The sequence below is a fragment of the Carcharodon carcharias genome (genome assembly GCF_017639515.1).
Source record: "Carcharodon carcharias isolate sCarCar2 chromosome 35 unlocalized genomic scaffold, sCarCar2.pri SUPER_35_unloc_4, whole genome shotgun sequence".
NCBI classification, from domain to species: domain Eukaryota; kingdom Metazoa; phylum Chordata; class Chondrichthyes; order Lamniformes; family Lamnidae; genus Carcharodon; species Carcharodon carcharias.
This window is the reverse complement of record NW_024470720.1, coordinates 1607666-1678771: the sequence shown is the minus strand read 5'-3', so window position 1 is coordinate 1678771 and position 71106 is coordinate 1607666. Positions and strand designations below refer to the sequence as shown.

General features: G+C 50.5%; 2 protein-coding genes across 2 annotated transcripts in view; one reads left to right on the top strand and one right to left on the bottom strand.

The window, feature by feature from the left end:
* LOC121274237 (GRIP1-associated protein 1-like) overlaps nt 1–212 on the bottom strand; it is a gene marked incomplete at its 3' end in the record, with an annotated part of 13991 nt that extends 13779 nt beyond the window's left edge. The window contains exon 1 of the mRNA XM_041181434.1: nt 61–212. Coding sequence (XP_041037368.1) covers nt 61–102 — 42 coding nt within the window. The remainder of the gene's footprint in view (nt 1–60) is intronic.
* Nucleotides 213–31941: 31729 nt separating this feature from the next.
* On the top strand, nt 31942–66887 carry LOC121274236 (synaptonemal complex central element protein 1-like). Its single transcript, XM_041181433.1, has 11 exons — nt 31942–31960; nt 35530–35592; nt 36915–36974; nt 39229–39303; nt 40867–41021; nt 52278–52360; nt 55757–55820; nt 57353–57419; nt 57863–57980; nt 61178–61273; nt 66764–66887. Exons 1-11 carry the CDS (start codon nt 31948–31950, stop codon nt 66885–66887), a joined length of 918 nt encoding a protein of 305 aa, XP_041037367.1. The 5' UTR covers nt 31942–31947.
* Nucleotides 66888–71106: the final 4219 nt, after the last annotated feature.

Genomic DNA, 71106 nt, shown 5'->3' with positions numbered 1-71106 from the left:
CCTGCAATCCACCTCCCCCCCCCCCGCCCCGGCAATATTTGTCCCCCTCCTTGGCTTTACCTGCATTCGCTGGAACTCCTCCTCTGAGAGAGCCTGCGCCATCTTTGCCGGTCCTGGTGCGGGCGCCCGCTGCTAACCGCAGGATAAAACCGGCCCGACCGCCCCCGCCACCCCCAACTTTTCAACGAGGGGAGACGTTAGGCCGCCCGTCCGCGACGCTTTTTCGCATGCGCGTGGCGACGAAACAAGGAAACACACAAACAAACAGGTGTGACGAGAACCACCCCCCCCCCCCCTCCCTCCCTCCACCAAGGATCACATGGGGACATCACAGAGGGCAGTTTTTGAACCGACGCAAATTCCACGGTGCCTTTAAGGAAGTTTTAAAGGGGAAGGCCTTTCAGCTTTCTGACTCCTCTCACTCTTTCTTAAAGGGGCCAAGGAAGTGTTAGGGCACCTGCCATTTGTCCATGCTGGCACCGCAACTTCACCCTCGCCTCCTGAGTCTGAAGGTTGCGTCCCAGTCCCGGGATAAAAACCTGGGGGTGCGAGCTGAGGGAGCGCTACACTGTCGGAGGGTCAGTGCGGAGGGAGCGCCGCACTGTCGGTGGGTCAGTGCTGAGGGAGTGCCGCACTGTCGGAGGGTCAGTGCTGAGGGAGCGCCGCACTGTCGGAGGGTCAGTGCTGAGGGAGCGCCGCACTGTCGGAGGGTCAGTAGTGAGGGAGAGCCGCACTGTCGGAGGGTCAGTGCTGAGGCAGCGCTACACTGTCGGAGGGTCAGTGCTGAGGGAGTGACGCACTGTCAGAGGGTCAGTGCTGAGGGAGAGACGCACTGTCAGAGGGTCAGTGCTGAGGGAGCGCCGCACTGTCGGGGGGTCAGTGCTGAGGGAGCGCCGCACTGTCTGAGGGTCAGTACTGAGGGAGTGGTGCGCTATCATACAACTATAGAAAAGTTACAGAACAGAAGGAGGCCATTCAGCTTATCTTATCCATGCCAGCCCGAGGACACCCAGGTGCCCTTTCTAATCTCACCTTCCTGCACCCCGCCCATAACCCTGCTGCTTACAGCACTTAAGGTGCAGATCCAGGTACTTTTTCAAAGAGCTTAGAGTTTCTGCCTCTACCACCAACTTGGGCAGCGAATTCCAGACACCCACTACCCTCTGTGTAAAAAAGTTCTTCCTCATGTCCCCCCGACACCTTCTGCCACTTATCTTGAATCTATGTCCCCTGGTTCTAGAATTCTCCACCAATGGAAACAACTTTATCCTGTCCAGTTTATCTATTCCCCTCATAATTTTGTACACCTCAATCAGGTCACCTCTCAGCCTTCTTTGTTCTAAGGAAAATAACCCCAACCTATCCAATCTCTCCTCGTAGCAACACTTTTCTAATCCTGGCAGCATTCTTGTAAACCCCCTCTGCACCCTCTCCAGAGCTATTACGTCCTTCCTGTAATGTGGTGACCAGAACTGCACACAATACTCCAGCTGTGGCCTCACCAGTGTTTTATACAATTCCAACATTATATCCTTACTTTTATATTCTATATCTCTGCCAATGAAGGAGAGCAGTCCATATGCCTTCTTTACAAAGATAAAAGCAAAGAACTGCGGATGCTGGAAATCCAAAAAAAAAACAAAAACAAAAATACTTGGAAAAACTCAGCAGGTCTGGCAGCATTGGCAGAGAGGGACGCAGTTAACGCTTCAAGTCTGAATGACCCTTCTACAGAACTAAATAAAAATAGAAGAGAGGTGAAATATAAGCTGGTTTAAGGGGGTTGGGACAAGAAGAGCTAGGTAGAGGGACAGTGATAGGTGGAGATAACCAAAAGATGTCACAGACAAAAGGTCAAAGAGGTGTTGAAGGTGGTGATATTATCTAAAGGAATGTGCTAATTAAGGGTAGAAAGCAGGATGAGCAAGGTACAGATAGACCTAGAGGGGATGGGGTGAGGTGAAGGAGTCTAAAAAGCATAAAAGGTAGAGATAAAACAATGGATGGAAATACATTTAAAAATAATGGAAATAGGTGGGAAAAGAAAAATCTATATAAATTATTGGAAAAAACAAAAAGGAGGGGGAAAAACGGAAAGGGGGTGGGGATGGAGGAGAGAGTTCATGATCTAAAATTGTTGAACTCAATATTCAGTCCGGAAGGCTGTAAAGTGCCTGGTCGGAAGATGAGGTGCTGTTCCTCCAGTTTGCGTTGGGCTTCACTGGAACATTGCAGCAGGCCAAGGACAGACATGTGGGCAAGAGAGCAGGGTGGGGTGTTAAAATGGCAAGCGACATGGAGGTCTGGGTCGTGCTTGCGGACAGACCGAAGGTGTTCTGCAAAGCGGTCACCCAGTCTGTGTTTGGTCTCTCCGATGTAGAGGAAACCACACTGGGAACAACGACTGCAATAGACTAAGTTGAGGGAAGTGCAAGTGAAATGCTGCTTCACTTGAAAAGAGTGTTTGGGCCCTTGGACAGTGAGGAGAGAGGAAGTGAAGGGGCAGGTGTTGCATCTTTTGCGGTTGATGGGAAGGCGCCATGTGAGGGGGTTGAGGAGTAGGGGGTGATGGAGGAGTGGACAAGGGGGTCCCGAAGGGAATGATCCCTATGGAATGCCGCCAGGGGGGTGAAGGGAAGATGTGTTTGGTGGTGGCATCATGCTGGAGATGGCGGAAACCTTGTCTACTTGAACTGCTGCCTTCAGGGACCTGTGTACTTGCATGCCAAGATCTCTCACTTCATCTACCCCTTTTAGAATATTCCCATTTATTGTGTAATCCCTGTAACTGTTAGACCTGCCTGAATGTATCACCTCTCAATTCTCTATGTTAAAATCCATCTGCCACTTTACTGCCCACTCCACCAACCCAACTATATCGTTTTGGAGATTATGACTATCCACTACACTATCCACTACTCAGCCAATCTTTGTGTCATCTGCAAATTACCCAATCGTGCCCCCACAATCACGTCCAACTCATTAATACATATCACAAACAGCAAGGGACCCAACACCTAGCCCTGTGGAACACCACTTGAGACAACTTTCCATTCACAAGGGCATCCATCGACCATTACCCTTTGTTTCCTGTTACAAAGCCAACCTTTTATCCAGTTTGCCACATCACCCTGATTCCCATAGGCTTTTACTTTCCTAACCAATCTGCCATGTGGGACCTTGTCAAATGCCTTGCTAAAATCCATGTACACAACATCCACCGCACTACCTTCATCAACCCTTCTTGTCACTTCCTCAAAGAATTCAATCAAATGTGTGAGGCAAGACCTTCCTTTAACAAATCCATGCTGACCATCCCTGACTAGTCCATGCCTTGCCACATGACAGTTAATCCCCTCTCTCAGGATTGATTCTAATAATTTACTCACCACCGGTGTAAGACTAACTGGCCTATAATTGTTTGGCATTTCCTTTGATCCCTTTTTAAACAATGGAACTACGTTTGCATTTCTCCAGTCCTCCGGTACCTCCCCTGTATCTAGTGAAGATTGGAAAATCATCCTCAGAGCATCTGCTATCTCCTCCCTGACATCCTTCAGAAACCTCGGACACAATCTATCTGGCCCTGGTGACTTGTCGACTTTCAAAAATTTCAACCCTTTGAGTACTTCATCTCTCTTTATGTCTATCCTGTCCAATATCTCGCAGTGTTCCTCCTGGACTACTATATCAACATCCTCCCTTTCCATTGTAAACACGGAGACAAAATATTCATTCAAAACCCTTCCCACAGCCTCTGCATCTCCACACACAAGTTTCCATCTCCATTTCTCCAGCCATGTATTCATTTGGTCTATCCTTTTATTCCTGCTCTCGCTGGCACGTGGAACTGGGAGTAATCCTGAGATTACTACATTTGAGTTCCTGCATTTTAATTTATCTCCTAACACCCTGTACTGAGCTTGGAGGTCCTCATCCCTTAGTTTACCTATGTCGTTGGTACCAATGTGTACCACGACCACTGGCTGCTTACCTTCCCTCCCCAGAATGTCCTACAGGCGCTCCGTGACTTCCTGGACCCTGGCACCAGGGAGGCAACACACCATCCTTGATTCACTTTTGCGGCCACAGAAGTGTCTGTCTGTGCCCCTGACTATTGAATCCCCGATCACTATAGCCCTGCCACTTGTTTTCCCCCCGCCCCTCTGAGCAGCAGAGCCACCCACGGTGCCGTGAACTTGGCTGTTGCTGCTTTCCCCTGAGAGGCCATTCCCCCCCCAACAGTATCCAAAGCGGTATATCTGTTAGAGAGGGGGGATGACCACAGGGGACTCCTGCACTACCTTCCTGAGTCTTTTACTGTTCCTCCTGGTCACCCATTCCCTTTCTGCCCGTGTAATCTTCACCTGCGGTGTGACCACCTCGCTAAACCTGCTATCCACGACTTGCTCAGCATCGCCGATGCTCCACAATGAGTCCACCGGCAGCTCCAGCTCCGAAATCCGGTTAGCCAGAAGCTGCATTTGGACACACCTTCCGCACACATGGTCATTAGGGACGCTGGAAGCTTCCCTTATTTCCCACATCCTGCAGGAGGAGCATATCACGGGTCTGAGCTCTCCTGCCATGATGTCCCCTCGATTAAGCTAGTGACTCCCTTAAAAAAAATATGCTAGCTCGGTGTCTTATTTATGTTAGCTAGGAACCTTGTTTCTTGACTAATTATACTTGTACAGTATATTCATAACTTTAGCTCCTACCTCAATATTAAGCAATAGATTACTTTAATAGATTGAAAAAAAACTCACCAGGATTTACTCACTAATCAGCCGCTTTTTTAAAATCCACTTTCGGAAGAGTTTCCCTCGCAGGTGTGGTGCACTCCTGAAAGTGCTGCCTCTCCCTCTCTCTCTCTCTCTTTTTTGTTTTGAGGAGGAGGGAGGGATGGAAACACTACAACAATGTAATGTGTGGGCCTATTCCGTTCTTTGACAGTGGGTCCCCTTCTGAGTTGCGGTGACTGCGCTGACTTCTCCCAGAATGCTTCTCAGTCACTTCTCACTACCACCCTCTGTTGAGGGTCAGTGCTGAGGGAGCGCCGCACTGTCGGAGGGTCAGTGCTGAGGGAGCGCCGCACTGTCGGAGGGTCAGTAGTGAGGGAGAGCCGCACTGTCGGAGGGTCAGTGCTGAGGCAGCGCTACACTGTCGGAGGGTCAGTGCTGAGGGAGTGACGCACTGTCAGAGGGTCAGTGCTGAGGGAGAGACGCACTGTCAGAGGGTCAGTGCTGAGGGAGCGCCGCACTGTCGGGGGGTCAGTGCTGAGGGAGCGCCGCACTGTCTGAGGGTCAGTACTGAGGGAGCGGTGCGCTATCATACAACTATAGAAAAGTTACAGAACAGAAGGAGGCCATTCGGCTTATCTTATCCATGCCAGCCCGAGGACACCCAGGTGCCCTTTCTAATCTCACCTTCCTGCACCCCGCCCATAACCCTGCTGCTTACAGCACTTAAGGTGCAGATCCAGGTACTTTTTCAAAGAGCTTAGAGTTTCTGCCTCTACCACCAACTTGGGCAGCGAATTCCAGACACCCACTACCCTCTGTGTAAAAAAGTTCTTCCTCATGTCCCCCCGACACCTTCTGCCACTTATCTTGAATCTATGTCCCCTGGTTCTAGAATTCTCCACCAATGGAAACAACTTTATCCTGTCCAGTTTATCTATTCCCCTCATAATTTTGTACACCTCAATCAGGTCACCTCTCAGCCTTCTTTGTTCTAAGGAAAATAACCCCAACCTATCCAATCTCTCCTCGTAGCAACACTTTTCTAATCCTGGCAGCATTCTTGTAAACCCCCTCTGCACCCTCTCCAGAGCTATTACGTCCTTCCTGTAATGTGGTGACCAGAACTGCACACAATACTCCAGCTGTGGCCTCACCAGTGTTTTATACAATTCCAACATTATATCCTTACTTTTATATTCTATATCTCTGCCAATGAAGGAGAGCAGTCCATATGCCTTCTTTACAAAGATAAAAGCAAAGAACTGCGGATGCTGGAAATCCAAAAAAAAACAAAAACAAAAATACTTGGAAAAACTCAGCAGGTCTGGCAGCATTGGCAGAGAGGGACGCAGTTAACGCTTCAAGTCTGAATGACCCTTCTACAGAACTAAATAAAAATAGAAGAGAGGTGAAATATAAGCTGGTTTAAGGGGGTTGGGACAAGAAGAGCTAGGTAGAGGGACAGTGATAGGTGGAGATAACCAAAAGATGTCACAGACAAAAGGTCAAAGAGGTGTTGAAGGTGGTGATATTATCTAAAGGAATGTGCTAATTAAGGGTAGAAAGCAGGATGAGCAAGGTACAGATAGACCTAGAGGGGATGGGGTGAGGTGAAGGAGTCTAAAAAGCATAAAAGGTAGAGATAAAACAATGGATGGAAATACATTTAAAAATAATGGAAATAGGTGGGAAAAGAAAAATCTATATAAATTATTGGAAAAAAACAAAAAGGAGGGGGAAAAAACGGAAAGGGGGTGGGGATGGAGGAGAGAGTTCATGATCTAAAATTGTTGAACTCAATATTCAGTCCGGAAGGCTGTAAAGTGCCTGGTCGGAAGATGAGGTGCTGTTCCTCCAGTTTGCGTTGGGCTTCACTGGAACATTGCAGCAGGCCAAGGACAGACATGTGGGCAAGAGAGCAGGGTGGGGTGTTAAAATGGCAAGCGACATGGAGGTCTGGGTCGTGCTTGCGGACAGACCGAAGGTGTTCTGCAAAGCGGTCACCCAGTCTGTGTTTGGTCTCTCCGATGTAGAGGAAACCACACTGGGAACAACGACTGCAATAGACTAAGTTGAGGGAAGTGCAAGTGAAATGCTGCTTCACTTGAAAAGAGTGTTTGGGCCCTTGGACAGTGAGGAGAGAGGAAGTGAAGGGGCAGGTGTTGCATCTTTTGCGGTTGATGGGAAGGCGCCATGTGAGGGGGTTGAGGAGTAGGGGGTGATGGAGGAGTGGACAAGGGGGTCCCGAAGGGAATGATCCCTATGGAATGCCGCCAGGGGGGTGAAGGGAAGATGTGTTTGGTGGTGGCATCATGCTGGAGATGGCGGAAACCTTGTCTACTTGAACTGCTGCCTTCAGGGACCTGTGTACTTGCATGCCAAGATCTCTCACTTCATCTACCCCTTTTAGAATATTCCCATTTATTGTGTAATCCCTGTAACTGTTAGACCTGCCTGAATGTATCACCTCTCAATTCTCTATGTTAAAATCCATCTGCCACTTTACTGCCCACTCCACCAACCCAACTATATCGTTTTGGAGATTATGACTATCCACTACACTATCCACTACTCAGCCAATCTTTGTGTCATCTGCAAATTACCCAATCGTGCCCCCACAATCACGTCCAACTCATTAATACATATCACAAACAGCAAGGGACCCAACACCTAGCCCTGTGGAACACCACTTGAGACAACTTTCCATTCACAAGGGCATCCATCGACCATTACCCTTTGTTTCCTGTTACAAAGCCAACCTTTTATCCAGTTTGCCACATCACCCTGATTCCCATAGGCTTTTACTTTCCTAACCAATCTGCCATGTGGGACCTTGTCAAATGCCTTGCTAAAATCCATGTACACAACATCCACCGCACTACCTTCATCAACCCTTCTTGTCACTTCCTCAAAGAATTCAATCAAATGTGTGAGGCAAGACCTTCCTTTAACAAATCCATGCTGACCATCCCTGACTAGTCCATGCCTTGCCACATGACAGTTAATCCCCTCTCTCAGGATTGATTCTAATAATTTACTCACCACCGGTGTAAGACTAACTGGCCTATAATTGTTTGGCATTTCCTTTGATCCCTTTTTAAACAATGGAACTACGTTTGCATTTCTCCAGTCCTCCGGTACCTCCCCTGTATCTAGTGAAGATTGGAAAATCATCCTCAGAGCATCTGCTATCTCCTCCCTGACATCCTTCAGAAACCTCGGACACAATCTATCTGGCCCTGGTGACTTGTCGACTTTCAAAAATTTCAACCCTTTGAGTACTTCATCTCTCTTTATGTCTATCCTGTCCAATATCTCGCAGTGTTCCTCCTGGACTACTATATCAACATCCTCCCTTTCCATTGTAAACACGGAGACAAAATATTCATTCAAAACCCTTCCCACAGCCTCTGCATCTCCACACACAAGTTTCCATCTCCATTTCTCCAGCCATGTATTCATTTGGTCTATCCTTTTATTCCTGCTCTCGCTGGCACGTGGAACTGGGAGTAATCCTGAGATTACTACATTTGAGTTCCTGCATTTTAATTTATCTCCTAACACCCTGTACTGAGCTTGGAGGTCCTCATCCCTTAGTTTACCTATGTCGTTGGTACCAATGTGTACCACGACCACTGGCTGCTTACCTTCCCTCCCCAGAATGTCCTACAGGCGCTCCGTGACTTCCTGGACCCTGGCACCAGGGAGGCAACACACCATCCTTGATTCACTTTTGCGGCCACAGAAGTGTCTGTCTGTGCCCCTGACTATTGAATCCCCGATCACTATAGCCCTGCCACTTGTTTTCCCCCCGCCCCTCTGAGCAGCAGAGCCACCCACGGTGCCGTGAACTTGGCTGTTGCTGCTTTCCCCTGAGAGGCCATTCCCCCCCCAACAGTATCCAAAGCGGTATATCTGTTAGAGAGGGGGGATGACCACAGGGGACTCCTGCACTACCTTCCTGAGTCTTTTACTGTTCTTCCTGGTCTCCCATTCCCTATCTGCCTGTGTAATCTTCACCTGCGGTGTGACCACCTCGCTAAACGTGCTATCCACGACTTGCTCAGCATCGCCGATGCTCCACAATGAGTCCACCGGCAGCTCCAGCTCCGAAATCCGGTTAGCCAGAAGCTGCATTTGGACACACCTTCCGCACACATGGTCATTAGGGACGCTGGAAGCTTCCCTTATTTCCCACATCCTGCAGGAGGAGCATATCACGGGTCTGAGCTCTCCTGCCATGATGTCCCCTCGATTAAGCTAGTGACTCCCTTAAAAAAAAATATGCTAGCTCGGTGTCTTATTTATGTTAGCTAGGAACCTTGTTTCTTGACTAATTATACTTGTACAGTATATTCATAACTTTAGCTCCTACCTCAATATTAAGCAATAGATTACTTTAATAGATTGAAAAAAAACTCACCAGGATTTACTCACTAATCAGCCGCTTTTTTAAAATCCACTTTCGGAAGAGTTTCCCTCGCAGGTGTGGTGCACTCCTGAAAGTGCTGCCTCTCCCTCTCTCTCTCTCTCTTTTTTGTTTTGAGGAGGAGGGAGGGATGGAAACACTACAACAATGTAATGTGTGGGCCTATTCCGTTCTTTGACAGTGGGTCCCCTTCTGAGTTGCGGTGACTGCGCTGACTTCTCCCAGAATGCTTCTCAGTCACTTCTCACTACCACCCTCTGTTGAGGGTCAGTGCTGAGGGAGAGCCGCACTGTCGGAGGGTCAGTGCTGAGGGAGTGCCGCAGGGTCGGAGGGTCAGCGCTGAGGGAGTGCCGCGCTGTCGGAGGGTCAGTGCTGAGGGAGCGCCGCACTGTTGGAGGGTCAGTGCTGAGGGAGCGCCGCACTGTTGGAGGGTCAGTGCTGAGGGAGCAGCACACTGTCGGAGGGTCAGTATTGAAGGTGTGCTGCACTGCCAGAGGATCGGTACTGACCGAGCGCGCACTCTCAGAGGGTCAGTGCAGAGGGTGCGCCGGACTGTCGGAGGGTCAGTGCTGAGGGAGCGGCACACTATCGGAGGGTCAATGCTGAGGGAGCAGCACAATGTCGGAGGGTCAGTGCTGAGGGAGCGCCGCCCTGTCGGAGGGTCAGTGCTGAGGGAGCGCCGCCCTGTCGGAGGGTCAGTGCTGAGGGAGAGCCGCACTGTCGCAGGGTCAGTGCTGAGGGAGCGCCGCTCTGTCAGAGGGTCAGTGCTGAGGGAGCGCCGCACTGTCGGAGGGTCAGTGCTGAGGGAGTGCCGCACTGTCGGAGGGTCAGTGCTGAGGGAGTGCCGCACTGTCGGAGGGTCAGTGCTGAGGGAGCACCGCACTGTCGGAGTGTCAGTGCTGAGGGAGCAGCACACTATCGGAGGGTCAGTGCTGAGGGAGCGCCGCACTGTGGGAGGGTCAGTGCTGAGGGAGCGCCACACTGTCGGAGGGTCAGTGCTGAGGGAGCGCCGCGCTGTTGGAGGGTCAGTGCTGAGGGAGTGCCGCACTGTCGGAGGGTCAGTGCTGAGGGAGTGCCGCACTGTCGGAGGGTCAGTGCTGAGGGAGCACCGCACTGTCGGAGTGTCAGTGCTGAGGGAGCAGCACACTATCGGAGGGTCAGTGCTGAGGGAGCGCCGCACTGTCGGAGGGTCAGTACTGAGGGAGCGGCTCACTATCGGAGGGTCAGTGCTAAGGGAGTGCCGCACTGTCAGAGGGTCAGTGCCGAGGGAGCGCCGCACTGTGGGAGGGTCAGTGCTGAGGGAGCGCCGCACTGTGGGAGGGTAAGCGCTGAGGGAGCGCCGCGCTGTCGGAGGGTCAGCGCTGAGGGAGCAACACACTGTCGGAGGGTCAGTACTGAGGGAGCGGCTCACTATCGGAGGGTCAGTGCTGAGGGAGCGCCGCACTGTCGGAGGGTCAGTGCTGAGGGAGCGCCGCACTGTCGGAGGGTCAGTAGTGAGGGAGCGCCGCACTGTCGGAGGGTCAGCGCTGAGGGAGCAGCACACTGTCGGAGGGTCAGTGCTGAGAGACTGCCTCACTGTCGGAGGGTCAGTGCTGAGGGAGCGCCGCACTGTCGCAGGGTCAGTGCTGAGGGAGCGCCGCACTGTCGGAGGGTCAGTACTGAAGGAGCACCGCACTGTCGGAGGGTCAGTACTGAGGGAGTGACGCACTGTCGCAGGGTCAGTACTGAGGGAACGTCATACCCTTGGAGGGTCAATACTGAGGGAGTGCCGCACTGTCGGAGGGTCAGTACTGAAGGAGCACCGCACTGTCTGAGGGTCAGTACTGAGGGAGCGGTGCGCTATCATAGCACCATAGAAAAGTTACAGCACAGAAGGAGGCCATTCGGCTTATCTTGTCCATGTCAGCCCGAGGACACCCAGGTTCCCTTTCTAATCTCACCTTCCTGCACCCCGCCCATAACCCTGCTGCTTACAGCACTTAAGGTGCAGATCCAGGTACTTTTTAAAAGAGCTTAGAGTTTCTGCCTCTACCACCAACTTGGGCAGCGAATTCCAGACACCCACCACCGTCTGCGTAAAAAAGTTCTTCCTTATGTCCCCCCGACACCTTCTGCCACTTATCTTGAATCTATGTCCCCTGGTTCTAGAATTCTCCGCCAACGGAAACAATTTTATCCTGTCCAGTCTATCTATTCCCCTCATAATTTTGTACACCACAATCAGGTCACCTCTCAGCCTTCTTTGTTCTAAGGAAAATAACCCCAGCCTATCCAATCTCTCCTCATAGCTACACTTTTCTAACTCTGGCGACATTCTTGTAAACCTCCTCTACACACTCTCCAGAGCTATTACGTCCTTCCTGTAATGTGGTGACCAGAACTGCGCACAATACTCCAGCTGTGGCCTCACCAGTGTTTTATACAATTCCAACATTATATCCTTACTTTTATATTCTAAATCTCTGCCAATGAAGGAGAGCATTCCATATGCTTTCTTTACAAAGATAAAATCAAAGAACTGCGGATACTGGAAATCTAAAACAAAAACAAAAATACTTGGAAAAACTCAGCAGGTCTGGCAGCATTGGCAGAGAGGGACACAGTTAATGCTTCGAGTCTGAATGACCCTTCAACAGAACTAAATAAAAATAGAAGAGAGGTGAAATATAAGCTGGTTTAAGGGGGTTGGGACAAGAAGAGCTAGGTAGAGGGCCAGTGATAGGTGGAGATAACCAAAAGATGTCACAGACAAAAGGACAAAGAGGTGTTGAAGGTGGTGATATTATCTAAAGGAATGTACTAATTAAGTGTAGAAAGCAGGACGAGCAAGGTACAGATAGACCTAGTCGGGGTGGGGTGGGGGGAAGGTACGGATAGACCTAGAGGGGGTAGGGTGGGGTGAAGGAATCTAAAAAGGCTAAAAGGTAGAGATAAAACAATGGATGGAAACACATTTAAAAATAATGGAAATAGGTGGGAAATGAAAAATCTATATCAATTATTGGAAAAAACCAAAAGGAAGGTGAACAACGGAAAGGGGGTGGGGATGGAGGGGAGAGTTCATGATCTAAAATTGTTGAATTCAATATTCAGTCCGTAAGGCTGTTAAGTGCCTAGTCGGAAGATGAGGTGCTGTTCCTCCAGTTTGCGTTGGGCTTCACTGGAACAATGCAGCAAGCCAAGGACAGACATGTGGGCAAGAGAGCAGGGTGGAGTGTTAAAATGGCAAGCGACAGGGAGGTCTGGGTCGTGCTTGCGGACAGACCGAAGGTGTTCTGCAAAGCGGTCACCCAGTCTGCGTTTGGTCTCTCCAATGTAGAGGAGACCACATTGGGAACAATGACTGCAATAGACTAAGCTGAGGGAAATGCAAGTGAAATGCTGCTTCACTTGAAAAGAGTGTTTGGGCCCTTGGACGGTGAGGAGAGAGGAAATGAAGGGGCAGGTGTTGCATCTTCTGTGTTTGATGGGAAGGTGCCATGGGAGGGGGTTGAGGTGTAGGAGGTGATGGAGGAGTGGTCCAGGGTGTCCCGAAGGGAACGATCCCTACGGAATGCCACCAGGGGGGTGAAGGGAAGATGTGTTTGGCGGTGGCATCATGCTGGAGTTGGCGGAAACCTTGTCTACTTGAACTGCTGCCTTCAGGAACCTGTGTACTTGTGTGCCAAGATCTCTCACTTCATCTACCCCTCTTAGAATATTCCCATTTATTGTGTAATCCCTGTAACTGTTAGACCTGCCTGAATGTATCACCTCTCACTTCTCTATGTTAAAATCCATCTGCCACTTTACCGCCCACTCCACCAACCCATCTATATCGTTTTGGAGATTATGACTATCCACTACACTATCCACTACTCGGCCAATCTTTGTGTCATCTGCAAATTTCCCAATCGTGCCCCCCACATTCATGTCCAAATCCTTAATATATAACACAAACAGCAAGGGTCCCAACACCGAGCCCTGTGGAACACCACTTGAGACAACTTTCCATTCACAAGGGCATCCATCGACCATTACCCTTTGTTTCCTGTTACAAAGCTAACCTTTTATCCAGTTTGCCACATCACCCTGAATCCCATAGGCTTTTACTTTCCTGACTAATCTGCCATGTGGGACCTTGTCAAATGCCTTGCTAAAATCCATGTACACAACATCCACCGCACTACCTTCATCAACCCTTCTTGTCACTTCCTCAAAGAATGCAATCAAATTTGTGAGGCAAGATCTTCCTTTAACCAATCCATGCTGACCATCCCTGACTAGTCCATGTCTTTCCACATGACAGTTAATCCTATCTCTCAGGATTGATTCTAATAAATTACTCAACACCGGTGTAAGACTAACTGGCCTATAATTGTTTGGCATTTCCTTTGATCCCTTTTTGAACAATGGAACTACGTTTGCATTTCTCCAGTCCTCCGGTACCTCCCCTGTATCTAGTGAAGATTGGAAAATCATCCTCAGAGCATCTGCTATCTCCTCCCTGACTTCGTTCAGAAGCCTCGGACACAATCTATCTGGCCCTGGTGACTTGTCGACTTTCAAAAATTTCAACCCTTCGAGTACTTCATCTCTTTTTATGTCTATCCTGTCCAATATCTCGCAGTGTTCCTCCTGGACTACTATATCAACATCCTCCCTTTCCTTTGTAAACACGGAGACAAAATATTCACTCAAAACCCTTCCCACAGCCTCTGCATCTCCACACACAAGTTTCCATCTCCATTTCTCCAGCCACGTATTCATTTGGTCTATCCTTTTATTCCTGCTCTCGCTGGCACGTGGAACTGGGAGTAATCCTGAGATTACTACATTTGAGGTCCTGCATTTTAATTTATCTCCTAACACCCTGTACTGAGCTTGGAGGTCCTCATCCCTTAGTTTACCTATGTCGTTGGTACCAATGTGTACCACGACCACTGGCTGCTTACCTTCCCTCCCCAGAATGTCCTACAGGCGCTCCGTGACATCCTGGACCCTGGCACCAGGGAGGCAACACACCATCCTTGATTCACTTTTGCGGCCACAGAAGCGTCTGTCTGTGCCCCTGACTATTGAATCCCCGATCACTATAGCCCTGCCACTTGTTTTCCCCCCGCCCCTCTGAGCAGAAGAGCCACCCACGGTGCCGTGAACTTGGCTGTTACTGCTTTCCCCTGAGAGGCCATTCCCCCCCCAACAGTATCCAAAGCGGTATATCTGTTAGAGAGGGGAGATGACCACAGGGGACTCCTGCACTACCTTCCTGAGTCTTTTACTGTTCCTCCTGGTCACCCATTCCCTTTCTGCCTATGTAATCTTCACCTGCGGTGTGACCACCTCGCTAAACGTGCTATCCACGACTTGCTCAGCATCGCCGATGCTCCACAATGAGTCCACCGGCAGCTCCAGCTCCGAAATCCGGTTAGCCAGAAGCTGCATTTGGACACACCTTCCGCACACATGGTCATTAGGGACGCTGGAAGCTTCCCTTATTTCCCACATCCTGCAGGAGGAGCATATCACGGGTCTGAGCTCTCCTGCCATGATGTCCCCTCGATTAAGCTAGTGACTCCCTTAAAAAAAATATGCTAGCTCGGTGTCTTATTTATGTTAGCTAGGAACCTTGTTTCTTGACTAATTATACTTGTACAGTATATTCATAACTTTAGCTCCTACCTCAATATTAAGCAATAGATTACTTTAATAGATTGAAAAAAAACTCACCAGGATTTACTCACTAATCAGCCGCTTTTTTAAAATCCACTTTCGGAAGAGTTTCCCTCGCAGGTGTGGTGCACTCCTGAAAGTGCTGCCTCTCCCTCTCTCTCTCTCTCTTTTTTGTTTTGAGGAGGAGGGAGGGATGGAAACACTACAACAATGTAATGTGTGGGCCTATTCCGTTCTTTGACAGTGGGTCCCCTTCTGAGTTGCGGTGACTGCGCTGACTTCTCCCAGAATGCTTCTCAGTCACTTCTCACTACCACCCTCTGTTGAGGGTCAGTGCTGAGGGAGAGCCGCACTGTCGGAGGGTCAGTGCTGAGGGAGTGCCGCAGGGTCGGAGGGTCAGCGCTGAGGGAGTGCCGCGCTGTCGGAGGGTCAGTGCTGAGGGAGCGCCGCACTGTTGGAGGGTCAGTGCTGAGGGAGCGCCGCACTGTTGGAGGGTCAGTGCTGAGGGAGCAGCACACTGTCGGAGGGTCAGTATTGAAGGTGTGCTGCACTGCCAGAGGATCGGTACTGACCGAGCGCGCACTCTCAGAGGGTCAGTGCAGAGGGTGCGCCGGACTGTCGGAGGGTCAGTGCTGAGGGAGCGGCACACTATCGGAGGGTCAATGCTGAGGGAGCAGCACAATGTCGGAGGGTCAGTGCTGAGGGAGCGCCGCACTGTCAGAGGGTCAGTGCTGAGGGAGCGCCGCCCTGTCGGAGGGTCAGTGCTGAGGGAGAGCCGCACTGTCGCAGGGTCAGTGCTGAGGGAGCGCCGCACTGTCAGAGGGTCAGTGCTGAGGGAGCGCCGCACTGTCGGAGGGTCAGTGCTGAGGGAGCGCCGCACTGTCGGAGGGTCAGTGCTGAGGGAGTGCCGCACTGTCGGAGGGTCAGTGCTGAGGGAGCACCGCACTGTCGGAGTGTCAGTGCTGAGGGAGCAGCACACTATCGGAGGGTCAGTGCTGAGGGAGCGCCGCACTGTGGGAGGGTCAGTGCTGAGGGAGCGCCGCACTGTCGGAGGGTCAGTGCTGAGGGAGTGCCGCACTGTCGGAGGGTCAGTGCTGAGGGAGCACCGCACTGTCGGAGGGTCAGTGCTGAGGGAGCACCGCACTGTGGGAGGGTCAGTACTGAGGGAGCGGCTCACTATCGGAGGGTCAGTGCTAAGGGAGTGCCGCACTGTCAGAGGGTAAGCGCTGAGGGAGCGCCGCGCTGTCGGAGGGTCAGCGCTGAGGGAGCAACACACTGTCGGAGGGTCAGTACTGAGGGAGCGGCTCACTATCGGAGGGTCAGTGCTGAGGGAGCGCCGCACTGTCGGAGGGTCAGTGCTGAGGGAGCGCCGCGCTGTCGTTGGGTCAGTACTGAGGGAGCGCCGCACTGTCGGAGGGTCAGTGCTGAGGGAGCGCCGCACTGTCGGAGGGTCAGTAGTGAGGGAGCGCCGCACTGTCGGAGGGTCAGCGCTGAGGGAGCAGCACACTGTCGGAGGGTCAGTGCTGAGAGACTGCCTCACTGTCGGAGGGTCAGTGCTGAGGGGGCCCGGCACTGTCAGAGGGTCAGTGCTGAGGGAGTGCCGCACTGTCGCAGGGTCAGTGCTGAGGGAGCGCCGCACTGTCGGAGGGTCAGTACTGAAGGAGCACCGCACTGTCTGAGGGTCAGTACTGAGGGAGCGGTGCGCTATCATAGCACCATAGAAAAGTTACAGCACAGAAGGAGGCCATTCGGCTTATCTTGTCCATGTCAGCCCGAGGACACCCAGGTTCCCTTTCTAATCTCACCTTCCTGCACCCCGCCCATAACCCTGCTGCTTACAGCACTTAAGGTGCAGATCCAGGTACTTTTTAAAAGAGCTTAGAGTTTCTGCCTCTACCACCAACTTGGGCAGCGAATTCCAGACACCCACCACCGTCTGCGTAAAAAAGTTCTTCCTTATGTCCCCCCGACACCTTCTGCCACTTATCTTGAATCTATGTCCCCTGGTTCTAGAATTCTCCGCCAACGGAAACAATTTTATCCTGTCCAGTCTATCTATTCCCCTCATAATTTTGTACACCACAATCAGGTCACCTCTCAGCCTTCTTTGTTCTAAGGAAAATAACCCCAGCCTATCCAATCTCTCCTCATAGCTACACTTTTCTAACTCTGGCGACATTCTTGTAAACCTCCTCTACACACTCTCCAGAGCTATTACGTCCTTCCTGTAATGTGGTGACCAGAACTGCGCACAATACTCCAGCTGTGGCCTCACCAGTGTTTTATACAATTCCAACATTATATCCTTACTTTTATATTCTAAATCTCTGCCAATGAAGGAGAGCATTCCATATGCTTTCTTTACAAAGATAAAATCAAAGAACTGCGGATACTGGAAATCTAAAACAAAAACAAAAATACTTGGAAAAACTCAGCAGGTCTGGCAGCATTGGCAGAGAGGGACACAGTTAACGCTTCGAGTCTGAATGACCCTTCAACAGAACTAAATAAAAATAGAAGAGAGGTGAAATATAAGCTGGTTTAAGGGGGTTGGGACAAGAAGAGCTAGGTAGAGGGCCAGTGATAGGTGGAGATAACCAAAAGATGTCACAGACAAAAGGACAAAGAGGTGTTGAAGGTGGTGATATTATCTAAAGGAATGTACTAATTAAGTGTAGAAAGCAGGACGAGCAAGGTACAGATAGACCTAGTCGGGGTGGGGTGGGGGGAAGGTACGGATAGACCTAGAGGGGGTAGGGTGGGGTGAAGGAATCTAAAAAGGCTAAAAGGTAGAGATAAAACAATGGATGGAAACACATTTAAAAATAATGGAAATAGGTGGGAAATGAAAAATCTATATCAATTATTGGAAAAAACCAAAAGGAAGGGGAACAACGGAAAGGGGGTGGGGATGGAGGGGAGAGTTCATGATCTAAAATTGTTGAATTCAATATTCAGTCCGTAAGGCTGTTAAGTGCCTAGTCGGAAGATGAGGTGCTGTTCCTCCAGTTTGCGTTGGGCTTCACTGGAACAATGCAGCAAGCCAAGGACAGACATGTGGGCAAGAGAGCAGGGTGGAGTGTTAAAATGGCAAGCGACAGGGAGGTCTGGGTCGTGCTTGCGGACAGACCGAAGGTGTTCTGCAAAGCGGTCACCCAGTCTGCGTTTGGTCTCTCCAATGTAGAGGAGACCACATTGGGAACAATGACTGCAATAGACTAAGCTGAGGGAAATGCAAGTGAAATGCTGCTTCACTTGAAAAGAGTGTTTGGGCCCTTGGACGGTGAGGAGAGAGGAAATGAAGGGGCAGGTGTTGCATCTTCTGTGTTTGATGGGAAGGTGCCATGGGAGGGGGTTGAGGTGTAGGAGGTGATGGAGGAGTGGTCCAGGGTGTCCCGAAGGGAACGATCCCTACGGAATGCCACCAGGGGGGTGAAGGGAAGATGTGTTTGGCGGTGGCATCATGCTGGAGTTGGCGGAAACCTTGTCTACTTGAACTGCTGCCTTCAGGAACCTGTGTACTTGTGTGCCAAGATCTCTCACTTCATCTACCCCTCTTAGAATATTCCCATTTATTGTGTAATCCCTGTAACTGTTAGACCTGCCTGAATGTATCACCTCTCACTTCTCTATGTTAAAATCCATCTGCCACTTTACCGCCCACTCCACCAACCCATCTATATCGTTTTGGAGATTATGACTATCCACTACACTATCCACTACTCGGCCAATCTTTGTGTCATCTGCAAATTTCCCAATCGTGCCCCCCACATTCATGTCCAAATCCTTAATATATAACACAAACAGCAAGGGTCCCAACACCGAGCCCTGTGGAACACCACTTGAGACAACTTTCCATTCACAAGGGCATCCATCGACCATTACCCTTTGTTTCCTGTTACAAAGCTAACCTTTTATCCAGTTTGCCACATCACCCTGAATCCCATAGGCTTTTACTTTCCTGACTAATCTGCCATGTGGGACCTTGTCAAATGCCTTGCTAAAATCCATGTACACAACATCCACCGCACTACCTTCATCAACCCTTCTTGTCACTTCCTCAAAGAATGCAATCAAATTTGTGAGGCAAGATCTTCCTTTAACCAATCCATGCTGACCATCCCTGACTAGTCCATGTCTTTCCACATGACAGTTAATCCTATCTCTCAGGATTGATTCTAATAAATTACTCAACACCGGTGTAAGACTAACTGGCCTATAATTGTTTGGCATTTCCTTTGATCCCTTTTTGAACAATGGAACTACGTTTGCATTTCTCCAGTCCTCCGGTACCTCCCCTGTATCTAGTGAAGATTGGAAAATCATCCTCAGAGCATCTGCTATCTCCTCCCTGACTTCGTTCAGAAGCCTCGGACACAATCTATCTGGCCCTGGTGACTTGTCGACTTTCAAAAATTTCAACCCTTCGAGTACTTCATCTCTTTTTATGTCTATCCTGTCCAATATCTCGCAGTGTTCCTCCTGGACTACTATATCAACATCCTCCCTTTCCTTTGTAAACACGGAGACAAAATATTCACTCAAAACCCTTCCCACAGCCTCTGCATCTCCACACACAAGTTTCCATCTCCATTTCTCCAGCCACGTATTCATTTGGTCTATCCTTTTATTCCTGCTCTCGCTGGCACGTGGAACTGGGAGTAATCCTGAGATTACTACATTTGAGTTCCTGCATTTTAATTTATCTCCTAACACCCTGTACTGAGCTTGGAGGTCCTCATCCCTTAGTTTACCTATGTCGTTGGTACCAATGTGTACCACGACCACTGGCTGCTTACCTTCCCTCCCCAGAATGTCCTACAGGCGCTCCGTGACATCCTGGACCCTGGCACCAGGGAGGCAACACACCATCCTTGATTCACTTTTGCGGCCACAGAAGCGTCTGTCTGTGCCCCTGACTATTGAATCCCCGATCACTATAGCCCTGCCACTTGTTTTCCCCCCGCCCCTCTGAGCAGCAGAGCCACCCACGGTGCCGTGAACTTGGCTGTTCCTGCTTTCCCCTGAGAAGCCATTCCCCCCCCAACAGTATCCAAAGCGGTATATCTGTTAGAGAGGGGGGATGACCACAGGGGACTCCTGCACTACCTACCTGAGTCTTTTACTGTTCTTCCTGGTCACCCATTCCCTATCTGCCCGTGTAATCTTCACCTGCGGTGTGACCACCTCGCTAAACGTGCTATCCACGACTTGCTCAGCATCGCCGATGCTCCACAATGAGTCCACCGGCAGCTCCAGCTCCGAAATCCGGTTAGCCAGAAGCTGCATTTGGACACATCTTCCGCACACATGGTTATCAGGGACGCTGGAAGCTTCCCTTATTTCCCACATCCTGCAGGAGGAGCATATCACGGGTCTGAGCTCTCCTGCCATGATGTCCCCTCAATTAAGCTAGTGACTCCCTTAAAAAAAAATATGCTAGCTCGGTGTCTTATTTATGTTAGCTAGGAACCTTGTTTCTTGACTAATTATACTTGTACAGTAGTAAGCTATACTTCAAAAAAAAATTTTAGCTCCTACCTCAGTATTAAGCAATAGATTACTTTAATAGATTGAAAAAAAAACTCACCAGGATTTACTCACTAATCAGCTGCTTTTTTTAAAATCCACTTTCAAAAGAGTTTCCCTCGCAGGTCTGGTGCACTCCTGAAAGTGCTGCCTCTCCCTCTCTCTCTCTTTTTTTGGTTTGAGGAGGAGGGAGGGATGGAAATACTACAACAATGTAATGTGTGGGCCTATTCCGTTCTTTGACAGTGGGTCCCCTTCTGAGTTGCGGTGACTGCGCTGACTTTTCCCAGAATGCTTTTTTTTTGCAAAAATATACTTTATTCTTAAATCTTCAAAAACATTTCGAACCATTTCAAAATCACCATTACAAAAATACAGTCAGGTTCAACTTTTACAACATGAATCACAAGGTGTATCAGTACAAACAATGAATATTTCAATCATTGGCAGACATTCATTTTAATCTGTACAGCCTGAGGGGCTCTTTACAGTTCCCAGCCCCCCAGTGCATTGTGTCAGAAAGGTCTTAGGCAGCGACCCTTCCCCATTGCGCCTTTGCGGCGGCTGCCCCAAGCTTAACTGTGTCCCTCAGTACGCAGTCCTGGACCTTGGAATGTGCCAGTCTGCAACACTCGCTCGGGGACAACTCTTTGCGCTGGAAGACCAACAAGTTTCGGGCAGACCAAAGAGCGTCTTTCACCGAGTTGATGATCCTCCAGCTGCAGTTGATGTTTGTCTCGGTGTGTGTCCCTGGGAACAGCCCGTAGAGCACAGAGTCCTGTGTCACAGAACTGCTCGGGATGAACCTCGACAGAAACCACTGCAGCTCTCTCCAGACCTTCTTCGCAAAGACACAATCTACAAGGAGGTGAACAACAGTCTCTTCCCCACCACAGCTACCTCGAGGGCAACGTGCAGAGGGGGTGAGACTCCTGGCGTGTTGGAAGGATCTTACAGGGAGGGCGTTTCTCACCACCAGCCAAGCTAAGTCTTGGTGCTTGTTGGAAAGTCCTGGTGATGAGGCATTCTGCCAAATGACTTTGTCAGTCTGCTCGGGGAACCATCCCACAGGATCCACCCTCTCCTTTTCCCTCAGGGCCTTTAAGACGTTACGTGCCGACCACTGCCTGACGGACTTGTGGTTGAAGGTGTTTCTCTGCATAAATTTTCCCACGAGGGACAGGTGATAAGGCACGGTCCAACTACTTGGAGCGTTCTGCGGCATCGTGGCCAGACCCATCCTTCGCAACACCGGGGACAGGTAGAACCTCAGCATGTAGTGACACTTGGTGTTTGCATACTGAGGGTCTACGCACAGCTTGATGCAGCCGCACACAAAGGTGGCCATCAGTATGAGGGCGATGTTGGGCACGTTTTTTCCCCCTTCATCTAGAGGCTTGTACATCGTATCCCTGTGGACACGATCCACTTTCGACCTCCAGATAAAGTGGAAGATGGCTCGGGTGATCGCCACCACACAGGAGTGTGGAATGGGCCAGACCTGCGTCACGTACAGCAACAGCGAGAGTGCCTCACACCTGATGACCAGGTTCTTACCCACAATGGAGAGGGAGCGTCGCTCCCACATGCTCAGTTTCCTTTTCACCATAGACACTCGCTCCTTCCAGTTTCTAACGCGTGCCCTGATCCCTCCGAACCATATCCCCAGCACCTTCAGGCCGTCAGCCCTGACAGTGAATGGGGACAAAGGATCGGTCAGCCCATTTCCCAAAGAACATGGCCTCGCTCTTCCCACGATTTACCTTGGCTCCCGAGGCCAGTTCGAAACGGTCGCAGATGTGGATCAGTCTGCGCACCGACAGCGGATCCGAGCAGAAGACGGCGACGTCGTCCATGTACAGGGAGACTTTGACCTGAGTGCCTCCACTGCCTGGGATCGTTACTCCTTTTATGCCCGGATCCTTCCTGATGGACTCAGCAAAGTGTTCTATGCAACACACGAAAAGAACAGGTGAGAGAGGGCAGCCCTGCCTGACTCCAGATTTAATCGGAAAGCTATCTGATTCCCACCCATTGATTGAGACTGCGCTACTGATGTTAGTGTAGAGCAGTTGGATCCAATTGCGAATTCCCTCCCCAAACCCCATTTTGGAGAGCACATTCACCATGTAGGGGTGCGATATTCTGTCAAAGGCCTTCTCCTGATCCAGGCTGATGAGGCAGGTATCCACACCCCTGTCCTGTACATAGGCAATCGTATCCCTGAGCAGCGCGAGGCTGTCAGAGATCTTCCTGCCCGGCACAGTGCAGGTCTGGTCAGGGTGGATCACCAATTCCAGAGCGGACTTGACCCGAGTGGCGATGACCTTGGACAGAATTTTATAGTCCACATTCAACAGTGAAATGGGTCGCCAATTTCCCCCTTGTGCTTGTAGATGAGGGTGATGATGCCTTTCCTCATGGATTCTGACATACTGCCGGCCAGGAGCATACTCTCGTACGCTTCTAGCAGATCCGGGCCGATCCAGTCCCACAGAGCCGAATACAACTCCGCCGGCAAGCCGTCACTTCCGGGAGTTTTACTCTTCTCGAAGGACTCAAGGGCCTCAGTCAGTTCGTCAGGAGTTCGCACTTTGTCCAGACTCTCCCGTGTACTGTCGTCTCCTGATAGAGGACAGGAAGGACTGGGAGGCCGTGCTGTCTGTGGGCTGCACGTCATATAATCCGGCATAGAAGGATTTGCTGATCCTCAAAATGTCGGACTGTGATGACTTTACTGAGCAGTCTTCTTCCTTCGGGCTGTTGATCACAGAGATCTCTCTGTGTACCTTTTGGAAGAAGAAACGTGAGCACATCTCATCCTGCTCCACGGAGCGGACTCTGGAACGGAAGATGATCTTGGAGGCCTCCGAGGCAAAGAGCGAGGCTCTTGCTGGATCTTCACCTCTTGGAGTTCCTCCTTGACATCGACCCCCATCGACTGCAGCCGGAGCAGATTCTGCATGTTTTCCTGGAGTCGGGACATTTCCCTCTGTTCCTTTCTAGTTTTCTGGACGCCTTTGAGGACGAAAAACCTCTTGATGTTTCCCTTGATCACTTCCCAACAGTGTGTCAGGGACTCAAAGAGGGGTTTCATGGTTCTCCAACCTTTGTAATCCCTCTTGAGCTCCTCAATGTTCTCTGGGGTCAGCAGTTACACGTTTAGCTTCCATGCCCCCCTGCCAACCCTCTGGTCCTTCTCTAAGTGACAGTCAGCCAGTAGGAGGCAGTGGTCAGAGAAGAACATCGGCTTGACGTCGGTGGATCTGACTGTGAATGCACGGGACACAAACAGGAAATCTATCCTGGAACAGACGGACCCGTCAGGCCGCGACCAGGTGTATCTACGCTGCGCTCCGTCTGCAGGGTTGCTGAAGACGTTGTGCAGCTTGGCATCCTTTACTGTTTCCATCAGGGATCTGGATGTAGCGTCCAATCTGCTGTCGGCCCTGCCGGATCGTCCAGCCGCATCGATGATGCAGTTGAAGTCACCACTCAGAATGACCGGCCTGGAGGTTGCCAGCAGCAGTGGGAGCTGCTGAAAAACCTCCAGCCGCTCAGCCCCTTGTGACAGGGCGGAGACGTTAATTAACTGGAGTGGAGCGTTCTTGTACATTACATCTGCTACGAGGAGGCGCCCGTCCACCACCTCTTTAACCTGGGAGACGGTGAAGCTGCCTCCCCGCAGCAGAATACCCCGGCCGGAGGAACGAGAGTCGTTTCCTCCTGACCAGATCGATGGCCCATGGGACCACCATGGTGACCATTGCCTGTAGGAGCTGAGGTGCGGTATCGCACACTCCTGCAGAAACAACAGGTCAGCTTTGACCTTGGCAAGGTAGTCCAAGGTCGCAACACATCGCGTAGTAGATTTAATGCTACGCACATTTATGGATACAATCTTTACACCCATTTTAAAGCAGTTAGTCGTTTACCAAACCTGTTGTCTCTGAGAGTTCCAGACCTTTGGTCTGCTCCTTCATGCCCGTGGTGTGCTCAAATTGCTTCACTTTGGATGGGCTGAAGAAACTGTCCTGAACCTCCCCATTGGAGATGTTCTGCTCGGGTGGCATCTGGGGGTCCGTGCAGAGAGCGGGGTTTGAAATGTCCTCTGTTGGAGAAGCTTCTCCAATCCTCTCCCCCTCTGGGGCGTTGCTGCTCCCGGCTTCCCGGAGCTGGGGTGCGCTGAGCGCCTCACTGCTCCCAGATTCCTGGGGTTGTGGTGCACTGGCCTCTTCGGGTTGTGGGCCAAGTTGGGGATGCGCCGGTCTCCTCATTGTCTCCAATGTTCTGGAGCTCGGGTGTCTCGTCCTCCAACTTCCTAGCGTTTTGCCGCTTCTTCTGTTGGCGCCGCCCTGGCCCTTCTTCGTCCAAAGAGCTGCTGCTCTTGTTATCCGTGTCGGATGGGAGACGCCTCTTGACTCTTGTCTGGGAAGTGGCTTGCTTTCTTTTTACCCCTTCTCCCTTTTGGCTCTCTTCACCAGCTGCCACTCCCCCTGCTGCTTTCCCACTGCTGCCTCCTCCTCCTCCGTTGATTCGCTCTCCTGAGGAGTGGGAGGTTCAGGGGGCAGGGCTGTTGGTTGGCCGTCTGTTGCCCCAATTTTTTCCTCCACCTTGTCTCTCTCTGTGTCCTCCTTTGTCCCGTTATTCTCCCTGGGGGCCTTGGTGGTTGGAGTGACACGAGGCACTTCTTCTGCTTCCCCCTCGTTGGCTTTAGCTGCCTGTGCATAAGTACGGCAACGTTTGGGGCAGGTCTTGTAGAGGTGACTTGCCTCGCCACACAGGTTGCAGCACTTAGCCTGTCTACAGTCTTTTGTCTGGTGCCCTTCCTGTTTGCAGTTCTTGCAGAGGACGGCGCTGCAGTTGGCCGCCACATGACCAGACTTGCCGCATGAGCGACAAAGTTTGGGTTGCCCAGCGTAGACAAGGTAGCCACGGCTTCCCCCGATAGCGAATCTGGAAGGGGGGTGTTAGGTACCCCATGGTAAGGGGTTTGACTGGTTATAGCCATTGCTCTTTCCCTGGCAGAAATGCGATGAAGTCTCTCCCCTGCCAGGTATTCTCCCAGAATGCTTCTCAGTCACTTCTCACTACCGCCCTCTGTTGAAGGTCAGTGCTGAGGGAGCGCCGCACTGTCGGAGGGTCAGTGCTGAGGGAGCACCGCACTGTCGGAGGGTCGGTGCTGAGGGAGCGCCGCACTGTCGGAGGGTCGGTGCTGAGGGAGCACCGCACTGTCGGAGGGTCAGCGCTGAGGGAGGGCCGTGCTGTCGGAGGGTCAGCGCTGATGGAGCGCCGCGCTGTCGGAGGGTCAGCGCTGAGGGAGCGCCGTGCTGTCGGAGGGTAAGCGCTGAGGGAGCGCCGCGCTGTCGGAGGGTCACGCTGAGGGAGTACCGCACTGTCGGAGGGTCAGTGCTGAGGGAACGCCGCACTTTCGGAGGGTCAGTGCTGAGGGAGCGCCGCACTGTCGGAGGGTCAGCGCTGAGGGAGCACCGCACTGTCGGAGGGTCAGCGCTTAGGGAGCGCTGTGCTGTTGGAGGGTCGGTGCTGAGGGAGTGCCGCACTGTCGGAGGGTCAGTGTTGAGGGAGCGCCACGCTGTCGGAGGGTCAGTGCTGAGGGAGTGCCGCGCTGTCGGAGGGTCAGTGTTGAGGGAGTGCCGCACTGTCGGAGGGTCAGTGCTGAGGGAGCGCCGCGCTGTCGGAGGGTCAGTGCTGAGGGAGCGCCGCACTGTCGGAGGGTCAGCGCTTAGGGAGCGCCGCACTGTCGGGGGGTCAGTGCTGAGGGAGAGCCGCACTGTCGGAGGGTCAGTGCTGAGGGAGCACCGCACTGTCGGAGGGTCAGTGCTGAGGGAGCACCGCACTGTCGGAGGGTCAGTGCTGAGGGAGCACCGCACTGTCGGGGGGTCAGTGCTGAGGGAGAGCCGCACTGTCGGAGGGTCAGTGCTGAGGGAGCGCCGCACTGTCGGAGGGTCAGTGCTGAGGGAGCGCCGCATTGTCGGAGGGTCAGTACTGAGGGAGCGCCGCACTGTCGGAGGGTCAGTGCTGAGGGAGAGCCGCACTGTCGGGGGGTCAGTGCTGAGGGAGCGCCGCACTGTCGGAGGGTCAGTGCTGAGGGAGCGCCGCACTGTCGGAGGGTCAGTGCTGAGGGAGCGCCGCACTGTCGGAGGGTCAGCGCTGAGGGAGCGCCGCACTGTCGGGGGGTCAGTGCTGAGGGAGAGCCGCACTGTCGGAGGGTCAGCGCTGAGGGAGTGCCGCACTGTCGGAGGGTCAGTGCTGAGGGAGCGCCGCACTGTCGGGGGGTCAGTGCTGAGGGAGAGCCGCACTGTCGGATGATCAGTGCTGAGGGAGTGACGCACTGTCGGAGGGTCAGTGCTGAGGGAGTGACGCACTGTCGGAGGGTCAGTGCTGAGGGAGAGCTGCACTGTCGGAGGGTCAGTGCTGAGGGAGAGCCGCACTGTCGGAGGGTCAGTGCTGAGGGAGCGCCGCATTGTCGGAGGGTCAGTACTGAGGGAGCGCCGCACTGTCGGAGGGTCAGTGCTGAGGGAGAGCCGCACTGTCGGAGGGTCAGTGCTGAGGGAGCGCCGCACTGTCGGAGGGTCAGTGCTGAGGGAGCGCCGCACTGTCGGGGGGTCAGTGCTGAGGGAGCGCCGCACTGTCGGAGGGTCAGTGCTGAGGGAGCGCCGCACTGTCGGAGGGTCAGTGCTGAGGGAGCGCCGCACTGTCGGAGGGTCAGTGCTGAGGGAGCGCCGCACTGTCGGGGGGTCAGTGCTGAGGGAGAGCCGCACTGTCGGAGGGTCAGCGCTGAGGGAGTGCCGCACTGTCGGAGGGTCAGTGCTGAGGGAGCGCCGCACTGTCGGGGGGTCAGTGCTGAGGGAGAGCCGCACTGTCGAAGGGTCAGTGCTGAGGGAGTGACGCACTGTCGGAGGGTCAGTGCTGAGGGAGCGCCGCACTGTCGGAGGGTCAGTATTGAAGGTGTGCTGCACTGTTAGACCTGCTGGGTAGTTCTAGCATTCACAGTTTCCATTATCCTTACTAACATGTGCCTCTTTTGGCTTTTGTGAAAGATATCTGAGTTTCCTCTCTGAGAGGAGGGTGTAGACTAACAGAAAGCTTCCCTTACACCCACTTTCCTCCTGTGTTAAGGGTTTAAAATATTTTCCTTTCTCTCTCTCCCTTGCTCTATTTCCCCCTCGAGCCTTCAGCCCCTCCTTAATCAAAGCCTCATTTCCCAATCCTACCTCATCCCCATTCCACCTCCTCCACTCACTTTCTCCAATCCCCATTACTTCTCCTTCATTTCCCCTTTAATTCCCTCATTCCCCCTTTCATTCCCTCGTTGCCCCCTTTCATCACCTCATTCCTCCTTTCATCCCCCCTTTCATTCCCCCTTTACCTCCTTTAATCCTCTCATTCCCCCTTTCATCCCCTCATTTCCCCTTTCAATCCCTCTTTGCCCCCTTTAATTCGCTCATTCCCCCTTTCATTCCCTCTTTACCACCTTTCATCCCCTCATCCCCCCTTTCATTCCCTCTTTACCTCCTTTCATCCCCTCATTCCCCCTTTCATTCCCTCTTTACCTCCTTTCATCGCCTCATTCCCCCTTTCATTCCCTCTTTACTTCCTTTCATCCCCTCATTCCCCCTTTCATTCCCTCTTTACCTCCTTTCATTCCCTCATCCCCTCTTTCATCCCCTCATTCCCCTTTCATTCCCTCATCCCCTCTTTCATCCCCTCATTCCCCCTTTCATTCCCTCTTTACCTCCTTTCATCGCCTCATCCCCCCTTTCATTCCCTCTTTACCTCCTTTCATCCCCTCATTCCCCCTTTCATTCCCTCTTTACCTCCTTTCATCCCCTCATTCCCCCTTTCATTCCCTCTTTACCTCCTTTCATCCCCTCATCCCCCCTTTCATTCCCTCTTTACCTCCTTTCATCCCCTCATTCCCCCTTTCATTCCCTCTTTACCTCCTTTCATCCCCTCATTCCCCCTTTCATTCCCTCTTTACCTCCTTTCATCCCCTCATTCCCCCTTTCATTCCCTCTTTACCACCTTTCATCCCCTCATCCCCCCTTTCATTCCCTCTTTACCTCCTTTCATCCCCTCATTCCCCCTTTCATTCCCTCTTTACCTCCTTTCATCGCCTCATTCCCCCTTTCATTCCCTCTTTACCTCCTTTCATCCCCTCATTCCCCCTTTCATTCCCTCATCCCCTGTTTCATCCCCTCATCCCCTGTTTCATCCCCTCATTCCCCCTTTCATTCCCTCTTTACCTCCTTTCATTCCCTCTTTACCTCCTTTCATCCCCTCATTCCCCTTTCATTCCCTCATCCCCTCTTTCATCCCCTCATTCCCCCTTTCATTCCCTCTTTACCTCCTTTCATCCCCTCATTCCCCCTTTCATTCCCTCTTTACCTCCTTTCATCCCCTCATTCCCCCTTTCATTCCCTCTTTATCTCCTTTCATCCCCTCATTCCCCCTTTCATTCCCTCTTTACCTCCTTTCATCCCCTCATTTCCCCTTTCATTCCCTCTTTACCTCCTTTCATCCCTTCATTCTCCCTTTCATTCCCTCTTTACCTCCTTTCATCCCTTCATTCACTCTTTCATTCCCTAATTTCCCATTTCATTCCCCCTTTCATCCCCTCATTCCCCCTTTCATCCCCTCATTTCCCCTTTCATTCCCTCTTTACCTCCTTTCATCCCCTCATTCCCCCTTTCATTCCCTCTTTACCTCCTTTCATCCCTTCATTCACCCTTTCATTCCCTAATTTCCCATTTCATTCCCCCTTTCATCACCTCATTCCTCCTTTCATTCCCTCTTTACCTCCTTTCCTTCCCTCATCCCCTCTTTCATTCCCTCGTCCCTTTTTATTCCTTCACCCCCTTTCATTCCCGCACCCCCTCCTCCCCTTTCATTCTCTCAGTCCCCCATACATTCTCTCATTCTCCCTCCCCACATTTTTCCTCCCATTTTCCTGCCTCCCACTCCAACCATTGCATGAGATGTTCTGATCCATGCCCAGCACAGACCCTGCCCCTCCCAGCACGGATCCTGCCCCTCCCAGCACAGACCCTGCCCCACCCAGCACAGACCCTGCCCCTCCGAGCACAGTCCCTGCCCCTCCGAGCACAGACCCTGCCCCTCCCAGCACAGACCCTGTTATGACACAGCAGTTGATGAAAGCTGAGTTACTTAAAATCCCGGAGGGAATCTTTAAACAACTGTCATAACCTAGATTTTCAATTGGTGTGTTTGAGATGCAGCTCTAAATTCAGGAATAAGACCACCAAGCCTCAAGAGGTTTTTATATCGGAGACATTTTATCGAGTTACAACAAAATAAACACAGACACATGGCTACAAGTTATCATCATCACAACTTTTAACAAATTCCTGAATTAATCTCCACTAAGGTAACAGTAACCAATAGACTTGACCCGACACCAGGCAAAGCATTTTCACCTTACGAATTCAAAATGAGGCTCCTTTCACTTTGGTTCCTTTGCAGACAGTTGTCGGTTTACAGGATTTGACCTTCCATTGCCTCTCTCTGACTTCCACACCCCAAACCCTCTCAGGTTAGACCCAGCCTTTCTCTTTGAATGCAAACTTTCATTGCATAACTCCACCTCATCTAACAATAAAACCCCTTTCATAGCACCAATTTTATTAGCAATATAAACATATTGCTTAGTGTCTGCTAGCTGGTGGCAAGATTTCACTCCCACTCTTGAACACTCTATTCAACAAAATGCAAATGTATCTCCAACCCTGTTTACATCTCAAAACTACTAGACATCGAAGTACCCAGACTAGCTGGCTTAAATCCAATTAACACACACAGACTAAACCCACAGGCTAAACCTCTAAATTAAAAAAAATTCCAATAACTTTATATATATTAGCTTCATGAAACCCCCTCCTTGCCCAAACACTGCCCCTCCCACCACAGACTCTGCCCCTCCCAGCACATACCCCACCCCCTCACAGCACAGATCCCATGCCTACCAGCACAGACCCTGCCCCTCCCAGCACAGACCCTGCCCCTCCCAGCACAGACCATGTGGTTCCCAGCACAGGCCCTGCCCCTCCCAGCACAAACCCCAACCCTCCCAGCACAGACCATGTGGTTCCCAGCACAGACCCTGCCCCTCCCAGCACAGATACTGCCCCTCCCAGCAGAGACTCTGCTCCCTCCCAGCACAGACTCTGCTCCCTCCCAGAACAACCCTGCCACCTCCTGGCGCTGGCCCCACCCATCCCAGCACAAACCCCACCCCAACCAGCACAGACTCCGCCCACTCCCAGCACAAACCCCGCCCCCTCATAGCACAGGTCCTGACCCCATCCAGCACAGAATCTACCACCTCCCAACACAGACCTTGTCCCCTCCAGCACAGACATCCCCCACCGCCGCCCCCCACCCCCCCCCCCCCACCCCAGCATTGACCCCCAAGATCACTACCCAGCACAGACGTCCCCAACCCCTCCCAGCACAGACCCCACCCCTCCCAGGACAGACACTGCCCCCTCCCAAACTGACCCTGCCTCCGCCCAACACAGATTCCACTCTTTCCCAGCACAGACTCCACCCCTCCCAGTAATTACCCCGCCCGTCCCAGCACAGATCCTGCCCCGCTCCCCACAGCACAGGCCCCACTCCCAGCACAGTCATCAACCCTTCCCAGCAGAGACTCTGCCATCAATCACATAAAACCCCACCCCTCCCAGTACAACCTCTGACCCCCACACAAGCCCTGCACCCCCCCATGCAAGCCCCACTCCCGACCCACACAAGCCCCTCCCCTGCCCACACAAGCCCCGCCCCTGCCAACACAATATCTGCCCCTCCCCACACAAGCCCCTCCCCTTCCCACACAAGCCCCGCCCCTGCCAACACAATATCTGCCCCTTCCCACACAAGCCCCGCCCCTGCCCACACAAGCCCCGCCCCTGCCAACACAATATCTGCCCCTTCCCACACAAGCCCCGCCCTCTCCCACTCAAGCCCCACCCTCCCACTCAGACACCTTCCTCCCCCCGCTCAGGCGCCGCCCACTCCCACACAAGCCCCGCCCCACCCCACATAAGCCCCGCCCCACCCGCACACGCCCTGCCCTCTCTCACAAAAGTTTCGCCCTCTCCACAACAAGTCCCGCCCCTCCCCACACCAGCCCCCGTCCCCAAGCACAGGCCCCGCCCTCCAAGCACCAGTCACGCCCCCTCCCACACAATCCACGCCCCATATCGCAACAGCCACGCCCCCCCCCCCCCCCCCCCCCACAACACTTACCAGCGCAAGCCCCATCCCGCCCCCAAAAGGCCGCCCCACGCACACAAGCCCCACCTCTCCAGCACTCCAGCACAAGCTCCGCCCCCACCCAACACAAGACCCCGCCCCTTCACGTTCACACCTCCCACAAAAAACCCCACCCCCCCCGCCCCATGTCCACTCACTCAGGCACCGCCCAGAGCTCAATAGCCACGTGCATATCCACCCGCCCCCAAGATCCCGCATGCGCGCGGCACGTGATCGGTTCCCGCCGCTTTACTTTCAAATTCCAACGGTCGCGGGGGCTTTCCGAGTGAAGACAAGATGGCGGCAGCGGGTGAGGGGCCTTCAACTTCGGTGAACGAGGACCATGAGCGGGGGGGGGGGGGGGGGGGTGGGGATCGCATTTCTGACCAATTCCTATACATAAGGAGCAAAAATAATTCGATCAGGGACCTCCCCCCCCTCCCCCCCCCCCCCCCCCCCCTCCACCCCCCCGGGCAGAGAGGGAGGGCCATTCGTCCCGTCCTGACCGTACTAGCCCTTTCCAATTAAGCCACCTGACCTTAGTCCTCAGCCTGGGAAGGCTGGACAAACCCATCCCCAGAAAAACCCATCTTGAAATTCCGTCTGACACAAATGCCCAGGATGGAGGGAATTGACGTTTTTTTAACGGCGGCGTCGTCGGTTTGGTTTTGGCGGAGGGGGGGGGGTGGGTGTGGGGTCAGGTGGGGGGGAGCGCGGGGGTGGGGTCGGGTGGGGGGGAGCGCGGGGGTGGGGTCGGGTGGGGGGGGAGCGCGGGGGTGGGGTCGGGTGGGGGGAGGGTGGGGTGTGGGGTCGGGTGGGGGGAGGGTGGGGGGTGGGGTCGGGTGGGGGGCAGCGCGGGGGTGGGGTCGGGTGGGGGGGAGCGCGGGGGTGGGGTCAGGTGGGGGGCAGCGCGGGGGTGGGGTCGGGTGGGGGGGGAGGGCGGGGGTGGGGGGAGCGCGGGGGTGGGGTCAGGTGGGGGGCAGCGCGGGGGTGGGGTCGGGTGGGGGGGGAGCGCGGGGGTGGGGTCGGGTGGGGGGAGCGCGGGGGTGGGGTCGGGTGGGGGGAGGGTGGGGGGGTGGGGTCGGGTGGGGGGGGGAGCGCGGGGGTGGGGTCGGGTGGGGGGAGGGTGGGGGTGGGGTCAGGTGGGGGGAGGGTGGGGGGTGGGGTCGGGTGGGGGGAGGGTGGGGGGTGGGGTCGGGTGGGGGGAGGGTGGGGGGTGGGGTCGGGTGGGGGGAGGGTGGGGGGTGGGGTCGGGTGGGGGGGAGGGTGGGGGGTGGGGTCAGGTGGGGGGAGCGCGGGGGTGGGGTCGGGTGGGGGGAGGGTGGGGGGTGGGGTCGGGTGGGGGGAGGGTGGGGGGTGGGGTCGGGTGGGGGGAGGGTGGGGGGTGGGGTCAGGTGGGGGGAGCGCGGGGGTGGGGTCGGGTGGGGGGAGGGTGGGGGGTGGGGTCAGGTGGGTGGAGTGCGGGGGTGGGGTCGGGTGGGGGGAGGGTGGGGGGTGGGGTCAGGTGGGGGGAGCGCGGGGGTGGGGTCGGGTGGGGGGAGGGTGGGGGGTGGGGTCAGGTGGGTGGAGTGCGGGGGTGGGGTCGGGTGGGGGGAGGGTGGGGTGTGGGGTCGGGTGGGGGGAGGGTGGGGGGTGGGGTCGGGTGGGGGGAGCGCGGGGGTGGGGTCAGGTGGGGGGAGGGTGGGGGGTGGGGTCAGGTGGGGGGAGCGCGGGGGTGGGGTCGGGTGGGTGGAGGGTGGGGGGTGGGGTCAGGTGGGGGAGTGCGGGGGTGGGGTCGGGTGGGGGGAGGGTGGGGTGTGGGGTCGGGTGGGGGGAGGGTGGGGGGAGGGTGGGGGGTGGGGTCGGGTGGGGGGAGCGCGGGGGTGGGGTCAGGTGGGGGGAGGGTGGGGGGTGGGGTCAGGTGGGGGGCAGCGCGGGGGTGGGGTCAGGTGGGGGGCAGCGCGGTGGTGGGGTCGGGTGGGGGGAGCGCGGGGGTGGGGTCAGGTGGGGGGCAGCGCGGGGGTGGGGTCGGGTGGGGGGAGGGCGGGGGTGGGGTCGGGTGGGGGGAGCGCGGGGGTGGGGTCGGGTGGGGGGAGGGTGGGGTGTGGGGTCGGGTGGGGGGAGGGTGGGGGGTGGGGTCGGGTGGGGGGGAGCGCGGGGGTGGGGTCAGGTGGGGGGAGTGCGGGGGTGGGGTCAGGTGGGGGGAGGGTGGGGGGTGGGGTCGGTTGGGGTGGAGGGCGGGGGTGGGGTCAGGTGGGGGGAGGGTGGGGGGTGGGGTCGGTTGGGGTGGAGGGTGGGGGTGGGGTCGGGTGGGGGGAGCGCGGGGGCGGGTGTGGGGTTGGGTGGGGGGGGGAGCGCGGGGGTGGGGTCGGGTGGGGGGAGGGTGGGGGCTGGGGTCGGGTGGGGGGAGGGTGGGGGGTGGGGGGAGGGTGGGGGGAGGGTGGGGGGTGGGGTCGGGTGGGGGGGAGCGCGGGGGTGGGGTCGGGTGGGGGGAGCGCGGGGGTGGGGTCAGGTGGGGGGAGCGCGGGGGTGGGGTCAGGTGGGGGGAGGGTGGGGGGTGGGGTCGGTTGGGGTGGAGGGCGGGGGTGGGGTCAGGTGGGGGGAGGGTGGGGGGTGGGGTCGGTTGGTGTGGAGGGCGGGGGTGGGGTCGGGTGGGGGGAGGGCGGGGGCGGGTGTGGGGTCGGGTGGTGGGGAGCACGGGGGTGGGGTCGGGTGGGGGGGAGCACGGGGGTGGGGTCGGATGGGGGGGGAGGGCGGGGGTGGGGTCGGGTGGGGGGGAGGGCGGGGGTGGGGGGAGCGCGGGGGTGGGGTCGGGTGGGGGGAGGGTGGGGGGTGGGGTCAGGTGGGGGGAGGGTGGGGGGTGGGGTCGGTTGGGGTGGAGGGCGGGGGTGGGGTCAGGTGGGGGGAGGGTGGGGGGTGGGGTCGGTTGGTGTGGAGGGTGGGGGGTGGGGTCGGTTGGTGTGGAGGGCGGGGGTGGGGTCGGGTGGGGGGAGGGCGGGGGCGGGTGTGGGGTCGGGTGGTGGGGAGCACGGGGGTGGGGTCGGGTGGGGGGGAGCACGGGGGTGGGGTCGGGTGGGGGGGGAGGGCGGGGGTGGGGTCGGGTGGGGGGGGAGGGCGGGGGTGGGGGGAGCGCGGGGGTGGGGGGGAGCGCGGGGGTGGGGTCGGGTGGGGGGGAGCGCGGGGGTGGGGTCGGGTGGGGGGGAGCGCGGGGGTGGGGTCGGGTGGGGGGGAGCGCGGGGGTGGGGTCGGGTGAGGGGGGAGCGCGGGGGTGGGGTCGGGTGTGGGGGAGCGCGGGGGTGGGGTCGGGTGGGGGGAGCGCGGGGGTGGGGTCGGGTGGGGGGGAGCGCGGGGGTGGGGTCGGGTGGGGGGGAGCGCGGGGGTGGGGTCGGCTGGGGGGGAGCGCGGGGGTGGGGTCGGCTGGGGGGGGAGCGCGGGGGTGGGGTCGGGTGGGGGGAGCGCAGGGGTGGGGGGTGCGCAGGGTTGTGGGGGGCGCAGGTGTGGGGTCAGGTTGGGGTGGTGGGAGGGGGGAAAGTGGGGGTGGGAGGGTGGAGCGCAGGGTTGGGGGATAGCATGGGTGTGGGTTCGGGTGGGGGTGAAGGGGGTGGGAGGGGGGAGCGCGGGGGTGGGGTCAGGTGAGGGGAGCACAGGGTTTGTTTGGAAGGAACCGGGATTGAATCTTTCCCCCCTTTTCGCCTTTTGGGGTTTTTTCTTCAGAAGGGAGCTGCCATTGGCCACGCGGCGTGGTCACTGTTGGCCGTCCCTGGAGGGCAACAGCCCGGTCGGCGGCGCTGAATTGGTTACCCTTCCCCCCCACCCCCGGCAGCGACACAGGGACCGCCAGCGCTTTCACCTTGCCGGGTTCTGCCTTCCTTGACTGATTCTCCCGCTTTCTTCCAGCAGGCTGCCAGGACACCGCCCCGGCACTGGACGACCCTCTGGGGCTGCTGACCGAGCTGGAACTGGGTATGGAACGGCCAGGGCGAGAAGAAGGAGGTTTCGGCTCGGAGACAGCGAGGGAGGAGGCCGCTCCACCCAGTGCTAGAGCAGCGCGATCGGCCTCGCTGCCCCCCCCCCCCCCTGCCACCACCACCACCCCCCAAGCCCCTGCAATCCCTTTGGGATTTACCCAGTGCTCTTTTGAAGGTTGAATCTGCATCCGCCATCCTATCTGACATTGCGTCCCAAACCCTAACCACCCTCGCAGCATTAAAAATAACCTCACGTTGCCTCCCCCACCCACCCCGCTTCTCTTGCCAATCGCCTTAAACCTCTGGAACCCTTCAGCCATTGGAGACAGGGTCTGCTCATCTACTTCGCCAAAACCCTTCAACCTCTTCCACGCTTCCTTCCCTAAGTTTCTCCTCCGCAGCACGCCCAGCCCGGCGCCCCGTCCAGCCCACTCCGCCATTCAGCGCAGACGCGGCTGACCTTGGGCTTCGACCCCGCCAGCCTCGCCCCATCACCACCCGCACCCCCGCCTCCGCCGTGTCCCTCGATTCCATGGGAGACCAAAAAAAATGTCTACCTGCCCCCAGCCTTCAATGTCTTCGACGATGGTGCATCTGTAACCTTCAGCGGGTTGGAGGGCGGGGGAGAGAGAATTCCAAAGATTCAGGCTGTCTGGCTTCCGCTCGGCCGGCGTGTGCCGGAGTCGGCTGCGCGGCCACCGAACTGTCAAAGGCCATTAATCAACCAATTAAAGATATTGACAGGGCTGCCCGTCCATCCTCAAGGTTGGCGTGGGGGTGGGGGGGGGGTTGCGGGGGGCAGGCAAAGAGCCCAAGCGGCCTTTGCATTTCTCATGAAACCTCATCCACGTGCGGGGTGAGGTTTCGTGAAAGTTTTGCAACGTTAATAAACATTTTTCGAACGTTTCAAAGACGTGTCCCAGCTGCGTGCGACGCTGTCACATGAGGGGACACGTGGAAGTGATTTTTTTTTTTAGCTTCTTTATTTAAAGCTCGTGTTATGAAATTAATCCCCGCCCCCCCCCCACCCCAGCCTCCCGAGGGCAGCTCCGTGCCTCGGGGAGATTTCCGCGCCTGCAGGAAAGAACGCAGGCCCCCTGACTCTCCCCCCCTCCCCCACCCCTCCACCCCCACCCGCACAGGTAGCGCTGAGCGCATCAGGGCGCGTGTCACGCTGGGCGGCCCTTAATTGGCCTGCCCGCGCAAAATGGCGGCGCGCAGCCGATCGTTTTGGGGAGGGCAATCGGCTCCACGACTGTTCCCTGCCTCCCCAAGAGTGATCCTGTTTCTTAATTAATGTCAAAAATTGTGTTTTAGGGAGGAACGTGGAACCCCACATTGGAGAAATTGTGAAAAAAATCAAGACCTTAATTGAAGGTAATATGACATCATCCAGCGTCTTTGTCCTTTCACGGGAGGTGGGTGCTGCTGGTGAGCCGCCGTTGGTTGCCCATCCCTAATTGCCCCTTGAACTGAGTGGCCTGCTAGTTCCATTTCAGAGCGCAGCTAAGAGGTAACCACATTGCTGTGGGTCTGGAGTCACGCAGAAACCAGATAGGATATGAGTGGCAGGGCTCCTTCCCTAGAGGTCAGTAGTGAACCAGATGGGTTTTTAAATAACCATTTGGTTGATTCATGACCAGTTTTTTTTATATATATCAGATTTATTCTTTGAATTTAAATTCCACCAGCTGCCGTGGTGGGATTTGAACCCGTGCCCCCAGAGCATTAGGCCGGGCCTCTGGGTTACTAGTCCAGTGACATTCACACTCCGCCACCGTCTAAAAGATGCCTCCTACTGCTCCACTTCAGCGGGGATTTTTGGATCCCAGGACATCCGATTGGGATGAGGTGGAGGTCGGGGGGAGGGGTGGTAGGGGTGCCTCTAACAGGTGGGGAAGCAGCTACGTGTGGGGAGGAATCCCTCCTTTGCTCCTTGACCCACCAACAGTGCTGTAAAGACACTTCCCTTTTCCACTCAGCAGCCCTCGTTTCCCCCCCCCCCATTTTAGCTCTTGGATTTTCCCAGGCCCTGGACCAAGGTTAAAGCTGGAAGGCAGATTAAATCTGAGGCACACCGGCCACATTATGGACAGAATTTTGCTGTCGGCGAGCAGGGTGCGGAGCCCGCTCGCCGACGCATGTAATGACGCGGGATGACGTCAGGCGGAACCCCTGAGATCATCCCGCCCCATTTAAATTTTCAGGAAGGCGGGGGTGCAGCAACATCAGCTGCGGGCCTGCCGACCTGTCAATGGTCAATTGAGGCCATTGACAGGATCATTTAAACGATTAAAGGACCTGCCCGTCTGACCTTAAGGTTGTCGGGTCGGCCAGGACCCCGGCGGCAAATAGAAAGTACAGGAAACCTCATCCAGCGGCAGGGTGAGGTTTCATGCAGGGTTTTAAAAATTTTAATAAAGTTATAGTGTAAATTATGAACATGTCCCATCTCATGCGACATTGTCACATGAGGGGGACGTGTTTGGGAATTTTTGTTTTCTATTTTAAATCTTTTTAAAAGTGGAAGCGATCTCCCTGAGGCAGCACTTAGCCTCAGGGAGATGTGCGCTCTTTCGCTTTTAGGGAATCCCCCCGCCCGCACAGGGAGTGCGTAGCGCTTCCCGCTGGGCGGGCCTTAATTGGCCCGTCCACGTAAAATGGCGGCGCAGCCCGCTTCTCCGGCAGGGATCGGCTCCCCTCCCGCTGGAGATTGGGTTGGGCCCACCCACCCGACAGGCAGGCAGGCAGAAAATTCTGCCCTATGATATTTAAATGACCAAACCGCCTCACCACCTAAGAACACGTTGGCTGACCACCCTCCTGCCAGGTTTCCGTTAAAACTGGAAGTGGGCAATTTGGAATCGGGATGGAGATTTTTGAAAATTTTCACATCTCACCCGTTCCAAGCCCATCCATTTTTTTTGTTGGGTTTGGGGGAGGTGGGGGGAGTTTAAAACCCCTCCCCATGATACCTGAGCAACAGAATCACACTTCTGAAGAGCTATGTTGGCAGATGAGCAGCCCAGCCCAGTTTCCAGGCTAGAGAATTGTGTGATACCACATGAAAGAGGATGAAAACCCAGTTAAAGAGCAGGGAAAAGAAAAACTACAATTAATCATTTCAAAAATTGGTTAGACACTGGCCTTTGATCTTTGGTGAAATCTAGTCCAAACTTACAAGCTGAAATATCCCCCTCCAATACTGTCTGCTATCTTCAGGCAACTGCTGTTAGAAGCTGACATAATGATCTTGGAGCAGAAAACTGCTCCTCATTCAGTTGTACGTTCGTCATCTCTTCCAGAATGCCAGCTGTAGATAAATGAATAAGGTCACATTGGTGCAGTGGGCTGAAGTTGGGGTGGTAGCTAGAACCTTGTTGGTGTGGAGCAGAAGGAGCTTCGCCCTGGAGCTAACTCGCCCGTTACCAGACCCTGGACTCCCCACTCTAAGTCAGCCGGTCAAGCTGGATAGTGTACCAAATGTTTAGGAAAATGCCCCTCACTTCGACTAGCAAACCCTACCCCCCCCTCCCCCAACCAAATTAACTCCAGTTCCCAAATAGCAAAGTTGCTCTCCGTTGGGCATGGACTCCGATGTTGCTCACTCTCACATGCACGTGTATTTCAGAGAAAAGGGTGAACGATGGGGAACTGAAGAAGTTGCAGGCACACCGAGGAACAATGGAAAAGGAACTCGATGAGTGTACGTATGTACAATTTCCCCTTTGGTGAGATTTCCAGTGGAAGGGCAGGATAGTGTGGCGGTTAGTAAAGCAGCTTTTGTGTAATGCTTTCATACTTCAACGTCTCTTCCCACATGTAACACTTGGCAAGGCCATTAAAACGTTTCAGGTAAACAACCGCAACCTATTTCTCAAGATTATGCAGTGAGCATGTGGTAGCAGTTTGCTGGTGGCCATGTCACAGCCACTGCCACATCGTAGGTTGCTGGCCTAACTGCTTCCAAAATGGAAATAAAAGCTGTGGTTAAAAGCACGCTCGTGGAGGATAGGAATTTCCTGAAGGTTACCTAAGGACGGGCGAGTCAGGAGCTAGGTATAACCCTCAGGCTCTTGTGATTTACAGCTCCCACTGAAATCTCTTAGACTAGATCATTTTCTCTTAACCAGTCACTCCCAGAGGTTCATCGCTCTCCGTACATTTTGTGCTCAATTGGTTTGGTGCAAAGCATCTTTTAATTTCCTCAAAAATACACCCCTCAATGTGGAGGGTAGGACAGTGCAAGTTATTTCTTGCACTCAATCAACGCTGCAGGGGTTAACATTTTTTAAATTGATTCTTTCATGGGACGTGGACATCACTGGCAAGGCCAGCATTCAGTGCTACTTACTGTCCTTGGCCATTTCAGGGGGCAGTTACAAGTCAACCACATGTAGGCCAGCAGATTTTCTTCCTTAAAGGGTGTCAGTGAACCAGATGGATTTTTTAAATACACAATAACCATTTCATGGTCATCGTTACTGACGTGTAGCTTCTAATTCCAGGTTTTTCAATTGAATTTGAATCCTACTAGCTGTTAAGGGATTTGAACCTATGTCACCAGAGCATTGATTAGCATGTTTATGTAGTAAACTGGTGACATTACCATTACGCCACCCTCTCTCCTTCACCAAGGAGTCACCCTAAGTGGAACTGTGAAGGGAGATTCCTCTCGTTCCAACCCAAACCCCCATCTCTGCCGCCCAAGCCTGGTAAAATTCATCCTAACCTGGTGAGAAGCTTGAATGACAATGTCAGTGGTTCAAGACAGAAACCTATCCTGCAAACATCTATCCTTTTCTCGTTTTCTTTCCCTCTCAGTCCCTGACTGGCACTTGCTGGGCTGCTCCACTGGTGTCCTCCTGTACCAAGTGCCCACCTTTCCTTTTTAATGTGTGTGCCAACAGGCACTTCCTCTGTGCGGAATATCCGCAGCTCAGGCTCAGCCCAATCACTTTGCACTTGGGCGCCCGTGCACATGTCCTATCCTCAGGAGGACCCAGAGATCAGGATCCGGAAAGCTGATTGGTTCCCTTGCACAAATAAAGAGGCAGTGCACTCAATCATACAGCACCAGCTCCTGCCCTGTTCAGGCCTGTGGTACCTTTACCTTGAGATTGTTGGAGCCTTTCTATGGAACCAGGGAGTTGGGGGGGGGGGGGGTGGTTGTTGGCCCGTAATGATGACTAATCAATGCACAATCTCTTTTATCTTTGAAGCGTTCTGACTGTCACTGTGTTACAATGCCACTTCTGTTTCTCAATAGTAAATCAGGAAATCTTTCAGCTGGAGGGGAACTGCAACACCAAGGAAGGTGAGGGGAAATTGGCTGAGAATAGATCAACAGATTGGAGAACAGTGAACATGCATCTCACTTATTTCACTGAACGAAGAATGTCCCTGTCAACCTGCCAGTTGCAGGTATGACCTGACATTGCTGATGTCGCCTGCTGTAGCCTGGAATGACCCGGAGATGTAAAAATTCAGCGCCACAGTCACCTTCAGAGGCACAGGCAATGTAGCGTGTGACCTAGTTCTGGATCTCAGTTTGTGCTACTCTAGCTGTCGCAGCCTTGCTGCTGAAGCAGAGATGTTGGACACTGCTGTACAGTTCACTGTAGGCAATATGGTTTGTTCCTATGTACATGTAAGGTCACATCTGCAATCCTCCCTCTATTTTTCCTCCTCCATCCTCCAATCTGCCCTTCCTCTCCACATTCCCCTCCTCAGTCCCCTCCGCTTTCCAGCTTTCTACTGCTTTCCAGCTCCACCTTTCCTCCTCCTTCTCCACCTTCATCCTCTTTTCCTTCCTCCCTTCCTATGCTCTCCCTTGTCCTGCTCCTCCTCTATGCTCCTCTTCTCCTTCTTCCCTTCCTATTGTGAAGGGACTAAGACCTCACCCTGTATATTTTTATAAAATAGATATACATGCCCTCAGGGCTATTACTAAGATTTTAAAAACTGAACAAAGACTTTTTAACATGGCTGAATCTATGTCTGCCAGTGCCCCCTGAACAGAAGGAGCTACCTGGCAGTTTCGAAGGCACTTAGACACCTCGTTATTTTGTTTATATTCATTCATGGGATGTGGGCGTCGTTGGCTAGGCCATATTGCCCTTGAGAAGGTGGTGGTGAGCTGCCTTCTTGAACTGCTGCAGTCCATGTGTGTTGTAGGTACACCCACAGTGCTGTTAGGGAGGGAGTTCCAGGATTTTGACCCAGTGACAGTGAAGGAACGGTAATATATTTCCAAGTCAGAATGGTGAGTGGTTCGGAGGGAAACGTCCAGGTGGTGGTGTTTCCATGTGTCTGCTGCCCTTATCCTTCTAGGTGGTAGAGGTCATGGGTTTCGAAGGTACTGTCGAAGGACTTCAGTGAATTCCTGCAGTGCATCTTGTGGATGGTACACACTGCTACTACTGTGTGTCGGTGATAGAGAGAGTGAATATTTGTGGATGGGGAGCCAGTCAAGAAGGCTGCTTTGTCCTGGATGGTGTTGAGCTTCTTGAGTGTTGTGGGAGCTGCACTCATCCAGGCAAGTGGGGAGTATTCCATCACACTCCTGACTTCTGCATTGTGGACAGGCTTTGGGGAGTTGGGAGGTGAGTTACTCGTCGTAGGATTCCCAGCCTCTGGTCTGCACTTGTAGCCACAGTATTTTTATGGCTGGTCCAGTTCAGTTTCTGGTCAATGGTAACCCCCAGGGTTTTGATAGTGGGGGATTCAGTGATGGTAATGCCATTGAACACTAAGAGGAGATTGTTAGATTCTCTCTTGTTGGAGATGGTCATTGCCTGGTAGTTGTGTGGTGTGAATGTAATTTGCCACTTGTCAGACCAAGCCTGGATATTGTCCAGGACTTGCTGCATTTGGACATGGACTGCTTCAGTGTCTGAGAAGTCACGAATGGTGCTGAACATTGTGCAATCATCAGCAAACATCTCCACTTCTGATCTTATGATGGAAGGAAGGACATAGATGAAGCAACTGAAGATGGTTGGGCCTAGGACAAAACCGTGAGATTGATGTTCTGGAACTGAGATGATTGACCTCCAGCGACCACAACCAGCTTCCTTAGTGCTAGGTTTGACTCCAACCGAGCCACTCTTGGTGATGGACATTGAAGTTTCACCCAGAGTACATTCTGCATCCTTGCCACCCTCAGTGTTTCCTCCAAGTGGTGTTCGACATGGAGGAGAACTGATTCATCAGCTGAGGCGGGGCGATGAGGGGGTGGTGGGGAGGGGGAGGGTGTGATAGGTGGTAATCAGCAGGAGGTTTCCTTGCCGATGTTTATCCTGATGCCATGAGACTTCATGGCGTCCGGAGTCAATGTTGAGGAACTATCTCCCAATTGTATACCAGTCTACTGCCACCTCAGCTGGGTCTGTTCTACTGGTGGTCTTTGGACATTATCTGTAATGTATGATTCTGTAAGTATGACCATGTCAGGTGTTTGCTAAACTAGTCTGGGAGACAGCTCTCCCAATTTTGGCACAAGCCCCCAGTTGTTAGGAAGGAGGATTTTGCAGTGCTGAGTTTGCCGTTGTCGTTTCTGGGGCCTAGGTTGATACTGGGTAGCTCATCTGCTCTCATTCCTTCTCCAATTTTCTGTAGGACCTGGAGTTACATGCAGGCCAGACCAAGTAAGGATGGCAGATTTCCTTCCCTAAAGGGAATTAGTGAACCAGATGGGTTTTTACGACAATCAACAATGGTTTCATGGCCTCCTGCAGAGGTCCCCAGCGTCACAGATGCCAGTCTTCGGTCAATTCGATTTACTTCACGTGATATGAAGAAACGGCTGAAGGCACTGGATACTGCAAAGGCTATAAGCTTTGACAATATTTTGCTTCAGAGCTCGCCGTGCCCCTAGCCAAGCTGCTTGAGTACGGCTACTGGCATCTACCCAGCAATATGGAAAATTGCCTGGCTATGTCTTTTACACAAAAAGCAGGACAAATTGAACCCGGCCAATTTTTGCCCCATCAGTCTACTCTTGATCATTGGTAAAGTGATGGAAGGGGTCATCAACAGTGCTATCAAGTGGCACTTGCTTAGCAATAACCAGCTCACTAACGCTCAGTTTGGGTTGCGCCAGGGCCTCTCAGCTCTTGACCTCATTACAGCCTTGGTTCAAAATGGACAAAAGAGCTGAACTCCCGAGGTGAGGTGAGAGTGACTGCTCTTGACATCAAGGCCACATTTGACCGAGTGTGGCATCAAGGAGCCCTAGCATAACTGGAGCCAATGGGAATCAGAGTAAAACTTTCCATGGTTTTTGGTCATACCTCAGGTACTGGAGAAGTCCATGTCCAAATGAAGCAAGACCTGTACAATATCCAGACTTGCTCTGATAAGTGGCAAGTAACATTCATACAACACAAGTGCCAGGCAATGACAACCTCAAACAAGAGAGAATCTAATCATCGCCCCTTGACATTCAATGGCATTACCATCACTGAATCCTCCACTATCACCATCCTGGGGGGTTACCATTGACCAGAAACTGAACTGGGCCAGCCAAATAAATACTGTGGCAACAAGAGCAGGTCAGAGGCTGGGAATCCTGCGATGAGTAACTCACCTGCTGACTCCCAAAGGTCTGCCCGCCAGCTACAAGGCACAAGCCAAGAGTGTGATGGAATACTCCCCACTTGCCTAGATGAGTGCAGCTCTAACAACACTCAAGAAGTTTGACACCATCCAGGACAAAGCAGTCCTGCTTGATTGGCACCCCATCCACAAGCATTCATTTCCTCCACCACCAACACACAATAGCAGCAAGATGCACTGCAGCAACTCGCTAAGGCTCCTTCGACAGCACCTTCGAAACCCGTGAATTCTACCACCTAGAAGGACAAGGGCAGCAGACACATGGGAACACAACCACCTCAAAATTCCCCTCCAAACCACTCACCATCATGACTTGGAAATATATTGGCCGCTCCTTTACTGTTGCTGGGTCAAAACCCTGGAACTCCCTCCATAACTGCACTGTGGGTATACCTACACCACATGGACTTCAGTTCAAGAAGACAGCTCAGCACCACCTTCTCAAGGGGCAGTTCGGGATGGGCAGGAAATGTTGGCCTAGCCAATGATGCCAGCATCCCATGAATGTAAAAAATCATTAGACTTTGAATTCCAGATTTTTATGAAATCAAATTCCACTCTTGGCCATGGTGAGATTGGAACCCAGATGCCGAAATTATTAGCCTGGGCCTCTGGATTGCTAGTCCAGTGACCATACCACTACACCACCACCTCACACGATCTTGGGTCCCCAAGGTGGTTAATTGTCTCACCCATTAAGGATTGAAAGGAGGGTTGCCAAGCTGTTTGCCCTAGCAGATGAATGGACTCTGGTTGGTCAGCTCGGGGTCTGAAATGCAGAAGGCCTTTGTATAGTTCTTTTTGAATTTAGTCTCTGCAGTCCATAGGTGGGCCATTAGGGTCTCTTCAAAGATACTGCAATGGCTACGGGCTCTGACAATATTCCGGCAATTATTACTGTATTACCCCTGCCACATGCCTCTTTCATCTCCTGAGTAATACCATGCCACACCCTACCATCATTGGTGGCCTGTAAACAATTCCCACCAAGGTTTGCTGTACCTTGCTGTTTGCATCCTAACAGCTTGCACATCTTGTTCTTCCGATCTGAGAACCTCCCTTACTAATGTACTGATCTCAACCCTTATTATCAGCGCAACAGCACCTTCTTTTCCTTTTTGCTTGTCCTCCTAAATGTTGAATATTCTTGAATGTTCAGTTCCCAGTCTTGATCACCCTGTAGCCACGTTTCCGGAGTGGCAATTAGATCATATCTATTTACCTCTATTTGTGCCTTTAAATCATCTACCTTGTTGGAATGCAGCATGCATTCAGGTAGTGTGCTCTTAACTTAGTCCTTTGACTTTATTCTGCATTGTAAGCTTAGCTGATGCTCGCCTTTGTTTCGCCTGCCTTCCTATTTCACTGGCTACTTTTTTACTTCCCGGTACCAGCTTTAGGTCCTTCCGGTTTGAGCTAACCCTCTGGTTCCTATCCCACTGAAAGCTAGTTTAAACCCTCCCCAACAGCACTAGCCAATCTCCCTGCGAGTATATCAGTACCAGTCCTGTTAAGATGTAACCCGTCCAGCTTGTACAGGTCCCACCTGCCCCAGAACTGGTCCCAATGCCTCAGCAATCTGATGCCCTTCCTCCTACACCAATTCTCCAGCCATGTGTTCAATCAATTAGTCTTCCTATTCCTATGCTTACTAGTGCATGCACTGGGAGTAATCCTGAGATTATTGCTCTTGAGGTCCTGCTTTTTAATTTCCTTCTTAATTCTCTAAAATCTCCTTTCAGAACCTCATCACTCTTCTTATCTATGCTGTTGGTACCAATGTGGGCCGTGACCTCTGGCTGTTCACCCTTCCCCAGAAGGATGTCCTGCAGCCATTCTGTGACATCCTTGACCCAGCACTGGGAGACAACCCACCACCCTGGAGTCACATTTACTGGCACAGAAACACTTGTCTGATCCCCTGACTATCGAATACCCATCACAATGGCTCTTCCACTCTTTTTCCTTTCTGTGGTGCCCCTAAGAAACCATTGCCCTCACCAGTATTCAAAACAAAAACCGCTTAACAAGCGAAATCCTCTCAGGGTACTCCTGCACTACCTGCCTGGTTCTCTTAGACTGCTTGGTGGTCATCCATTCCCTCTCTGCCTGTACACTCCTAACCTGCAGTGTGACCATGTCCTTAAACATGCTATCCACATAGTTCTCTGCCTCGTGGGTGCATCACAGTGACTTCAGCTGCTGCTCAAGTTTTGAAACCTGGCTCCTAAGCTTCTGCAGCTGGTGACACTTCCTGCAGATGTGCTTATCTAGGATACATGGTGCATCTGTGACTTCCCACATAGTATAGGATGCACATTCCACTCGGGCGAGCTGACCTGGCATACTGTAACTTTACAAGCTATTTATTGCAATCAGACTAAGTATATAATTACCAGTTACTCGCCAATCAGCTTTCTCCTCTGTACTGAAGCCAGGGCCAATTAATCGAGGCTCAAAAAAGTAGAAAAAGAAAGGAGCAACTCCCTCACTGAACTCCGTCATACACCAGACTCCCATTTTGCAGTCTATTCACCCAAAGCAGCACCCCTGTGCAGAGAGATACTCAGGAAATATTCAGACAGCATCTGTGGAGAATTTTATACACATAATGCTCAGGAAATACTCAGAAGGTGAGACAGTATCTGTGGAGTATTTTATAGAGGTAATACTCAGGAAATAGCAGGTCAGACAGTATATGTAGATTATTTTATACACTTAATACTCAGAAAATACGCAACAGGTCAGAGAGTATCTGTGGGGTATTTTATACACATAATACTCAGGAAATGGTCAGCAGGTCAGACAGTATGGAGTAATTTTTATGCATAATACTCAGGAAATACTCAACAGGTCAGACAGTATTTGTGGAGTATTTTATACAGGTAATACAGGAAATTGTCAGCAAGGCAGACTGTGTCTGTGGAGTATTTTATACAGTTAATACTCAGGAAATATTCAGCAGGTCAGACAGTATCTGTGGAGGATTTTATACGCCGAGTACTCAGGAAATACACAGCAGGTCAGACAGTATCTGTGGAGTATTTTATACACATAATACTCAGGGAATACTCAGCAGGTCAGACAGTATCTGTGGAGCATTTCATACAGGTAATACAGGAAATTGTCAGCAAGTCAGACCATATCTGTGGAGTATTTTATACAGTTAATACTCAGGAAATGCACAGCAGGTCAGGCAGTATCTATGGAGTATTTTATATGAATAATACTCAAGAGATACTCGGGAGGTTGGACAGTATCTGTGGATTATTTTTTACGCATAATACTCAGGAAATACTCAACAGGTCAGACAGTATCTGTGGAGTATTTTGTACAGATAATACTCAGGAAATATTCAGCAAGTCAGGCAGTGTCTGTGGAGTGTTTTATACAGGAAATATTCAGCAGGTCAGGCAGTGTCTGTGGGGTGTTTTATACAGGAAATACTCAGGAAATATTCAGCAGGTCAGACAGTATCTGTGGAGTATGCTATATGCATAATATTTAGGAAACACTCAACATGTCAGGCAGTGTCTGGAATATTTTATACAGTTAGTACTCTTAAATACTCAGCAGGTCAGGCAGTATCTGTGGAGGATTTTATACGCATAATACTCAGGAAATACTCAACAGGTCAGACAGTGGGCAGAATTTTGCCCTTGGTGGGTGTGCAGGCCCCACCGGTTTGGTGGCGGGCGGACAGCTGACCCCCGCCACCGAAACGGGGCCCGCTGCCATTTTGAGTGGGCGGGCCAGTTAAGACCCGCTCAGTGGCCTGCCCAACAGGAAACGCTATGTGCTTCCTGTGAGGGGGTGGAGGGAATCCCCAGCTGTCAGAGTGCGCTCTTTCGCACATGCGCGCAAAAGAGCGCACTGCTCCCTGAGACAAAGTGCTGTCTCAGAGAGATTAGTGACAGTGTACAAAAGTTAAAAAAATAGAGAAATAAAAATATTATTAACATGTCCCCCTCATGTGACAATGTCACACGAGATGGGACATGTTAATAAAAACAACATAAATTTTATTGCACTTTTTAAAAACGGACATGAAACCTCATTCCGCCATTGGATGAGGTTTCATGTATTACCTGGCCTGCCTGCCAGCCTTAAGGTTGGACGGGCAGGTGTTTAATGATCCTAATTAGCCTGTCAATGGCCTTAATTGGCCATTGACAGGTCGGCGGGCGGACAGCGAAATCAGCTGATTTCACTGTCCACCCACATTCCTGAATATTTAAAGGGACTGGGATGACGTTGGGGGTTCCTCCTGACGTCATCCCGCATCATTTTCTCGTCGGCAAGCGGGCTCCGCCCCCAAATCGCTGATGGGAAAATTCTGGCCAGTATCTGTGGAGTATTTTATACAGTTAATACTCAAGAAGTACTCAACAGGTCAGACAGTATCTGTGGAGTATTTTATACAGGAAATAATCAGATGGTCATGCAGTATCTATGGAGTATTTTATACAGGAAATACTCAAGGTCAGGCAGTATCTGTGGAGTATTTTATACAGGAAATACTCAAGGTCAGGCAGTATCTGGAGTATTTTAGTATTTGGCAATGTTTTGAGAGTTAGAGGAGAAAACTGTAAAGAGTGCAGCACATCAGCGGCTATGATAGGTATTCTTTCACAGTTATGTGCCACCTTTGGTTTTTTAAATCACCTGGCATTGCCAAACTTTTACAGAGGCCCACAATCCCAAGCAAAGTAGAGGACTAGTCTCAGGAATGCTGCTACACTGAGTGATGGTATGTGAAACCTTGTGGGTTTCCATTCTGTCAGGGCAAGTCCCTCATCAAGTCGTTATCGGCAGCTCCCAAGTGACTGCCTAGCATTTCCTGTAGGTAAGAAGAACCTCCGGTGTGTGGAGAGGGGGCAATACTTCTCTCCTGAAAGACCCTTTCAGTTGGTATATGACAGCTGGGCTAAACTTTCCCTCCTAAAAGAATTCCTTTTGTGCCTCTATGATTCATTAGAAATCACTTGAGTTAAGGAAGAAAAGCCTGAATTTCTACAGTACCTCTTTCTCCTGACTTCAGGATGTCCCAAAGCGTTTTCAAACCAATAATGTACTTTCTGAACAATAGTTCGTATTCTAATGTTGGCAACCATCCGAGAAATTTCCCTATTACACAAGTGCCACATTTTCACTGAGTCAGTGGATTGTGAATGAATTCAAGCCCCAACATATTTCAGTGCAGTATGGAGCACTGACTTGATGGATGTACCACCTTCTGAATGCGACATTAAATAAAAGCCCACATCTGCCTGTGCAGAAAGCTGATAAAGATCCCGTGGCACGATTTAAAGAGCAGGAATTTATTCTGCTGTATATTTAACTTTTCAGGTCTGTGACCTTTCCTCAGAGCAGGAATGTGGTACCGATTTAGCAGGTTTTAAGTCAGTCCAGGAGCAAGGAATGTTGGTGGGGCGGGGGGATATGCAAAGAACAAAAGGGAAGGCCTGTGAAGGCAGGAAAGATTAAATAAACAGCAGCATCATCCACAAAACAGTCACTCAAGCTGTGTTTGGCCTCCTGAATATAGAAGAGGCTGCGCTGTGAGCAGCAAATGCATCTAAGTGAAAGACATAGAAGAAAATCACTGTCTCACTTAGAAAGGGCGTTTAGCCCCCTGTACAGTGGGAAGGAAGGACGGCTGTTGCATCTCCTGTGGGAAAGGGATAGAGGGAATGGCCTCCCTGGAATGCAGAAAGAAGAGGGGAAAATATATTTGACATTGCCCTGGCCGACATTTCTCCATCAACCACCAGGGCCAGTTTACCTGGGTGGTTTTTTTGTGATTAAAGAACTATGCTGTGTGAGGATTGGCTGAGCAACAATGATCATACTTCAGCAGATATTCACAACTGCCTGGGGCTTTTGGTAATGTGATAAACGTGGAAATCGAAATACAAACTCTTTCTTTCTGAGCACCACAGTTAGTTTCAGTGATGCCTGCTGTGCGTTATGTTGTGTAAGAATGCTACCATGCAGGTTTGTGTTTGTGATCACCCCCCTCTGACAAATGACCATCTGTTTTGGATCATGACAGCAAGTTACCAGACTGAAAATACAAACATACACAATTAGGAGCAGGATTGGGCCACTCAGCCCTTTGAACCTGTTCCGCCATTCAATAAAATCATGGCTGATCTGATTATAACCTCATCTCCACATTCCTGCCTACCCCCAATAACCTTTCACCACTTGCTTATCAAGAATCTATCCACTCTGCCTAAAAAATAGTCAAAGACTCCTTCCAAGAGAGTTCCAAAGACTCACAACCCTCTTGAGAGAAAAAATTTCTCCTCATCTCTGTCCTAAATGAGCAACTCCTTATTTTTAAACAGTGGTCCCTAGTACTAGAATTCCTCACAAGAGGAAACATCCTTTCAACATCCAGCCTGTCAAATCCCCTCAGGATCTTATATGTTTCAATCAAGTCGCCTCTTACTCTTCTACACGCCAGCGGATACAAGCCCAGCCTGTCCGACTTCTCCTCACAACCCATCCAATCCAGATATTAGTCTAGTAAACCTCTGAACTGAATCCAGTGTGTTCACATCCTTCCTTAAATAAGGAGACCAATTCCATTCACAGTACTCCAGACGTAGTCTCACCAGTGCCCTGCACAACTGAAGCATACCCTCTGTACTTTTGTATCCAATTCCCCTCGCAATAAATGATAACATTTTATTAGCTTCCCTAATTATTTGCTGTACCTGCATTCTAGCCTTTTGTGATGCATTCACCAGATCCCCTCTACATCTCAGAGCTCTGCAATCTCTCATCATTTATTTAAATGCTTTTTTATTTTTCCTGGCTTTTATGGACAGAATACAGGTTTTAAACAGCCCTGATTTCTCCTAACATCACCCGTCCATAAACGGAAAGATGTTTTAATTTTGATTTTCCTCTTAATAAGTGGTGGTATATTTTTCCCAACTCCTCAGTTTTGGTGTGATCCAATTTTTATTAACAACTCCATAGCAGACTTGAGATAGAGTAAACACAGGCGAATGGTATATTCACACACACTCAAAACTGAGAGGAGTGATTGCAACATAGCCTTCCTTTTCACTCATACAATAAAATAAGGGGCATAGAAAAAGAAAGGGGTTTACAGGACAAAACCCACAGAACAAAGAATTACTGTTTCACATGAGCCCAGAGTCCAGCATCCAAGTCCAATGGTGTATTCTTTCACAGAGTCAGCAGGTTGAAGACTGATACTGGATAATTCACTTTTCCAGTAGAGATGATGTACAGAATGGAATGGGCATGTAGTGATGAATTAGTCTTGTAGGTATCAGTAGAGAAGTTCCAGTAGAAACAGTGTTGATGTGGGCTTGCAGGTAAATCTGGACAGAGCTCTGGTTCCGAGCTGCTGCCTGCTAGATGTAAAATGGCAGTCTGCTTTGCAGCTCCACAAGGTAGGGTAGCTGGTTCTCCCAGCTAAAGGGTGAGTCATGTCATATGACTCCCACTTCTCCACTTTGGTTTGGACAAAGGATGTATATTCCTTTGTCAGGATTCTTGAGATGGTTAATGTTTCAACCATTAATAATTTCAAAAGTGGTTTCAGGGTCCTTTGTCCTATTAGGCTGGTGGTCTCTGTTGGACAGGCCTGGCCTTAAAAATGTAAATGGCCTTTGTACAATTCCCTTGGAGTTGACCTCTGCAGTTGCGGGGTTCACTAGCATCTCTTTAGAGATAATGAGGTGTCTGCTTCTCTGAATGCCAGAATGTTTCTTTTGTTTGAGTCAAAGCTAGGTATGGCTCCAGTCAGTTTAAAGCCTTTTTCCAGTTTTTTAAAGATGTTATAAATTAGCCATGCTGATATATACATATTTTATAAAAATATAGAGTGAGGTCTTACACACTGGCAAAATTGACAATTTCCCACTTTCCCACATTAGACTCCATTTGCTAGGCCTTTGAGATATTCTGTAATTCTGGTGGACAATGGTACATAGGGGGAACTAAAAGAGGGCAGTGGAAGCTGGGGAAAGGCGCAGGAGAGTCGAATATGTAAGTACTTTAAGCAGTTGTTTTCAGTCCCTTTTCCAACAATCTTCCTTTCCAGCAAATCTGAAGCGGCTGCGTTTTCAGTATGAACAGAGTCAAGCTCAGACTGAAAGGTAAGGAAGAAAGCTGAATTTAAGCTGTATCATACCACCCAAATCTCCGTACAGGAAAATATTACAAAAGTTAACCAGCTCGGCGGTCCAGTTCGTTAAATCATTCCAGCCTTTATTTTTAGAAATTAATCCAAGCACCTGCTTTGATTAGCCAAAGAAGTGCCTGTTTTCTGTCCTCCAGCCCACACAGAAAACTCATTCTTCTCCATTCCTGCTTTCCCAGTGCTCATAGCCTTCATTCCATGTTTCTTTTCTGCTCTGTGACCCCATCAAGTGGTTGTGATGGCAGACAGTAAGTATTGGCAGATGATTTAATTGCAGACTGGCTGATGGTATCCTTGGCAGATTTGTACACACGCCCGCGGATGGATTTCAGCTTCCCTTCAGATGGCTATTCAAGCCCATTGTGGTAACTTGACTGCCACCGCACTTGAGATCAGCAGAAATCATGGAATGGTATTGAGCCTATTCTTGGAATCATGGAGTGCTTAGGAAATAACAAGGAGGATTGGTGAGGGCAGTGCAGTGGATGTTGCTTACATGGATTTTAGTAAGGCATTTGACAAGGCCCCACATGGCAGACTGGTCAGAAAAGTGCAAGTTAATGGGATACAGGGGAATGTGGCAAGTTAGATACAAAATTGGCTGAGCGACAGGAAACAAAGGGTAATGGTGGATGGATGTTTTTGCGAATGGAAAAGTTTCTAGTGGTGTTCCACAGGGCTCAATGTTGGGTTCCGTGCTGTTTGTTGTATATAGAAATGTGGGTGGCACGATTGGGAAATTTGCAGATGACACAAAAGTTGGTTGTGCAGTTGATAGTGAAAAGGATGGCTGCTGTCTCCAGAATTATGTCAATGGTCTGGTTAAGTGGGCAGAAAAGTGGCAGATGGAATTTAGTCCAGAGAAGTATGAGGAATGCACTTGGGGAGGGCAAATAACGCTAGGGAATACACTATAAAGGATATTTGGAGGGGTAGAGGAAGTGAGAGACCTTGGAGTGCAGATCCCTGAAGGTGGCAGGACATGTGGGCAAGGTGGTAAAGAAAGCATATGGAGTGCTTTCCTTTAATGGACGAGGTATTGCATATGAAAGCAGGGATGTAATGTTGGAACTGTATAAAATGCTGGTTAGGCCACAACTGGAATTTTGTGTACAGATTTGGTTGCCACATTACAGGAAGGACAGAATTGGTCTGAAGAGAGTGCAGAGGAGATTTACAAGAATGTTTCCAGGGCTTGAAAATTGCAGCTATGTAGAGAGATTGGATAGGCTGGGGTTGTTTTCTTTAGAGCAGAGGAGGCTGAGGGGTGCCCTAATTGAGGTGTACAAAATTATGAGGAGCCTAAATAGGGTACAGAGGAAAGGTCTATTTCCTCTCAGTGAGAGGTCAATTACCAAGGGGCACAGATTTAAAGTGATTAGTAGAAGGATTAGAGGGGACATGAGGAAAAACTTCTTCACCCAGAGGGTGGTGGGTGTTTGGAATTTCCTGTCTGATTTGATGGTTGAGGCAGAAACCCTCAACTCATTTAAAAGGTACCTGGATCTGCACCTGAAATGCTGTAACCTGTGGACCAAGTGCTAGAAGGTGGAATTAGAATGGCAGTTAGTTTTTATTTTTCATTTTTCAGCCAGCACAGGCACATTGGGCTGAATGGCCTTTTTCTGTGCCGTAACATTCCTATGGATCTGTGGTTTTTATGGTTCTACATCACAGAAGGAGACCATTTGCCCCATCATATCTGTGCTGGTTCCCTGCAAGAGCAACTCAGCTAGTCCTCCTTCTCCCGCCCTTTCCCTGTCGCCCTGCTAATCTTTTTCCTGCAGGTGTTTATCCAATTCCCTTTTGAAAGCCACCATTGAATCTGCCTCCACTACCCACTCAGGCAGTGCATTCCAAATCCTAACACCTCACTGCGTGATAAAGGTTTCTCCTCATGTTGCCTTTGGTTCTTTTGCCAATTACGTACATGCAAATGAACATACGAATGAGGAGCAGGAGTAGGTTTTTCAGCCCTTCAAGCCTGCTCCAGCGTTTGATAAGATCATAGCTGATCCTATTGTGGCCTCAACTCCAGTTGCCTTAAATCAGTGTCCTCCTCACGATGTAAAGTGTAAAGAATTGTGGATTGCCTTATGCTCTACTGATGTATGCAAGGATCAGACACATCCAGACTCTCTACCCATGAGCTGAATTCATCATTCTATGCAGGGCCCCACTACCAAAATACAGCTGAGAAATTCCAGTTGTGAATTCCTAGTGTTTAATCATGACCAGCAATTCTCGCCTGCTCGCCCACCTGGAACCTCCTTGGCAATGGCCTTTCACCAATTATCTGGCCCGCCCGTTCTCATCTAGCAGCTCTGATTGCCTAATAAAGGAAGAGGCATGGGAGCAACTAATGGATAGCTCATGGAAAAAGTGACCAAATCCAATGTGTTACTCATCACGTCAGAACATGCAGCCACTGCCAGCCAGTTCTGGTTGCACTGTGCTGAAATCCTCCCTTGGCCCCGAAATGTTAACAGTACTTTGTGTGATTTGTTTAGACAGCTGAAAGTGAGCAGAGAGAGCAAGCAAAGAATAGAAGCATTAACCACTCAGATAGAGGAAGAGAAGCTGAAGAGGAGGAGAGAAAGGTAACAAGGACCAGTGTTGCAGGCGGTACCTGTCCACTAAAAGTTACATTTTTTGTTCTCTCATGGGACATGTGCATCACTGGCAAGCCCAGCATTTGTTTTCCATCCCTAATTGTCCTTGAATTGAGTGACTTGCTCAGCCATTTCAGAGGGTGGGTCTGGAGTTACATGTAGGCCAGATGAGGTAAGGACAGCAGATTTCCTTCTCTAAAGGAAGGACATTAGTGAACCAGATGGGTTTTTACAACATATTTTCATGGTCAGCATCACTGAGACTAGCCTTCAATTCCAGATTTGTTAATTGATTTGAACCTATGCCCCCAGAGCCTGGGCCTCTGGATTACTAGTCCAGTGACATTACCACTACACCATCATCGTCCCCACATACAGTCAGTGCTCTTCCGCACTCTCTGTCTCATCGTATAACTGTCCACACTTAAACTCGTTGCTCTGAAGAAGGGTCGTACGGACTCGAAACGTCGACTCTTTTTCTCCACAGATGCTGTCACACCTGCTGAGCTTTTCCAGCATTTTCTGTTTCCCTTTCTCTTAAATTCTAGGTCTGCCCCTGAAGTATATCTAATGGTGTTTTATTTTTGTGAAGTGCAGCACTTTAGAGCTCTGTGCTTTGTGTGACTAGCCTATATATCTTTAGACTATTACTTTGTGCTGCACTTATCAAGTATTGAAAAATACACATTTAGATGAAATGGAAAACGTTGCAGCGTCTGCAATCTTTTTAACACTTTCAGGAAGGCGTTTGAGCAGCAACTTGAAGAACTCATAGGAAAGCACAAATGGATGGCTGAATTTTATGTAAGTAAAATGGTGAATGGAACAAAAGTACTTCAGGAAAATCTTCTGAGCCCGAGGGCGAGATTACTGCATGTAGTTACTGCCATGGCTTGGTGGGTAGCACACTTGCCTCTGATCCAAAAACACACTTGCCTTTGATCAAGCCCCACTCCAGAGACTTGAAAACAACATCTAGGCCAGCACAACCAAAGATCCCACAGGCACTCAATTTAAACAGATGTTTGAATCACAGAACCTTTACAGCGTGGAAGAAGGCCATTCAGCTCATCGAGTCTGCACTGGCTCTCCTAAAGAGCTTTCTATCTAGTCCCACTCCCCTGCCTTATCCATGTAACCTAGCACATTCTCTCTTTCCAGGTAGCAATCCAATTCCCTTTTGAATATACCTCGATCAAACCTACCTCCGCCAACCTCTCAGGAAGTTCATTTCAGACTACAACCACCCTCTGGGTGAAAAAAATATCCTCGATCACTTTTACTTCTTTTACCAATTATTTTGAATCTGTGCCCTCGAGTTCTTGATGCTCTCTTCAGTGGGAACAGTTTTTCACTATTTAACCTGTCTCTTGGAAGAAGAGCAGCAGGACTTCTTCCTGCCCAATGTTTATCCCTCAACCAGCATCACTAGAGTAGACTATTTAGCCATTATTTGCTGTATGCTATTTGGCTGCTGCACTTCCTACATTGAAACCAACAGTGACTACACTTCAAAAACGCTTCATTGGCTGTGAAGCACTTTGGGATGAATGGCACTACAGAAATGCAAGAATTTCACCCATTTCCTTCCTTACAGTTGATGCATGACTGTCCTGGGTAGGCTGGGAGAGCTACAGAGAGTTCTATCACTAGGGGAGTGGTGTGTTCACACCACTACAACTGAACTCATCTGTAATTGTTTAAAATGTCATAATAACATGTGAGAAAGCCAGATGGAGAGCTAATGCCTAAATAGCACAGGACACCAGCGAGGTTGAAAAACATAGAGGAGAAGATAAGATCAATCACTGTATAGTGTCTTTTAGACTTCTAAACAAAGAAGAGGGCCTGATAAACACTCCAAACTTTTTAGGAGTTGAGCGGTCATGAAAGTGTCCCAAAGCTCCTGAAAACTATTTATTTTGTGTTCATCATGCATGGAGTAGCTGACTATTGTGCTACTAGTTTCTCAGGTGTATTATTCTGCATCAATATAATTTTATATCTTGGAAATAATTTCAACTGTTGGTCTTAACCTGTCTGGTACAGTCTGACAGGATATTTCATTAATTACCTTGTGAACAGGACAGGAGGACAGGATTGGCAGCCCATGGTTAAAGGCTAACTGTTAGTGCCCTGCTCATTATCCCATTCACATGGGAAAGAACTTTAATATATATATATAGAGAAACACACTCCAAGAAGATGAAGAATATACCCAGTGCAAATTAAGGAAACACAAAAGCTCATAATCCTCTCCCTGAAACAGGATTGCTCTGCTGATGCTTGCCTTTACTCCACAGTCAGTGTAATTTTTGCCTGTTCTGTTCCACCAGACTCCAGCCAGACTTGAACTCGAAATGCGTAACATTGAAAATTCTAAGCAGCAGCTTCTGACTGAAGGTAACTGCTTTCCCAATCCCAATTAGAATTAAATAAAGCTGCTTGTGATTTATAAATGTAACCCTTCCTCCCCACCCCTCCCTCTCAACTCCCCGGGTTGCATGATCAGCCCTACTTCTCGACGGCAGCAACTATCTGTATGCTTCCAGAGGCCTGAGCTTGTTGCCCTTTACCTGTCTGGGCCTCCTCCCACAGCCATCCTGTGTGGAGAGTCCAATGACATGTTGAAAGAGCAGCCATGATTTCAATGAGTGGCAGAATAGACTTGAGAGGCCAAATGGCCTCCTATTCATGGCATCTTACTGTGCACACACTACATGACCACAGTAACTGGGATTAATAGTAACTGATAGTATGTGAAGGGCAGGAGAGGTGTGAGAGCTAAGGTACTACATGCTTGCAGCTCTCTCCTTTATCTTTGTGTGTGTGTTTCTTTGTAACAGAGCACGTAATGACAGAGAAATTGAGCACCCTGGATAAGGAACTGGATTCTCTCCAGCAGCAAGGAGCTGCCTCCGACGAAGTTATCTTCCTGCACAGCAAAGAGGCTAAACTCACCCAGTATGTAGAGTAATGCCAAGCTGGTCAACATGCAAACATCAGACTGGGTCAGGTGGCACATGAAGCATTAAGGTGGCCAAATTGGGAGGACATCTGGAGCACCCACCCCTAGAGCTTCAGCTGAGCCATTCAGGCTAGAACCAGTCCCGAATCCGGTTCCTCAGGCCGATTAGCAGTAAGGGTGTTTATAATTTGTCTCAATACCAGTTCTCTTGGTTTGAGGAGAAGTGCCAGTTTGCAAAATCAATATTTGTAATCAGTGGGAAAGGAACTCTTTCATACAGGTTGGCAGGATGGTGTTGGGTAAGAGCAGCCTTCAGCATCTCAGATTGAGGGGGATGAATACTGGCAACCTGCCCAACCTAAATCTGAAAATCTGTCAGTAACCTGGCTCAACACTACAAAACAACTCCCATTTATATAGTACCTTTAAATTATAAAACATTCCAAGGTGCCTCACAGTAGGGTCAATCAGACACCAAGTCATAGTGGGAGACATTAGCAGCACATGACCAAAAGCTCGGTCAGAGAGTTAGGTTTGAAGGAGAAGAGAGAGGCAGAGAGTTTGGGGAGGGAATTCCAGAGCTTAGGGGCTCAGGGTGGAGCAATGGGAGTTGGGTATGTGCTATGATTCAATGATTCAGTATTCTGCAGATACCACTTGCCATGGAAAACTTCTAGCAAACCAGTAGACACCAGAAGGTCCATCCTGCCTGTCCCTCTGAATAACTCACCTCCTGACCCCCCCAAAGCCTGCCCACCATCTACAAGGCACAAGTCAGGAGTGTGATAGAAAACTCTTCATTTGCCTGGATGAGTGTAGCTCCCACAACTCAAGAAGCTCAATTCCATCGAGGACAAAGCAGCCACATTTGATCGGCACCCCATCCACAAACATTCACTCCCTCCACCACCGACGCACAGGGGCAGCACAGTGTGTGTACCATCGACAAGATGCACTGCAGCAACTCGCCAAGGCTCCTTCGACAGCGCCGCCCAAACCCACGACCTCTACCATCTAGAAGGACAAGGGCAGCAGACACATGGGGAACACCCACCACCTGCAAGTTCCCCTCCGAGCCCCTGACTTGGAAATATATCGGCCGTTCCTTCACTGTCGCTGGGTCCAAATCCTGGAACTCCCTCCCTAACAGCGCGGTGGGTGTACCTACACCACATGGACACAATCCTGGAACTCCCTCCCTAACAGCACGGTGGGTGTACCTACACCACACGGACACAATCCTGGAACTCCCTCCCTAACAGCATGGTGGGTGTACCTACAGCATATGGACTGCAGCGGCTCAAGAAGACAGCTCATCACCACCTTCTCAAGGGGTAAATAGGGATGGACAACAAAATGCTGGTCTAGGCAGTGACACCCACATCCCATGAAAGAATAAAAAAGTCAGAGAAACTGAGTGATCTTGTGTAAGCTGCATCCACACCCTGTGGAATTTACCAGGCTCAGGAACAGGCACCAGGAGATCCTCTGACCTGTTTGTCCAGTGTGCTGGGCTTGGCATCTCTCTTACCGAAATACCGATAAAGCAAGACATACTCAGCTTGGGGATTGGGATGACTGTCTTGGTCACTTCAATCTTATTAGAAAGCTCCAGGTTTTTAGCAGCTCCTGGGAGCAGCCCAAAGGAGGTTGGAACAAGAGAAATTCTGGAATCACAATTCAGCCTGGACAATTGGCAAGAGAAAAACGACACACATACACAACATTTCGGGAGGATATAAACATGCAGGTTTCTTTGCAGGGTCTGAAGGAAGACGGTCCAGAACTGTGTCTGCAGAGGTACCACTGACTGACTGTGCTCTCCAAATGACCAAGAGAAAGGGCAAGTTCCTGCACCATGGGACATCAGCCTTTCCCCTGGTATCCCTGCACCATGGGCCTTCGGCCCTTCCCCTGGTGTCCCTGCACCGTGGGCCCTCGGCCCTTCCCCTGGTGTCCCTGCACCGTGGGCCCTCGGCCCTTCCCCTGGTGTCCCTGCACCGTGGGCCCTTCCCCTGGTGTCCCTGCACCGTGGGCCCTTCCCCTGGTGTCCCTGCACCGTGGGCCCTTCCCCTGGTGTCCCTGCACCGTGGGCCCTTCACCTGGTATCCCTGCATCATAAGACCATAAGACATCGGAGCAGAAATTAGGCCATTCGGCCCATCGAGTCTGCTCCACCATTCAATCACGGCTGATAAGTTTCTCAACCCCATTCTCCCGCCTTCTCCCCGTAACCTTTGATCCCCTCACCAATCAAGAACCTATCTATCTCGGTCTTAAATACACTCAATGACCCGGCCTCCACAGCCTTCTGTGGCAATGAATTCCACAGATTCACCACTCTCTGGCTAAAGAAGTTTCTCCTCATCTCTGTTCTAAAAGGTCTTCCCTTTACTCTGAGGCTGTGCCCTCGGGTCCTAGTCTCTCCTACTAATGGAAACATCTTCCCCACGTCCACTCTATCCAGGCCTTTCAGTATCCTGTAAGTTTCAATCAGATCCCCCCTCATCCTTCTAAACTCCATTGAGTATAGACCCAGAGCCCTCATATGTTAAGCCTTTCATTCCTGAAATCGTTCTCGTGAACCTCCTCTGGATCTTCTCCAGGGCCAGCACATCCTTCCTGAGATACGGGGCCCAAAATTGCTCACAATATTCTAAATGTGGTCTGACCAGAGCCTTATAAAGCCTCAGCAGCACATCCCTGCTTTTATATTCTAGTCCTTTCGAAATAAATGCCAACATTGCATTTGCCTTCCTAACTACCGACTCAACCTGCAAGTTAACCTTAAGAGAATCCTGGACTAGGACTCCCAAGTCCCTTTGCACTCCAGACTTCTGAATTCTCTCCCCATTTCGAAAATAGTCTATGCCTCTATTCTTCTTACCAAAAGTACATGACCTCACACTTCCCCACGTTGTATTCCATCTGCCACTTCTTTGCCCATTCTCCTAACCTGTCGAAATCCTTCTGCAGCCTCCCTGCCTCCTCAATACACCGTGGGCCCTTCCCCTGGTGTATCTGCAGTGTGGGCCCTTCCCTTGCTGTATCTGCAGCATGGGGTCTTCCTCTGGCTATTGAGATTTTTTTTTAAATGCTCAGATTTTGAGGAATGTCTGAAAGAATAATTTTTTAAAAAGCAATATGAATCATGTTTCAATACTCAATAGGGGCTTTCCGTCTTGATTTGCAGCCAACTGTTTGAGGATGAGAACAAGGCAGCAAAAGAAATGCTCAGAGAGGCATCAGAGTGTCACTTAGATCTTCAGCAGAACCCAAAGTTAAGCAGGTGAGATAAAAAACAGTAGCACTCGAATCTGAATACACAACATTTCGGGAGGTTATAAACATGCAGGTTCCTTTGCAGGGTCTGAAGGAAGACGGTCCAGAACTGTGTCTGCAGAGGTACCACTGACTGACCGTCCTCTCCAAATGACCAAGAGAAAAGGCAAATTCCTGCACCATGGGACATCAGCCTTTCCTCTGGTGTCCCTGCACCGTGGGCCCTCGGCCCTTCGCCTGGTGTCCCTGCACCGTGGGCCCTTCCCCTGGTGTCCCTGCACCACGGTCCCTTCCCCTGGTGTCCCTGCACCGTAGGCCCTCGCCCCATCCCTTGACTAGACTAGGAATTTGTCAGTTCATCACATTGTTTATTCATCTCTTTTTCTGTTAGATTATTGCTGGGAAAGTGCAGGTGGGGGTAAGATACGGATCAGCCACAAACTAGTTGAATGGTAGAGCAGGCCGATTAGCCTCCTGGTTATCCCTGTGTTCTGAGGAACATTGTTCCGTGCAAACCGGCTGCAGGGTTTGCCTACAAAACTAGCAAGCACACTTCAACAGTCATTAATTGGTCGTAAAGGTCAGTTTTTGGGGGTGAAAGGCACTGCATCAATGTAAGTTAGAGAGATGAATGTGTGGCTCAAAGACGTGGGAGAAGTGGGTTCCTGTTTGTGGGGCACTGGCACCAATGTTAGGGAAAGTTGGGGCTGTGCTGTTGGGATTGTCTACACCTAAACCATGCTAGGATGAGTGTTCTTGTGAATCGCATAACTAGGGAAGTAGAAAAGGGCTTTAAACTAAATAGTGGGGGCAAGGGATCAAATGTGGGAAGAAGTGATTTATCAAAGAGTAGAGACAAGGTAAGAGAGGAAGGTATTAATATGGGAAATGATAAACAGTCCATGACAGGAAGGGACAGAGAGTACAAGTTTAAGCGTAAACCAACAGATATGGCTAGACTTTACAAAAATAATAAAAGGTCAAAACGTGAGGCTCTGTATCTGAAGGCATGTGGCATGTGCAACAAAACCGATGAACTGATAGTGCAAATAGAGATAAATAAGTATGATCTAATAGCCATTATAGAGACATGGCTGCAAGATGGCATAGACTGGGACCTGAATAGTGAAGGGTATGTGACTTTAGGAAGGATAGGAAGTTAGGAAAAGGTGGAGGGAGGGATCTGTTAATTAAATACAACATTAACACAATAGAGAAGGACGACCTAAGTTCAGGAAGCCAGGATATAGGAGCAGTTTGGGAGGAGATGAGGAATGATAAAGGCAAGAAGTCGTTTGTGGGAGTGGTGTACAGGCTCCCTAACAGTAATCACTCGGTAGGACAGGGTATCAAAGAAGAAATAGTGGGAGCTTGTCAAAAAGGTATGACGATTATCATGGGGGGTTTTAATCTACATATAGATGGTACAGTCAGATGGACAAAGGTTGCATAGATGACAAATTCGTAGAATGTTTTTGGGATAATTTCTTAGATCAGCACGTTTTGGAGCCAACCAGGTGGCAGGCTATACCAGACGTGGTATTGTGCAACAAGATAGGATTAATTAACTACCCCATGGTGAAGGCATTCTAGGTAGCAGCAACCATAATATGATTGAATTTTACATTCAGTTTGAGGGAGAGAAGAGTGGGTCTAAGACAATATTTCAGTTTTAAATAAGAGCAATTATGAGGGCATGAAAGGAGAGCCAGGGAAAGTGAACTGGCAAATTAGCTTATGGGATAGGTCAATAGAGATGCAGTGGCAGACATTTAAGGGGATATTTCAGAATACACAAAATAGATTCTTCCGAATGAGAAAGAAAAATTTCAAGGGGAGAATCCACCATCCGTGGTTAAGTAAAAAAATTGAAGATAGTATCAAACTTAAAGGAAAAAAATATCATTGTGCAAAGATTGGATAGAATATAAAAAGATTGATCAGAAGATTGGATAGAATATTAAAAGCAGCAAATAATGACTGAAAGATTAATAAGGAGGTAAAAATTAGAATATGAGAGAAGGCTAGCTAGAAACATAAAGACATATGGTAAGAGTTTCTATAGATATTTAAAAAGGAAAAGATTTAACAAAGTGAGCATTAGTCTCATAGGAACTGAGTCTGGGGAATTAATAAGGGAAAATAAGGAGACGGATGAATTGAACCGGTATTTTGCATTGGTCTTTAATATCGAGGATACGAGTAACATCCCAGAAATAACTGTAAGTCAGGAAATGGAAGGGAGGGAAGAACTCAAGAAAATTACAAACACCAGGGAAACGGTATTTAGCATATTGTTGGAACTGCAGGCTGACAAGTCCCTGAGTCATGATGGATTCCATCCGAGGGTCTTAAAAGAAATGGCTAGTGAGATAGTTGATGCGTTGGTTTGAATTTTCCAGGATTCATTAGCTTCAAGGGAGGTTCCATTAGATTAGAAAAAGCAAATGTAACTCCTTTATTCAAAAGAGGAGGGAGACAGAAAACAGGAAACTATAGGCCAGTTAGCCTAACATTTGTCACAGAGAAAATGTTAGAAGCTTTTATTAAAGATGTAATAACAGGGCACTTAGATAAATTCAGGGTAATCAGGCAGAGTCAACATGGCTTTGTGAAAGGGAAATCATGCTTAACCAATTTTTTGGAGTTCTTTGAGGAAATAACATGCACTGTGAATAAAGGGGAACCAGGTGGATGTACTGTACTTAGATTTCCAGAAGGCATTTGATCAAGTGCCTCATCAAAGATTATTTCAGAAAATAAAAGCTCATGTAGGGGATAACAAATTAGCATGGATAGAAGATTGGCTGGCTAACAGGAAGCAGAGTAGGCATAAATGGACCATTTTCTAGTTGGCAGGATGTGACGAGTGGTGTGTCACAGGGATCAGTGCTGGGACCTCAACTCTTTTCAATTTATATAAATGATTTGGATGAAGGGACCGTTGGTGTGGTTGCTAAATTTTCTGATCACACGAAGATAGGTAGGAAAGTGAGTTGTGAAGAGGACTTAAGGAAGCTGCAAAAGGATATAGATAGGTTAGGTGAGTGCGCAAAGATGTGGCAAGTGGAGTATAATGTGAGCAAGTGTGACATTGCCCATATTGGCAGGATGAATAAAAAAGAGAGGCATATTATTAAAATGGTAAGAGATTGCAGAGCTCTGAGATGCAGAGGGATCTGGGTGTTCTAGTGCACAAATTAGGAAATTAGATAATTAGGAAAGCTAATAGAATATTCTCATTTATTGCGAGGGGAATTAAATACAAGAAGCAGGGAGGTTATGCTTCAGTTGTATAGGGCACTGGGGAGACCACATCTGGAGTACTGTATACAGTACTGGTCTCCTTATTTAAAGAAGGATGTAAGTGTGTTGGAAGCAGTTCAGAGAAGGTTTATTAGACTAATACCTGGAATGGAAGGGTTGTCTTATGAGGAAATGTTGGACAGGTTAGGCTTGTATCAGCTGGAGGTTAGAAGAGTAAGAGGCAACTTGATTGAAACATATAAGATTCTGAGGGGTGTTGACAGGCTGGGTGTGGAAAGGATGTTTCCTCTTGTGGGAGAATCTAGAACCAGGAGCTAAGGTTTAAAAATAAGGGGTCGCCTGTTTCAACCAGAGAGTTGAGAGACTTTGGAATTCTGTTCCTCAAAAGATGGTTGAGGCCGAGCCTTTGAATATTTTTAAGGTAGAGGTGGATAGATTCTTGATAAGCAAGGGGGTGAAAGGTTATCAGGTGTAGGCGGGTATGTTAATTTGAGTTTAAAATCAAATCAGCCAAGATCTTATTGAGTGGTGGAGCAGACTCGGGGTGGGGGGTGGGGGGGGGGGGGTGTTGGGGGTGGGGGGAGGGGGGCCAAGTGACCTACTCCTGCTCCTAATTCTAATTCGCACGTTCTCCTCCAGTGGCCGAGATTACTGTGTAGAATGACTAGTTGCTGCGGTTTTCAGCTAACACAGACAGGGGCTGTTTCAACGCGTGAGCCACTGGCACACGGGTTATACCCTGGAATTCTCAATGAGAGAGGAACAATTTAATACTGAGAAACACAGGAACTGCACCCGAGAGCTGGAGACTATCAGATCAGAGGAGTTATAATGACAGATGTAAAAAGCATAGGAAGCGATCAGCCTGTCCTGATCACCGTCTAACCCACTTGTCTCCAATCTCCCACGTAACTGGAAAATTCCTCTGGGACAAGTACCTACATCAGCAAAGTGATGGAAGGGGATGTCAACAGTGCTATGAAGTGGCATTTAATCATCGATAACCTGCTCATTAATGTCCAGTCTGGTTTCTGCCAGGGCCACTGGGCTCCAGATTTCATTACAGCCTTGGTCCAAGCATGGAAAAAAGAGCTGAATTCTAGAGCTGAGGTGAGAGTGACTGCCCTTCACATAAAGGCAGCATTTGACCGAGTGTGGCATCTAGGAGCCCTAGTTAGCTGCTTCATAAATTATTTTCCCTCCAGCATAAGGTCAGAAGTGGGGATGTTCACTGATGCTTGCACAATGTTCAGTAACACTCGCAACTCCTCAGGTGCTAAGGCAGTCCTTGTCTATATGCAATAAGATCTGGACATTCAGGCTTGGGTTGAAAAGTGGCAAGTTCCATTCATGCCACACAAATGACCATCTCCAAAACAGAGAATCTAACCATCTCCCCATGACATTCAATGGCATTACCATTGCTGAATCCCCCACTATCAACATCCTGGGGGTTACCATTGACCAGAAACTGAACTGGACCCAGCCATATAAATACTGTGGCTACAAGAGCAGGTCAGAGGCTGGGAATCCTGCGGAGAGTAACTCACCTCCTGACTCCCCAAAGCCTGTCCACCATCTACAAGGCACAAGTCAGGAGTGTGATGGAATACTCTCCACTTGCCTGGATGAGTGCAGCCCCCACAACACTCAAGAAGTTCGACACCATCCAGGACAAAGCAGCCCCGCTTGATCGGCACCCCATCCACAAACATTCACCCCCTCCACCACCGATGCACAATCACAGCAGCGCACACAAGTCACTCACCATCCCCTTACTTGGAAATATATCGGCCGTTCTTTCGCTGTTGCTGGGTCAAAATCCTGGAACTCCCTCCCTAACAGCACTGTGGGTGTACCTACACCACACAGCATTCAGCAGCTCAAGAAGGCAGCTCACCACCACCTTCTCAAGGGGCAGTTAGCGTTGGGCAATAACTGCTGAACTTGTCAGCGATGCCCGCATCCCATGGACATTAAAATAAATAATGCTGGGCGTTTGTTCACAGATGGTGGGTTCCCCAGGGATAGTATATCCCTGACAGACAACAGCTAACCCAAATCTTACTGTTTCTTTTTAAACTACCTATAGTTTTAAAATTGCAGAGTGTCAGCCTCCATAGGCTTTGCTGGACAAATAACAGAATGAGCTGGCCAAGTGAGTGGCTGGCTTGATGAGAGCTCCTTTTACTATTGATTCTCACTGTTTAATCCTCTCTTCTTGGGATAGGTTTCAGAAGGAATGGGAATCCAGGAGGAATATCGTCGTCCAACGCAGGGACAATGACATGGACGAAAGTGAGGACGGAGTGTGCCAGGAAGGTTGCTCAAAACAGGTGCGTGTGCACGTTTGAACATGGCCAGGTAGAGCAGCAGGCACTGGGGTTTCTTCCCGCAATGAGAAAATCGTGTGAATGGCTTTCCCTTGGAGCATTATATTAGAGTCCAATTGAAAACACATATTCTTTAACAGCAGTTCAAGAATTGCTGAGTAAAGGCTTGTTAACATGGAACAAAATAAAGCAACACCCAGAAAAGGAGTGGCTGGCTTTGATAAGCATCGATTCTGTTTGCAGTTCAGTAATTAACTGTCACAGTGAAAAACTAATAAAAACTGCTATTCCCTCCATATGTTCTGGTTGTGTGTGTGTGTGTGTGAGAGAGAGTGCATGAGGGAGAGAGTATGTGTGGGGCGTGTGTGAGAAAGAGAGAGTGGGAAGAATTTTCCAGTCGGCGAGCGGGGGCGGGGCCCACTCGCCAACACATAAAATGGCGCACGGTGATGTCAGGCTGGGGTCCCGATGTCACTGCGCGTCATTTCGATTTTCAGTTTGGCGGGTGCGCAGCCGAGTCGGCTACGTGCCCACTGAACTGTCAAAGGCCTATTAAGGCCTGTTAAAAACTAATTAAAACAGCTAAGTGAGCTCCCCATCCAACCTTAAGGTTGGCGGGCGGGCGAATAGGCCAGGCGGCCTTTGCATTTTTCATGAAACCCCATCCACAGGCGGGATGAGGTTTCACGAAGTATTTTAAAATTCAATAAAACTTATTTTAAAAATTAATTGACCTGTTCCAGCTCATGTGACACTGTCACATGAGGGGACGTTTTAAAAAGTTTTTTTTCCCTTTATTTAAATTTTAAAACCTTAAATTGATCTCCCTGAGGCAGTTCTGAGCGTCTCGCTAGGCGGGTCTTAATTGGCCCGCCTACGTAAAACGGCACTGATCGGGTTTGCGCTCGCTCCCGCACAACCCCCCAACAGGGGGAGTACTCAGCCCAGTGTGTGCGATGTGCTGGAGGGAGAGAGTCTGTTTGCATATATGTGTGGTATGCGTGAGGGAATGAGAGTGTGTGAGGGAGAGAGTATGTGTGGGTGTGTGTTTGAGGGAGTGTGTGTGGTATGTTTGAGTGTGTGTGCATGTACGTGTGGTGTGTGCGTGAGTGTGTGTGGTGTGTGAGGGAGTGTGTTGGAGTGAGTGTGTGGTGTGTGTGTGAGAGAGTGAGTGCGTGTGGTGTGTATGTGTGGTGTGCGAGGGAGAGTGCGTGTGAGGGAGAGAGTGTGAGGGAGTGTGTGTGTGTGTGTGTGACGCAGCGAGAGAGTGTGTGAGAAAGTGAGTGTATGTCTGTGTGTGTGTGAGGGCGAGAATGTGTGGTGTGTTTGAGGGTAAGTGTGTGAGAGTGAGGGAGTGAGCGCATGTATGTGTGAGTGGTTTGTATGTGTTTGTGTGAGCGTGAATGAGTGTGTGTATTTGAGTGCGAATGCAAGTGTGTGTGTGGTTTATGAGTGTGTGAGGGAGAAAGTGAGTGTGTGTGTGAGGGAGAAAGTTAGTGTGTGTGTATGTGAAGAGTGCGAGTATATGTGTGGGAGAAAGTGCGTGTCTGTGTGTGTGGGAAGAAAGTGAGTGTGTGTCTGTGTGTGTACGTGTGGGGAAAAAGTGTATGTGTGTGTGTGTGTGTGAGAGAGAAAGTGAGTGTGTGTATGTGTGTGAGAAAGTGAGTGCGTATACGTTTGTGAGGGAGAAAGTGAGTGTGTGTGTGTGAGTTTGTGTATGAGAGTGCGAGAGTGTGTGTGTGTGCAAGTGTATGTGTGTGTGAGAGAAAGTGTGTGTATGTGTGTAAGGGAGAAAGTGAGTGTCTATGTGAGTTAGTGTGTGAGTGCGAGAGTGTGTGTGTGTGCGAGTGTATGTGTGTGTGAGAGAGAGAAAGTGAGTGTGTGTATGTGTAAGGGAGAAAGTGAGCGAGTATGTGTTTGTGTGTGTGCTGCACAGCTATATAACACGCCGGTCGAGAGCCTCAAAGGAAGCGCGGTGCAGGTTTGATCCTCCAGTCTGTCAGCAGAGTAGTCATCAGCCCTCCCAGCTGCGAGTGAGAACTGATCACCCCCCTTCACAGTGGCCGTTACCCTTTTGGGAAACCAAAAAGAAGGAGCAGGAGGTCCTGGTGTCTGACGATTTGGGATGCAAAGTCAATTGGGATTCGGAAAGAGAGGAGCCAATCAAGCAGGATTTCCCCTCCTGTTTTCTATCCTATTGTGTGGGCAGTGTGCGAGGCCAGCATCAAGGCTGCTTGCAATGCATCTAAAGACTGGTTGATACCCATAATCCCACTAGGATTTAGCACCTGGAGAAAAGGGAGCAAGACAACTGGGGGTGTGGGGGGTATAAAGTATGTCAGCGTTGGGAGCCACAAGGGAAGAATGTATAAATCCAAAGACCACAAACACACGTTTTACTCTTAATTTTATTAAAATGGCTGAAAATTTGTTTCAGTCTCAGAGTGGGCGGGTGGGGTTGTACAGCAGTTACATCAAGCACTGGAATCCATCACCAAAAGGATTAACAAGCAATATAAGACAAGCAAAGTCATTTAGAAAAATGGAAGTTTAAAGAATAACAACACAGACCAACATTCCAGCCTATAAAATGAACAAACGGTGAAGGTTTTGAGGGGTTTTGCATTAGAGTAAATTCACAAACTGCACTACAAGGCTAAGTGCCTTATCCTTTTAACAAAAAAAAAACCTAGCACTGCCCAGAGTGCGAACAGCATTGCACGGATTAAAATATTACACACAGGGTTACTGAGTGCAGCAACACGACTGAAACCATTCTGAGGTACCCACTGCCATTTTTAAGAGTGAAAAGTGAGCTCCAAGATAATAGGGCTCTGAGAGAGAAGCAGAGGTTCACGGAGGGAATTGCAGAGGGTACGGCCGATGTCGTTGGCACAGGGGTCAGGGGAGTGGAGGCAGGTTTGTCAGTGACAACATATCTCGGTGGCGAGGGTAGGGGCAGGTGGGTGGGTTGGAGGACGTGAAGGCAGAAATGGGCAGCCTTGGCGATGGAACAAGGTCTGCACCCGCCCTGGAGGTCAAGCAGGAGGACCTTGGCCAGAAGGCAAGTGATCCGATCAGGCATGAGCGAGTAGCCAGGGAGGAGAATGGAGTCAGTGGAGTTGGTGGGGTCCTGTGCAGAGAGAGACACTCTACAGTATGTCCCAGGAGCATCAGGTGCACTGCAGTACATGACTATGGTGAGTGAGTGGTGACAGGCCATTGAACTGTGGATGGCATTGCACCCAACTACGAACCTATGAAGGTTTGGCCAAACGGTGGATTTAGCAGATTCAGCAGGCCCTTTGAGATTCAAAATCCCAACACAGGAGAGTTGAACGGTTCTTGACTCGAGAGTCTCAGTTCAAGTGTAAAGCGCCCCGAGTCTTTTTTACTTTTCTCGCGGCATCTTAAAAATGGCAGAGAATGATTTCAATGCAATTTTTTTAAAAAAATGTTGCGTGTTCAATCGCCCCACCCCCCCCCAAACCCCCAAACAAATACTCTGGGATTTCTGACATGCAAGACAGCCATCCCCAGTCAGTCACCTCTTTCGTCACACTATTCCCAAACCGAAAGCAGTACAGAGTTACAAGAATTAAATTGTAATTCCCTCCTGTCTGATTAGAGTGCAGCTTGTGTGGGTGAGAGTACTTCAATGGGTAAATACAGTAACGCAGCAGGTAAACGGTATGAGACACTTAATGTCTGGCACGCTACGGCTCCTGTGCATGTCAATTTTAAGTCCTGTACGTAAAGTAACACAGCGGGTAAAAACAACGTACTCATCTCCAGTATCACCTGGCTCATGTGGGTTTGGTGAGTGTAAATTTTCTAGCCTGCGCTAAGTATTAAAAGATAATGGTACTTCCATATATACATAGTCCCAAATGACTGGAAAAAGGGTTTAGCAAATACCAAAAAAAAAATAACTGAAATGAAACGTTGAATGCATTTTGCACTTCTTAATCTTTGAATAACATCACACAAACAACTGGGATGGAGCAAAAGAAGTTTAAAGTGGAATTTAGAAAAAATTCAGGGACAGGACAATGGCCAAATGGACAACTGGTGATTTTCATTCAATTAATTTGCAAATATTTAATTATACGTCAACATTTTGGAGTTTTAATTCAGCAAGTTGAACTTGGGTAACAGTTTACTGCCATCATATTAGACATTTCAACTTTTTATTCCTAGATTTAAAAAAGAAACAGCAAACATAATTAAAGGCAAGTTG

What these genes read in the sequence shown, in the direction of transcription:
- LOC121274236 (XM_041181433.1), top strand. An exon ending in GGAAAAGGAACTCGATGAGT is followed by an intron (nt 39,304 to 40,866) that starts GTACGTATGTAC and finishes GTTTCTCAATAG; the next exon opens with TAAATCAGGAAATCTTTCAG. An exon ending in CAGAACCCAAAGTTAAGCAG is followed by an intron (nt 61,274 to 66,763) that starts GTGAGATAAAAA and finishes TTCTTGGGATAG; the next exon opens with GTTTCAGAAGGAATGGGAAT.